General features: G+C 51.4%; 2 protein-coding genes across 2 annotated transcripts; both read right to left on the bottom strand.

Moving 5' to 3' along the window:
- Nucleotides 1–6,597: 6,597 nt before the first annotated feature.
- Nucleotides 6,598–32,908, bottom strand: ETF1 (eukaryotic translation termination factor 1). Its single transcript, XM_083871689.1, has 10 exons — nucleotides 32,775–32,908; nucleotides 18,548–18,723; nucleotides 17,660–17,799; nucleotides 14,294–14,432; nucleotides 13,218–13,408; nucleotides 12,599–12,728; nucleotides 12,103–12,258; nucleotides 11,470–11,534; nucleotides 9,929–10,076; nucleotides 6,598–8,623 (listed from the first exon to the last, which is right to left on the bottom strand). Exons 1-10 carry the CDS (start codon nucleotides 32,858–32,860, stop codon nucleotides 8,541–8,543), a joined length of 1,314 nt encoding a protein of 437 aa, XP_083727815.1. The 5' UTR covers nucleotides 32,861–32,908; the 3' UTR covers nucleotides 6,598–8,540.
- A 1,448-nt stretch (nucleotides 32,909–34,356) lies between these two features.
- HSPA9 (heat shock protein family A (Hsp70) member 9) lies at nucleotides 34,357–55,925 on the bottom strand. Its single transcript, XM_083872043.1, has 17 exons — nucleotides 55,839–55,925; nucleotides 54,686–54,744; nucleotides 53,035–53,122; nucleotides 52,776–52,957; nucleotides 52,024–52,148; nucleotides 50,219–50,292; nucleotides 50,027–50,133; nucleotides 49,069–49,231; nucleotides 48,341–48,433; nucleotides 46,529–46,738; nucleotides 44,066–44,293; nucleotides 43,172–43,276; nucleotides 41,913–42,030; nucleotides 39,512–39,606; nucleotides 37,767–37,859; nucleotides 35,894–36,034; nucleotides 34,357–35,072 (listed from the first exon to the last, which is right to left on the bottom strand). The coding sequence occupies exons 1-17, from the start codon at nucleotides 55,908–55,910 to the stop codon at nucleotides 35,013–35,015; spliced, it is 2,013 nt and encodes a 670-aa protein (XP_083728169.1). The 5' UTR covers nucleotides 55,911–55,925; the 3' UTR covers nucleotides 34,357–35,012.
- Nucleotides 55,926–66,960: the final 11,035 nt, after the last annotated feature.

A 66,960-nucleotide genomic window follows, 5' to 3' on the forward strand; every position in this document is an offset into this window, starting at 1 on the left:
GGTCTTGCTTGCACCACTGGACATTTCCACGTAGCTGACTTCAGCCCTTGGCATTGAGCAGCTTTTTCAGCCTTTGAGGTCTGGATCATGCTGGCAATCTGTGCTACTGCCACAGGAGCCACAGAGCATCCAGAAACCATCCAGAGTTCAGGTGCTTTGGGGACCAAGGACACTCAGGCTGCCCTCAGACCACGCAGCAGGGACCAACTGCATCCATAGGCATTGGAAATTGGAAGCAAAACGATCCTGGGCAGCAGTGTGCTCTGACAGCACAGCACTGGGCTTGCCATGAAAATGGACCTGCAGCTTCTGCTAAGCATTTTTTTTCTGTTACCTATTCAAATCTCTGCCAAATGGTGAAGAGATGGAGGATGAACAAATGGAAATTGTGCAACGTCCTTTCTTATTGACAGCTCACCTGTTCCACGGGACATTGGTGTCAGCAAAAAGGTCCTTCATCCACTCAAAATTGTTTAGAACAATACTTACTATAGAGTCTAAACCCTTTTTAGAGCATTTAAAAGGTAAAGCAAGAGGTGCAAGTGTCCCCATCAAACCCTGCTGCTGCACACAGCCTGGGGGGGTGACAATTTGATGTGTCCCAAAAGCATCCCCATTTCCATTTGTGGGGACAAAGCCAAACCCAAAGAAGCCACTGCCCCAAAGTCCCTCTAAGCAAGGCCACAAACCCAAACACACAAAGGGGTGCCCACACCAGCACTGCCCCTCACTCTGGCACACCCCATTGCCATGGAAAATCCATCCTTTTCCTGCCAAACCTGGGCCCACACTGGCAGCTGAACTGGCTCCTTCGCAGATTCCCATCACAACCCCTAATGAAGGACTCGCAGGTGGAATTACACCCGCTGTGTGACACTCTCCCGCAGAGGTGTCACTGAGAAAGGTGGGACAAAATCCAGCTCCATTCTGCTGTGCCTGGGATCAGCCGTTGGCTCTGGACATAAACCAAGGCAGAAAAGATTTGTTCGGGACACCAAAGTATAAAATCAGCATGTCTGAGTCTAAATATACCCAGGACAGGGATTTGCTGACACCACAACGCTCCTGGTGCTTTCCAAAGCACAGCCTGGTGTTCTGAGTATGGGAAGGATTCCCAGGGCAAAGGAAATGAGGAGAAAATCAAAAAGAGAAAAAAGAGAGAAAGAAATCTTCCATTAATTTCTACAAAGAGCAAATCAGTGTGGCCATCTTGGCAGTTCCAAGGGTTCCTGCACCACAGCAATGGATGTTGCACATCAGGATGGAACTCACTCTGGCAGGAGATGTCAGATGAAATTGGAGGTCCTGTGATCTGCTCTTAAGGTGTGGTAAAAGCAATTCCTATGATGTGAGAGAAAGAAAAAAGGTAGAAATTAATTTAGGAAAGCATACAAAAACATCAAATGTTTTGCTTTAGTGTGGAACACCAAGGAAAGCAAGCGTGGGGATACCAATCCCTGTACCTATAAATTAAAATTGCTTCTGACGAACTCACAACATAAGGACTGAGGACTGAGTCATGAGGACTGAGCAATGTGTCCAAGGCATAATGAGATAACACGTTTTGATAAATTTATTCTGAGATAGAAACTCACTGGGAAAGAGTAAGTCCTAGGAGGAGAGGCTGAGGGAAGCTGGGAAAGGGTTCAGCCTGGAGAAAAGGAGGCTCAGGGGCGACCTTGTGGCTCTGCACAACTCCCTGACAGGAGGGGACAGCCGGGGGGTCGGGCTCTGCTCCCAGGGAACAGGGACAGGAGGAGAGGGAACAGCCTCAGGCTGGGCCAGGGGAGGCTCAGGGTGGGCAGCAGCAGGAATTTCCCCATGGAAAGGGTGCTCAGGGATTGGAACTGCCCAGGGAGGTTTGGAGTGCCCATCCCTGGAGGTGTCCCAGGAAGGGCTGGAGGTGGCACTGAGTGCTCTGGGCTGGGGACAAGGTGGGGATGGGGCACAGCTTGGACACAATCTTGGAGGTCTTTTCCTCCCTAAATGGTTCTATGATTCAAGCACAATATTCCCATGCCTACATGGCTGCAGGAATTTGAGAAGCACTCTCTGGGTGTGCCCTGCTCAGACAAGGCTGTGCCAGTGACTCCTCCCCGGGTGTGTGACAGATCTGTGTCACACATCTGCGCAGCAGCCACGCAGGGACACAGCTGCTAATTAGTGCTAATGAAGCCCCTGCTCAGGTGGAGGCACAGCAGGGCAGTGGGGCAGTTCCAGTGGAAGAGAACCTGCTCTGCCAGTTTTCCTGAGAGGATGAGGGGGAAGTGGAAGGGAAAGTCCTGGTGCCACCGACCTGGAGATATCTCCCTGTTGTGCAACAGGGCGGGGATTCCTTGAGGGTCACCTCAGCCTTGCTGTATCAAAGCAAAAGTAATGCTGTGCTTAGAAAAACCCTGGAAACCCCCATCCCCCTGGGCTGACTCCACCGGAACTCAGCCATTAGTTCAGCCCATGTTTTCTGTCCATCCATCATCCCAGGAAAGGTTGTGCTCCCTGGTCCTCCCCACCTCTATTCCCATACAGGCTCTGTCTGTGTCTCATGTGCCCTGGCAGAACCACAGCACACCGGGGGCAGGATTTTGGTGGTGATACCGTTTGATTTTGTCTCACTACATCTTTTCTGGATAATGAGCTGAACTATTTCTCCCAACATCCTCCCACACTGGGCTGTCCTGGAGCCAGCCAAGCTTCCCTGGCAGCTGCACAGCCCAGACAAGCCCAGTGTCACCAGGGTCCTTCAAAGAGCTACTGCCCCTCTTACTTCCACAGGCTGGGAGCAGAGCAACTCAGGGGGAACTGGAGATCCTGAGAGCCTCAGCCAAGCTGATTTGAAGGTTTCCCACCCCAAGCAAGTCCCGGAGTCTGAGCGGGATTCTTCCCAGGGAAGCAAAGCAGCAAAGCTGCCACCTGGGGCCTCTCCAGGCACATGGCAGGGAACAGCCAGGTAGGGAAACTCTGCTGTGAGGATCCCTTAGCCAGGGAAGAGGGGTTTGTGCCAAGGTAGGAACCTAGTGGCCAAACAGGTGAAGCAGCTTCTCAGGAAACTCCTGCCCTGGCACTGAAAAGGAGAAACTGTGGGTGAGCAACAGCTTTTGTCTCAGCTTTGGAGGTGGCTGTGGTGGAAAGAGACAGTCCCACACAAGGGACATTCACTCACCTGGACTTACAGAGGTCCTTCAGCAGCTCCTGCCTCCATCCCAGCTGCCCGAGAGCTGCCCCATCCAGCACGAGCCCTGTGGCTCTGGGGAGAGCAGAGCTGCACACAGGGCACTGCCACAGGGCTGCAGCTATGGCAGAGCCAGCGGGGACACCTGGGGACATAGAGGGAAGATGGGAGAACTGACCCCAAAAGGGGCACAGTGAGATGACAAGGAGCCCAGAGCCACTTCACCACAGCAGTGACCATGAGACACCTGCACAGAGGGGACAGACAGGTGGCTGTGGCAGGGCAGTGGCTGTGGCTGTGGCAGGGCAGTGGCAGGGCAGTGGCTGTGGCAGGACAGTGGCAGTGGCAGAGCTGTGGCAGGGCAGTGGCTGTGGCTGTGGCAGAGCTGTGGCAGGGCAGTGGCTGTGGCAGGGCAGTGGCAGAGCTGTGCCAGGGCACTGGCAGGGCAGAAATGTCTGACCCCCCCACAGCCCCTTCCCAGCCCCCTCCATCTCACCCATTCCCAACTCAGCCCTGCAGCAGCTCCAGGTCACCTCCTCATCCCACTCCTTACAGCAGCCAGGACCTGCCTTTTGATTTATTTAAGCACTGACAGTGATTCAAAAGTGTTGGAAGTGCAATTTTTCACCACCAACTAAAAATAGCAGAGTGAAATTCCAGAGCTGCCTCCAGCGCTGCCGGCAGGCCTGGGACAATGGCATCTGTAGCCCACAAGCGACAACAGCACAGGCCAAGCTCCAGCTCCTGAAATAACAACTCAGAAAGGGCAAATTCTGGCTTTAATTACAGCCAGACAAAAAGGAGCGCTTCAGAAGAGCATTATCAGAATATCTGGGCACACAGTGCCAGCTGCAAACTGAGCAGGGAACGCAGGGTGGCCTCACCACACAGACACCCCAAATTTCAGGTATTCTCAAGGTGGGGAGGCACATGCAGCTGGAGCTTTCAGAAGAGCTGAAGCCTTTGGCACAAGGGGAAAAAACCCTTCAGGCAGCCAGGAACTGATGATCCAGGAGCCTCCAAGCCCTGTGTCCAAACCCAGGTGTACACAGGGATGGGCCCTCTGAACCTCTCCAACACACACAGAAGCAGCTCCATGTGATATCCTGGAAGTGACTCTTTTTTCTCTCAGTCCCAGATAATCAAGATTGGATCCCTTAGGGGAAATTAGTTTTTCCTCAGCAGAGAGCCACCAATCCTGCCCAGCTTCCAACCCCAAACCTGCTGGAAGTGTCCCAACATTGCCCCACTGAACTCCCTTCCCAATTCCAGCAGCAATCCCATGTGCTGGAGGCAGTTGAGGCTCCTGGATGGGAGCCCTGCCAGATGATGCCCACCTTTACAGGGCAGGGAGAACCCACCTGATGCACTGCAATATTCAGTGTGAAAAAAGGCACTTTTGGATACAGAGCAACCCAAGTGCACCTGAAACAAAAGCCATGCTGCAGCAAAGGTGCTTTCTGAAGGGTGAAAGGGACACAGTGACCTGACCCTGGCAGCTGAAAGGAAGAAAAGTTTCACTGTGTCTCTCTCCAGAGGCCTTGTCCTTCCATGGGTGAGGAGCTGCTGGGAGAATTCCAGGTGCCAGCCACTGAGGGGACGCAGCACCTGCAGCCACCCAGACACAGCTGTGCTCTCACTGAAGCATGCAGGGGAAGAGCCAGGAACAGCCAAGCTCCATGAGGAAAGCAGCTTCCAAGCATGGCTATGAGAGTGGAGGAGAGCTCTGGGCATCCCTCCACAGCAGCCAGGCCTCGCTGCTCCTGCTTCCTCTTGGAATGCACAACTGGAAGGCAGAAACCAGGCTTGGTGCTGCCAGTAAAGGGTCAAGTGAGAAATATTTGGGATTTTATTAAACCATACACACCCACGTGCCTGGCTGCACCAAGTGTGGAGACTGCAGGAACAGCTGTCTGCAGGCAGCAGCTTCCCCTGACTGCACCAACTGAAGGGATTATTTCTGTATTTTTCATTTAGTGCTGAGCTCAGCTTGATGCCTTTACTTACACCATGAGCTGAACAGTATCACTTTTGTGTACCTGGGTCACAGACAGCATGACATTTGTGCATCACTTTTATATCTGCTCCTGCAGAAACCTCCCATGTCCAAAATTTGGGAATCCAGAGAATGGAGAATAAGCCGAGCTGTCCCACCTGCCTGTCCCACAGGTGCAGATCACAGACTGTGTGAGGCAGAGCACAAACTTGGAAGTCTCAGCTCCCAGGAATAACTCTACACAAGCCCAAGTGTGACAGCAACAGACCAAGAGCCTCACGCCCCAATCCAGCTATTCCCATGGAAAGTGGAGGCTCAACCTCAGCCAGAGAATCTAAGCCAATCAACACTTGCTGAGAGGCGACTTAAAACATCCTTTAAAAGCCCTAATATTAATGATGTCCCTCAGAAATTGCCTGCCAAGCTGGGGGAGGAGGCAGGTGCTCCCTGGACAGCCATGGACACACGTGGGTTGGCCACAGGAGAAGCCAGAGAGGTCTGGGCAGGCCCACGGAGCCAGGACACTTCTGTCCGGGTTGGCCTGGCCCTAAGAGGCAGAGTAGAAAAGGGTTCTTGAAAAAACACTGTGGGGTTCTAGGATTGGGATGTTAAGGGCAGGGTGCTGCTGCTGCTGCAGGCTGTCCTTCCTCTGCCTCCGGTGTTCAGAGCACCCCAGGTAACACTCACAGCACACTGGCTTTTGGACTCTTTCTTGGATTTCTCCCTCCTTCTGAAGCCACAGCTTTAAGCTCCAGCTTCAAAGAGCAACTGAGTGTGCTGGAAACCATGGAATCACTGAAGATGGAAAAGCTCTCCCAGACCATTGGGTCCCAGCTGTGCCCCATCCTCACCTTGTCCCCAGCCCAGAGCACTCAGTGCCACCTCCAGCCCTTCCTGGGATGCCTCCAGGGATGCCTCCAGGGCACTCCAAACCTCCCTGGGCAGTTCCAATCCCTGAGCACCCTTTCCATGGGGAAATTCCTGCTGCTGCCCACCCTGAGCCTCCCCTGGCCCAGCCTGAGGCTGTTCCCTCTCCTCCTGTCCCTGTTCCCTGGGAGCAGAGCCCAACACCCCCGGCTATCCCCTCCTGTCAGGGTTGTGCAGAGCCACAAGGTCGCCCCTGAGCCTCCTTTTCTCCAGGCTGAGCCCTTTCCCAGCTCCTTAAGCCTCTCCTGGGGCTCCAGCCCCTTCCCCAGCTCTGTTCCCTTCCCTGGACATACTCCAGTGCCTCAGTGTCCTCACTGCAGTGAGGGGCGAGAACAGGACACAGCCCTCAGGGGCCTCAGCAGGGCCAGCACAGGGAAAAAGATCCAGAAACACAAACCAAGCTGTGAAAGATCTGCCTCCATCCTCCAGCCCTGAAGCTGGCAGTGAACTGAGAGGAAAAAGCAGGAGTTTCCTGGACTAGAGAAAATAAACCAGGAGTCTGTACTATATTCTTAAATATGGTTTAATACTCTTCTCCATTTCTGTACATCACAACACCAAGATATCACTGCTTGGGATCTCTCTGCAGAGGCTATATAGTATGCGAAGGCTAGGATCTCCCACCCCCACTGAGTGTGTTTGCATGTGTAAGTGTAATACATATCAGTATATATTGATATACACATCAATATATAATGCAATATATATCACTGAAGAGAACACATTGATTAAAGAAATACAAAAATTTGGCATCATTTCCAAACTTAAATAGTAAAAATAAAAACTACAAAAAGGAGCTGCATACCCTAATGTATCATGTGAAACAACAAGCAGTATATTCAAAAATGTAAATTTACATCCAATTTTTGTGGTCTTGTCATGTCACACTAGACCCATTTACAATGGCAAAATCCAGAACATACTGCTCTGAGGGCTAGGGCTGTGCTCAGCCCTGAGCAGACCCAGCCCCACCTCCCGGGAGAGATCCCAGCTTGGATGTGAAGATGGCAGCAAAGCCGCCGGCCATGCTAGGGACCAGGGGGATAAATGGTATTGCTCACAAGGACAGGAATTTTGGACCTCAAACAACAGCATGGCAGAAATCTGAAGAGAAGCTCCCTCTGTTCAAGTGAACCAGGACAAGAGGCAAAGGTTTGCAGCTGGAACAGGAGCTGCCCCTGAGGGAAGCACCGGGAGCAACGCTGGGAGAGCCCCCAGGGAGGGAGCAGGACCTGAGCTGTGCCACTGCTCGCCTGGGACAGGACCTGCTCTGGAGCCACTGCTCCCTTGACCTGCACAGCCCCTGACCCTCAGAGTCACCAACAGGCTGGACACACCCCAAGGATAAGTTCCCTGATATATGGATGCTCCGTGGAAGAGGCAGGACACACAAAGCCTGAGCAATCTGAGGTCATCCAGAGGTGATCCTTTACCCCTGAAGGGCACATCCCCACAGGACAGACTCCACTGGAAGCTGGGTGTTCCCAGGGCTGTGCCAGTGCTCCACGGATCAGAACCAAATATTCCACACTCCCAGCAGTAATTCAGCCTTCACTGACTCCATATTCCTGTCAAACACCCACTTCAATTAAAGACCTGTGGGCTCAAATTCACATAATCAAGGAAAACTTACGCAGTCCTAAAGCAAAAAGAAAAACTTACTGAGGAACAAAAAGCCAAGTGTACCTTACTTCACTGAAATCTCATGTTTATTTTTGTCAAGACTGAAAAAAAAAATTCCTGAAGGCTGCACTGCTCAAATCCAAATTAAGCCCAAGACTCCAGCAGCATTTTCATTGCAATCCATGAAGTGCATTTCCTAGTTTGTAAGAGCAGTGTTTCTGCAAATAGATTAAAGCACGTTTGGCTGGTGACCCTCCCCAAACCATCAGAATTTGCAAGCCATATGTAATGAACCAGCACTCAGGTCAGTGCCTCCTCAAGCTTTTGAGGAGAATTATGGCTCCAACCTTGTTCCATTTCTTCTGCAGGCTAAGCTGAGAATGCCATGTAAATGGGTCACGGCGCTGCCAAATGCAGCAATTGATTTCTCCAATCAAAGTATAAAGAAACAAAGCAGTAGGATCTTACTTCTATTAATTTTGGAAGGAAGAGGTTTACAGCAGTTAATGTATCATGAAGGTTAAAAAAATCATTTCCATAAAATACAAGAGCAACCAATTTCACCATTGAGTAAAAGTAAAAACTGGGATTCTTTTTAAATTAGTCCAAAGTGGCATATAGGAACTTAGTAGTTTGCTGCTGTACTGACACTATGACAAATCAAAGTGTAGGGTTTTGCTTTCTTAAATCCAAATGCTTGTGGATCAAGTTCTGGAAATGTTCCAATTCTAAGGCAGGGATCTGTTGTGTTTTCCACCATGAGTTTGCTCCTTGGGTTGGATGCTGGAGGGGCGAGGCACGTGTTGCCGGACCCAGCTCGACTACCTAGTAGTCATCAAGGTCAAAAAATTCATCGTCTCCTCCTTGGTATTCCATGCCCTGGAAGTCCACCCGGTACCGCAAGATACCTGCCAAAGAAACAGCCTTTAGCTTCCCCAGCATTCCCACAGGCACAGCCTCCCCAGCCTGCTTCCAGAGCTTCCCAGTGATGTCCAGCTGAGCCTGGCAACAGACAGGCAGCTGTTCTGAGAAATGCCACAGAGCATTTACTGCCCAAAAGAAGCAGCACCCACCTGCCCCATTCACAAGGCTGAGCCTGTTCCAGGGCTGCATCTCCATGAAACATCAGTGGCACATCACTAGTCCCATTGTCACTGCTCAGACTGAGGCCTGGCAGTACAATCCAGAGGGCAGCTGCCACTGCGGCTCCTTTTACAATGCAGTAAAAGAAGATTTAGTGGCTGTTTTCCTCTTTCCACCCCAAACACCAACCCAGGGTTCTGGAAATCCTGTATCCCCGGAATCATTTACTGAAGTGAAGGAGATTTTCAAGGGTATTTCCTTTCAAGCCTACAGGGCACGAGAGCAAAGAGATTCCCACCACGCAAAGAGGCTGGATCTTGCAGGAAATTAGAGACTCCTAGAATTACAAACCCTGAAACTTGGAAACCTGCTGACCTTTATGGAGGCAAACAATCCATGGTTCACTCCTCCCAACTAGTGTTCTCTGGGCCCAAGACATTCCTCTTTACAATGCACTCCTCCCCGGTTCACATCCATCAAAGCTGAGCACAACCAGTGGCACAAGCTTTGCCCTGGAATCCCTGTCCAGGCAGGACATGGAGCATGGCACTGGTGTGGCTCCACCTCCTCAGGATGTGTCAGACTGGCACAGGAACCACCTGCACCTCCGCCAGGCGTGGCTGATGCTCGGTGAGCTCCAGAGCAGGACTGGCTTTCAGAGGCCTCACTGCTCCAGAGGATGGACTAAAAATACTTTTCTTTTGAAAAGAAGCAGAAGATCAGGGAGCGAAGTACAGGGAGGCTCTGAGAGATGAGCAACAGCTCCAAGTGCTGCAGGAACAGGGCTGGTGGTTGTGAGAGACCCCTGGGCAGGGCACAGGCTGCCACCAAACCCCTGTGCAGACAGAGCCAAGCAGCTTGGGGCCCTCCTGAGCTCCAGCAGCTGCACAGGGGGACAGCCTATCCCTGAGCCCTCCAGAGGACACAGGGATTTAGGAACACAGCTAGAAAGTGACAGGACCCAACACGGACCATCATCCTGCTGGACAGGGAATGAATCCACCCTGGTGAACACAACTGTTTCTTGAACTGGTTTCATGACTAACAGGAGTAAGATTAATCTTGTGTTGGCATCAGATTATCAAACCAATTGCTAAACAAGAGAAACTAATTTTCCTCTTGCAGTTTACCTCCAATTCCTCCAAATCCTTTCACAAATTGGGATCCTTCTTGTGATTTGTCTGTAACAATTTCCAATGTTGCTCCAAATTTCTTGTAGTTGTTTGCAAACCACTCCAGGAGGGGCATACTTTCTATGAGTTCATGTTCCTGCCCAGTCTGTGGAGACATTGGAAGGAAGAAATAAATAATAAAAACCTGTTACAGTCACTGTGAGTTCAGCACTGAGAAAATCCCCTGCAAAACTGGCTCCAGGGCTTTGTCAGCCCTAGCAGGGGACAGCAGCCCCCATGCTCCATAGGGACATCCCTGGCACAACTGCACTAGGCAAGGGAAGGTGAAACCAACAACTCCTGGTGCTACAAAATCCATCACTGACAGTGTTTTGGGCCTGTAATATGAAATTTAGTGCAGAAGCAGGAGAAAAACTGCCTTTATTCTTCTGCTCCTGTGTAACCTCATGCTACATTCTCAGTTTCACTGTTCATTCAGAATTGCTCTGCCCCCCTGCACAGATTCCAACCCCTCTCATCCACCAGGCCCTATCCTCAGGCAGGAACACTGATCCATTCAAGCACAGCCAAAAGGCACCGTTTTTTAAGCAGCAAGTGCAGTGATTATTGTGAAATAAGAACACCTCACTGCAGGTAACACTGCAAACCCTCCATGGACACCAGGGTTTGCCAGTCCTTCCTCCAGGAGGGAAAACAGCTGGAAATGGCCTCCCTGTACAACCCAAGTGGGACAGATCCCTACCCTTTTGGCAAGGGACACCTTTTTTTCCCAGTTTATTCTGCAAGGTAATACCCCTGGTCCACGAGGGCTGTTTGATCTGCACAGGCAGGAAACTCAGGCAGCAAATGACAGTTCCACATGTCAAGTACATCCCAAAGCAGACACTCCCTTGGCACCTGATCCAGGTCATAATTCCTGACCTCTGTTGCTCTGATCTTTTTCAGCCTTCTGATGAAGCCATTTTTGTAGTGGAGCCTCTCAGAGATTTTCATGTAAACAAAGTAATGTTTACATTCCTCTCTGGAGGAGGGACAATTGATGGACTTCTAGTTTGACCAGTGTAGTTGAAGAGGTGTGAACCTTATTGTTCAATCCATAGTCATCAAAATCTATATAAATCGAGGTAGGAAAATAAACTTTCCTGTTTACCCTGACAACTGACTGTCCGCATGTCCTTCATTTCATGTCCTATAGCAACAAACCTCACAGTGGTTCTGCACAACCAAATATGCCCCACAAGCAGGACACAATGGTATGGGGCCCTGCCTGCATGGTGTCTACCAAACCCTTGTAGGTGATGATTTGGTGGTGGTCAAAGATCCCACTGCCCATTTACACAACCTTGGCATTGGCAGCAGGGAATATTGGAGAAAAGCAGGTGTAGAACCCAGGGGTTGCACAGGGTTCCTGCCCTGAAGTGTCACTGAGTGTCAGAAGATCACTGTGCTCAGGTGCTTGGGACAACCTGAAGCCCAGGTGTCCAGAGCTCTGCACCAACACACTGAGAATGAACCCAGAAGCCCCAAAGCTGAAATACCTCCTTGTCTGTGAAGTGGGATTTATCCTTCTCTTGCTCTGGTGTCAAATACAGGATCTTCTCCTCTGAGAAGGGAGAAAAAAATCGATAATATTAGTTTGGGTAAGGCTACAAGACGCACTTTAAAGACAGCAGGAGACTGAGCACAGTCAGCAACTACAAGATAGGGGTTCTGGACATGGGCCACTGCCTTCCTTCCTCTCTGAAGCTCTGTGAGCAACCCCACAGGGCACAGCAGCAGAGACCAGCTGCACAGCCAACACAGAGAGGGAGAGGTCCTGCTGCAGGCCCAGTTTGTCTGCAGGCACAGGAATTGTATTTCTGGCCACAAGGTCACCTCAGTCCCCTCTCTGGTATCACACTCACAAAGCTGGAAGGAAGCTCCAGGCTGGCCCTGTCACCAAGGCCCCCCCCGGCATGGCAATTCCCTCTGGGCACTGGAACCTTGCTTGTTCCAGCTTTTCCCCCAGAGAGGCTGGGAAGCTGCAGAAAAGTGACCTGCAAAGTAACACAGACCTGCACAACACCCCTGTGATCAGATGTCATGAGGGAGCTCCTCCACCAAACCCATCCCAGTGAGGCTCCTCAGGTGTTATACCGTGAGAGCTTCCAGTGTCCCAGAGCACCACATACCCTCCGTGCCTTGGCAGTGCAGGACGTATCTCATGATATCCAGGTTTTCATAGACTATCAGGATCTCTACTGCTCCCATTTCCAAAGCTTTTAGTGTATCTTCCACACCAAAGCAGTACTTCCCCGTGTCCTGGCTGATCTCATCGAAGTATCGTCCTGCAGGGCACACAGAGCCTGCCATCAGCACTCAGCACAGCACACACACTTCAAACTGTGTGAAGCAAATGCCACCAGAAGGCCTGGAACTAAGGGGATCTCTGATGGAAGGATAGAGAGGGTCCAAGAAGTCTGGTGGGGAAAAGGAAACCAACAAAATCCTCCCCCCATACCAGCACTTGAGGTATCCAGGTGGCAAAAAGAATCACTGCAAGTCCCAGTCTCAGCCAGCACGGCAGGGCTGGAGCAGCACAAGGGCACTGCCAGGAGGGCGAGAGCAGGAGCAGCACACTCAGTGCCACACACCTGGCTCAGGAGGAGGCTGCAGTGCATCACCTACCTATTAGCTTTTTCTCTTGGATGAATTTCACATTGGAGAGGACCTCAGTTGACAACTCAATTGCTTGATTGAAGCCATTTTCTCCTCCATATGAAATATCAACTAGTTTGAGCACTTTGGATTGCAACCGCTGAACGAGAGAAGGAGGAGACACAAAAACATAAATCCACTGCAGAGTAGGGCTGTCAGACTCTTCACCCTGTCACGGGAGTCACTGCACTCATTACTGCACTTCACCTGAGGCAGAGGGACCTCTGAATGCACAGTACTGAACCACAATTTTCAGGCAACAGGGACAGATTAGGTTTACTGGAATTTAATTCCAATAAAGCTTCTGCTTTAGATTTGGGAACACAAAAAATGCAAACACCAATTCCAAACCAGGGAGGACAGATTTCTTATTTGCCCTGTTTTAAGAACAGGAGTTCTCAGCTCCTTGTGGGAGGTATTAGGAATGGGAGACTTCTTTGGATATATTGCATTTTTAGTTTTGATCAAATCTCTTCAGACACCAGAGTTACGTTCCTCTGGAGGAGCATCTTGTATCAGAGCTACTGCTACAACCACCAGGTCACCACTGACACTTAAGACGTGGGTTTGCTCAGAAAAGGCCACTCACCTGATCAAACATGTCAGATTGACTCAGTTCAGTTTTGAAGTCAGCCGAGCCAGCTAGGACCAGCCCGGCCACGTTGACCTTGTCCCCGGAGATGAAGAGCTGCACGGCCGTCTCGGCCACCTTGCGCACGTAGTTGTGTCTCTTCTCCATGCGCAGGCGGGCAAAGCGCAGGGCAGACTGACCTCCTCTGCCTGCAGGGAGGGATAGGGCAACCATGAGGGACCCCCTGCATCCCTGCAGTATCCTCAGGACACAGCTGGCCCAGAATAATCAAAGCCAAGGGCAGCTGCAGCCTCCTGAATTCAGTTTGCCATAAGCTGAGGCAGGGGCTCCCATGGAATACTCAGAGAGTAAAGAGGGTTCATCCCCACCATGAGATTTTTCTCCACAGAGGAAAAATGTTTCTTTTCTTTCTAGTAAGACTCACAACACTGTAAAAATCGAACATCTGAGCACATTCTTTCTCCCTGTACCTTCAGGAGAAGCAAGCTCCTCTGTATGCTGCCTCAAACGCCACCGATGGAGCAGAGTTCAGCAGTCTCTGTTGCACAGCCTCACTGGGGGCAGTGTTTTTATTTCCTTTTGTCCCATCCCACTCTACAAAGGACAGTAGGCCAGGAGTAACAAGCAGACAATTTGCTGAACTCATCAGTGGCTGGTTATAACACAGCACCACAGAGTGGAACTTGAATTTTCCTTGCTCCACGAGGCCCTGTGCTTCCTGCAGAGCACAGCCCACTGCTCCTCACTGTGGTGTGCACTCAACACCAGCAGATCAAATCTTAATGCCGCCACTGAGTGGGATTACTACTTGTGCTACTAATACTTAGTTATAAATGTCCCAAAACCAAGTAAAGGGTCAAATGCAGCAAGAAATATAAAGTGCCACTTCTAAGATCAACTGCATATTACTGTGATTCATTAATTCTGACAGAAGGCTCAGACTGGAGGCTTTGCTGTCAGATTTCAAGGGAGCACAGGCTTGAGCAGAGCTAAACCCCCACAGGCCAAGTTCCCCATTTCCACGCTCACATGCCAGCCCATGACAGGCTGCTGCACGCAGACAAGTGTGTTACCGTGCTTCTTTGGAAGATCCACAGTGAATTTGTGCAGCACTTCTCGTGTGTTTCCTTGCAGAGTTCCAAAGAGTGCCCCGCTCCCATCTATTACAATAAAGCCAAACTTGCTGTCGTCAGAGAGCAGCGCCGTGAGGGCCTGGAACAGAGAGTGAGGCTGTGAGGGAGGGCCTGGCTCACATGGGCACCAGGGACAGCACAGCCCCAGCAGCCCCAGCTCACAGCTGGTCATGACTGTCTTTTCATTAACAAAGTGGAGGAAAAGCAGCACATTCAGGAGCTGTAACCATTCCAGAGCACTACAGAATTCCAGGACTTTTTGGGTTGGAAGAGACCTTAAAGCCCATCCAGTGCCACCCCCTGCCATGGGCAGGGACACCTTCCACTGTCCCAGGTTGCTCCAAGCCCTGGCCAACCTGGCCTTGGACACTTCCTGGGATCCAGGGGCAGCCACAGCTTCTCTGGGCACCCTGTGCCAGGGCCTTCCCACCATCACAGGGAACAATTCCTTCCATACATAATCCCATACAACACTGCCAAGAGCACAAAGGAAACTCAAGTTTAATCTTAATCACAATTTCCCAGCTTTGCCAGTTCCCCACCTGAGGTCACAGGCAGATGTGACAGCAAAACCCTGGAGATGGGCTCTAGAGAGTGTGAAGTGAAATGGATCCCACCTCTCTGAGGCTGCCCCACCTCTCTGGCTGGCACAACTGGAGCAGTAATTCTCCTGGCATTCCACCCAGGAAAGCAGAACTTGCTCAGTTAATTGTCAGATCAGTTTTGTACTCCAAAGCACTGATACAGCCTCCCTACCACCACCACTGGTCTGCTGCACCTGCTGACTTCAAGTCCCACAGGCAGAATTACAAAATAAATCTACAGTGGCTGTGGCAAATTCAGCCTTACAGAGCACAAGGAACAGCAGCAATAATTGTCCTGTGCATAACTGGCTATGGAAAAGACAGCCAGAACATTTGCTGTAAAATGAAGCTATCCTTCAATTTTCCTGCCTTTAAAAAGGCAGCTGAATATTTCCCATAAGGTCGTTTAAGTTGCCCAAGCAAAGCACAGTGCAGTATCAAGGTTTTTGAGTTGATTTTGCCCAAGCACCCAAACTTTCTCAAGGCAATCTCTCAGCTGCTGTTCCCTCAGGGGCTGTCTGAGTGGGCAGATACATCCAGCACACACACACACAGCTCACTTACACAGGCCCAAAAAAGCAATAGCCAGCATCCTCTTTCTGGCTGGCAAAATCATATCAGTAGGATGGGGAACTTGTCAAAACTCCAGATTGCTTGAAGTCACCAGTTTAACACTGAAAGTGATGGTGCTGGGTTACTGCACGGGACCTTGAGCTGCCTGCAGGGCTGTCAGCCTGATTACTGGGCTGAACTGAAAGGATAAAACCCATCAGTCATCCTTTTCCAAAATCCAGACAGCCCAGGCTGCAGCTCTGAAGCTTAGAAGAAACAGAGGCTAAGGTTTAAAGGAATCTCCTGGCCAAAGTAAATATTCTGTATTAATTCCTCAGCAGTGGGATGAATGAGAGGAGGAAGTGGCATATTACACTGCAATCTATTTAACTGGGACAGAGCCAAGCAAAACGTGTGACTGGGATGAATGCTCCAGCCAAGGTATCAAAGTAAGTCATTGTAATCCTGCCCTTCAGACACATATCTGGGCTCAAACCCCCGGGAGAATTACTTCAGTTTCACACAGGCAATAAAATCTAGAAGAAATCTTATCAGATGTTCCTGCCAGGCAGCACATGACTATAGCTCTGATGTTCTTGATTTCCTCTTATTTTCATACAGTACCAATGATCAGTGATTCCCTGATCAGCTCTGTCAGCAACTGCACTGTTTGACCTGTCACGCACCAAGAAGGGACCATTGCCTTTGTTCTGTTCCTTCAGCCTGGACTGAGCTTCCTCTCTGCAGCTCAGCAGCTGTAGCCCAAAGGTTACAGCTCCTCCTGCTGCTCCTTCACACCCTGGCTTTCCCAGGAAAGCTATGGGTGCCCAGGCAGCTGCCCTGGCTGTCAGCTCAGCTGGGGGAACCACGGGAACAGCGAGAGAGGGGACAAAGCCAGAGCTCCCAGCCCCCAGCAGGCTGCTCCAGCCCCAGCTGACTCTGCAGCGCAGGCAATCTCCAGGGAAATAACCCCACACCCCACAACCAGGGGAGAGCACAGAGCCCATGCAGGGAGGGGCTGACAGTGACCCCATTACCAGGAGCAGCAATTCCCACAAATTCCCCTCAGGTCACTGCCACACTGGTGAGCAGTGCCACACACCAGCACCAGTGGATTTGCAGCTGCTCCTGGGAACAGCCTACTGGGAACTTCTGTATTGAATCAGTGCCTGAGAGAGCAGCTGCAGAGACCAAATTAATCCATTTCCTTACAGGGCAGGAGGAAACCCAGCACCCTCCTACTGCCCAACCTCCCTGGGCTTGGCATCCTGGCTCTCTACTGAATTCTCTTATTTGCCTCTAGCTTTCACTCATCTGTGGACTCATGGACCCAGTAGAACTCCAGACCTGTGCCTGTGCACAGGTTTTTATTCCTGGGAGGTCAAAGGCATGTTGGGATTTCATCCTCCCCTCTCTGTGGGGAAACAGAATAGTAGGGATGGACCTCATCTATGCAACAAGCACACCTTATCCTGCTGTACTCCTGCCCTCTGGAAGTCACTTATGGATCACATCTCCACAAACCCAAGCAAACAAGCAGAACTCCATCACTGGAGGGCTTGCCAAGGCCACGTCACACAGGTTTGACAACAGGCAATTAAGTCTCAGGCCTCACATTTATCATGAGGAACATCAAGGACATGAAGGGCACTGCAAACATTGAGACCTCTGCACCTGCCAGAGCCAAAACAGCCTCAGAAGCAATACACTGACTGCTGTAATCCACATTTCTTTCAATATGTCTCAAACCATTCATTTAACTTAATTAGATGTTGGATAAAAATAATCCCACTTCCCCCCAGACAGACTAGGCACATGCCAGTTTTCCATCAAGGCTCTCAGTTAACACATCTGATAGCAAGACTGGCAACACTGATATTATCTTGGCAGTATTTTAAAGCCTGACTTGGAATATCATCTGTGGGCTTCTGCGGGTAAGAAAAAACCACCCTTCCTCTAGGTATAGAGTGGAGCTCCTGTCTGTGGGTCACACAAATTCACACTGGGAGGAGCTGGGCAGCCCCTCAGCTCCTTCCAGCAGGCATTCCCCACCTCTGGCCAGTCCCAAGCCATCCAGTGGCCTCCCCAGGGCATGTTCCTGCTGCTCTCCAGGCTCAAGCACAGCAAGGCTGTGCCTGGACCTCAGCTCCTGCAATGGGAGAGTCCTTACCTCTGTGTGGAATTTGTTGTCACACAAGTACAACGATGTATTGATTGGTTTGAAAGGTTCAAAGTCAATGTTGACTTTCTTCTCTTTTCCTTCTTCTGTCACAATTGTTCCACAGTAAACAACCAGACCATTTGGAGGTACTACAAACGACACAATGCAGGTTTAGATCACTAAGGAATGTGGCAAGCTATACCCATCAAAAACTGACTGCCAGCCCTTGAGACTTGTAGCAGAGTTGAAATTCAAGTTCCCAAACTTTTCATTTTCCCCACCTCATTCCCTCCCAAGTCTCTACAATGGGAAACAAACTCATTTAGTGCACCTGTAGCAGACATGCACCTGCCTGTTAAACCCACAAGCTCATAGCACCCAGAGAAAGGCTGAGCAGCCCCTGAAGCTTTGCTGGTCCCCACACAGGGATTTGCAGAGTGACCATCCCAGGGAAGGCCATAGGCCAGTGCAAAGGCAGTTACAAGGAACTCTTCCAGGGCTCATGTGAGATGGCCTGGGTCTGCTCCACCCAAATTGATGGCAGCTGCTCAGTGCCATGCATAAGCCACACGGAAGTTTCTGCTTGACAGAAAATCACTACTTTAACGCAAATTAACTATTGCAGAATATTCAGCTCTCAAGTCTGGCCAAGTTTAGCAGAGGCAGCACTAAGAACAGAATCATGACCCCACTCTTTCAAGACAAGGACCACCTTACTATTCTAGTCCCAAAGTCCACCCCTGAAGTAGCCATCCAAGGGCAACATACCTGGAATATCAGTGCAAAACAGCAGCACAGGCCAACAGATTTGATTAGCAGAAAACTGCATAGTGCAGGAACTTAAGGCTGCTTCCAAGAAAGGGAAGTGTGCCAGCATCCATACAAGCTAGAAGTTACCTTTGTTATAGAGTTTCAGTCTTTGCTGTACAGATGTAATGGCTCCCAGTACTGAAAGGCGATTCACTCTTGACTTTATGTTGGAGGCAGTGCCAAACTCGTCCGCTAACATTTTTGCCACTCGTGAGATCTGGTCTTTGGGGGGAATGATCAACGAGATCATGCTGGTACCATTGCTGGGGAGGGAAAAAAGGAATGTAAGCAGGCAGCAAAGCAACAAGCACCCTCACACCATACTCCACGTACACAGTTCTCTCCTCCCTCCCCTAAGGATGCTTCTTCACTCTTATTGGGGTAACTCCCCTTCTGCTGGACAACAATGGGAGAGAAAACAAACAAAACAAAATAAGCTCTTCTTCAGCTCAGCTTCTACCAAGCAAGTCCTCCAGAAGCTGCTTGTTTACTCTGGGGTACTACTCTGTGAAGAATGAGCATATGCACAGACCAATGACTGTGAGCTGAAGGAATAGAAGCAGCTCCCAGCAGAGATTATTTAAAACAATGCAGCCACATACTTCAAGGACATCTTAGAGCCCATTCCATTTGTTCTCAGACAGCTGGAGCACCAAGCAGCCCAAGTGCTGTCTTAACACATTGTTTTCCTCAGATGAATACAAAAAACTGAACTGGAAGGACCCCTTTGTCACAGTAAGTTTTTTTTTTGCTTTCCTACTATCTTTTTTCTCCCCAGAGCAGCTCATCAGCTGCTTTAACTAAACTGTGCTAAGCACACACTGCACCAACCCCAGGCACAGAGTCAGGAGATAAGACTCCACAAATCACAGAACGGGCTTAAATTAAAGGAAAATAAGTTTGATATTCATTTTTCCTAGGGCTTTGGGGTGGGTCCTGCGGAAATCTTAATCCCTAAAGCTGCCTCGTGGTTCAAATCCACCCAAAGCCAAAAGGAAAACTGGGGAAGTTCCCATCTGCCTTCCAGCAGGTACCTTCCATTTGCCACCGAAGTATCCCAGATGTCTGAAGTGCTGCCTCTGCATTGTCTCAGATTTAACCCAAACCTCATGCTTCTCATTAGAGTAATGGCATAAAAATAAAATCCCTCATCATATCCTCCAGCTCTCTCAAGGGCAAACCAGCTAAGCTCTGTGAAAAAGCCTTTTCTCAGGATTCTGAGTCAGAGAGCCAACAAAGTGCTTTTCAGACATCAAACCCCAGGGTTTTGCTCTTTTACATTTCTTATGAGAGGAGGAGCTACTCCAGCCCCTGCTCGCTGCTGTTTCAGGCCGTCATGCACCAATGTCCTGCTGAAGTGTTTGGGCTACAGAGGCAGCAGGGAAGTATTTTAAAAAGCATCACTTCATTAGCCTCTTTACACAAGTTGTACAGCCCTCTCCCAAAGATTCTCAATCCAGGCCAACTTGAAATGGAGGCTGGTAGGTCAAATAAGTCCCTGACCTTAAAGACAACTAATTGGTTTTAATATCCAAGCTCCCCATACACACCAGTCAAAGTCACAAAGCCACACTGGCCTGTGCTATTCCCAGGAGCTCTGAGCCATGCTGGCAGCTCTCAGGCTTCCAGGTCACCTCAGCCAAGAATACTCCATATCACACTCAATTAAAGCAGTTATCTACCCCAGTGAATGGCACCAGCCCCAGGGGACAGATAATGGCTATCATTCCCAGCAGGCTCCTTTGAGCAAGAGGCTGATCAGAATGACAGTAACTCTTCCCTACTTTTCTGAAAGTGGCACTCCTGAGTTATGTCCTCCTCCAAAAGAAGAAAGTCTTAGGACTTTCCACAGATTAGAAAGCTCTGCTCTTCACAAACTTCCTGCATCCCCTAAGGGTATCCCAGTGTGGCAGGTGGGAGCGGGACTGTTATGCCCCTTGGGCACTCCATGGCTCTCCTGCTAGGAAGAGATTTCATACAACTGTTCCTGAATTGAAGACAGAGGGGAAGAATCCCCCCACATACAAACTCCTTACAAGAATTTGCAGAGCAGGAAAGTCCCCTCAAGCCTCCTTTTCTCCAAGCTGAGCCACCCTAGCTCCCTCAGCTGTTCCTCACAGGCCTGACTCTCCAGACGCTTCCCCAGCTTTGTGCACAGCAAGGGGGAAGACTGGGTGTGCACTCCCAAGAGCAATTCCTCCGTAAAAAGTAATTTGAAAAGCTCCCTTCAGTTTTGCAATGCAAGTCACCCCTCAGATGCCAGCCCCTGGCCTTGTGCTGTGTTCCACTGCCCCACAAACACTGGTGCCAGCACTGAGCACCCACTGGATCCTACTGGGGCCACTGAACTGGGAGTTATTTATCCCACACACAGCACCTCATCCATCAGGGCAGGGTCACAGCACTGCTCCTTAGGAACACCCCACCCCAGGTAACACCGTGGCCTTCACAAGCCCGGGTGATTTTATTACTGCAAATAAACAAATGAAAAGGGTCTCGGAGGATGCACTCCCCCTCATTTAAATCTCCAACTAGTTCAACACAGCACAGTACTGTGCCTGGGACAATCCTTCAGCAAATTCCAGTCTGGATCTGTATCCAAAAGCACCTTCCACTACCAACATCAAGTGCACTTCTTGGGTTTGGCATGCTTCACCACTATTTACACAGCCAGAGTTATTTCAGGTTCTAACCAATTCCTGCAGAATCCAGCGAAACATGTGGCATGCAGCTTGCCACAGAAGCAACCTTCCAGGCTGCTGGAAGCCTCGAGCACAAGGAGCCAGATAGCTTGTCACCATGTCCCCAGGCACCCCCAAGGAGTCACTAAACAACTGACCAACCAAAGGCTGAAGCAGATGGGGACCAGCACTCAGGGTGGCTGCAGAACTCCCTCATACGCTGCCAACACCTCATTATCCGACCATGGAAGAGCAGCTTTCCTCTTTCAAAGCAAGCTTGTACATGTATGTGACCCTAATGCAGCATGGCAGGGTCTAAAAACCCCTGTGTGGCATCTGCTGAACTCACCCCAAGGAGACTAAATGCAGCAAAGAGCTTCTAAGAAAGATGCTGTTCAGAAACACTGAGAAAAAAATAGGCTATTCTGCAGAGTAAGGTAATTTCTAAGTCTCCTCTGGGTCTTTGTAGCCTCAACAAGATAAAAGGTATTTCTGCAAATCTTGCCCTGTCCCCTCCAGAGCTGAGGGCTCCAGAGTACACTTACCTGGGAATGAGGTACATAATTTCCCCATAACCATGCTAAGGCCTACCAAAAGGGGGCACGGCTGCACCACACACCTGCTATGGGGCACAACCAAGTGATCTATTGAGATCAGAGGCACTGCTCACACTGGCAGCTCGGGGTCAAATGTGCCAGGAGCTGGCTCTGCCCTGCATCAACCACAGCCCTCCTGAAGGAAGCATGGACCCTATCCCAGACTATATCCTGATTTCACAGCAGTGCTGAGGTTTCCCCTGGTTCAGCACACCCAAGTTCCACCAGAGCATCTGGGAGCTGATGCTTTCAGACCAAGCTGAGCCAGGGGCTTGCAGGGCTCCAGCCAGCTGCTGTCCCTTTTCTGACCAAAGAGCTGCCAGTGACATCCAAGGCCAGGATGCTCCAGGATGTTTGCTCTGGAGGGAAGCAGCATCCTGGCCCACAAGACAGCACCATGGGTGCCACTGCTCAGGGGACTGGCACAGAGGAAATAATCAGGAGCACAAGGGGCACCAGCCCACACACTACAAAGAACCAAAGGGGCAGTTCAGTGCCAGCTCTAGAGAGGCAGAAGGCCTGCACTGCTGGTATTGCTCACAGTGCCAGCTGTGCCAGGAACAGGCAATTAGCTCAGATTTATCAACACCTGCCAGGAGCAGCATTAGGTATCTGTATGAGAGAGAATGAGGATCAAAGCTCCAACTTTGCCACACCACAGCAGATGAGCTCTAGCTTTCTCCCACAGTGTGCTAGAGAGCTGCTGAGGGAAGAGGGGAAGCAAAAATAAGCACATTTTGCTCTCTGGAGACAGCAAGTTCTTCAGAAAATCAAGGTTTGTGGACAGGACAGCCTTTCTATTATTAAAACTCCAACGTTACTACAGTTGGAATTTCAGACAACTGTGACACCAAACAGTTTCCCCAGACACAGAGAGACCTCAGAGCAACTGCTGACAAGTGATCAGAGCCACTGGCAGTGTGAGCAGCACTAAATCACCACTAACCCACTCCCAGGAAACTGCAGGGAAGAGCCGTGCCACTCCTCCTGTAAGCAGCTTCTGTGGCACCCAAGCAGCTCCTTTCCCTGCAAGGGAAGGAGGGATCACCCAAGAGCCCTCCTCATGCTGTGTGTGCAGGCTAGGAGAACTGCTGGGTCCCTTCCAGGAGCACGGATGGCCCGGAGGACGCCGGCACCTGCTGGGTCCCTGCACCCAGCCCACGCCATGCTCAGTACTAGAAGCGGGGCCCTCGGAAGTCCTCCAGCACCAGGGAGGCACCAGAGCAGGAGCCAAAAACACAGAGCACGCACTGCACCCATGTGGGATGGGCTGCACTCCGTGGCTGCTTTCCGTGACAGCTGCCAGAGGAGCCTCCTGCTCCGGGTGGCCACCTCCACCTGCAGGGCTTTGTCACCACGTTCCCACTCTCCTGCCATCAGAAGGAACCGCTGAGCACAGCTTTAAACCTTCAGCTTTTAGCTGGTATTAGACAGTGATGTAGTGGTTTTCCAAAAGGCTCCTACTACCTTATACAGCTGTGCCACTGAAATGGGTCCTGCATTGCCACACTCCACACCAGCAGCAGCTACTACAACTCCCTTCCACCTGGTAGACAACCACCAGCAATCTGAGGAGAAGCAGTCAGTCAACTTGTCTCCTGCAATCTGGGCTATGAGCTGGCATGGGAGAGCATTAATTTCACAGCCTGCTATATATAAATAGCAGAGACTAGCCTGCCCTGTGCTATCAGAGGAGACCTGACAAACAGCAGCTGAGCTGTAGCTGTTCCACAGTGAAACATTTCACACTAACAGCACACTGTGGAATGTGGGATACAGAGGCAAAGGAGGGCAGTCATTCCTTAGGACTCAAAATGGGCTTGTTTTTACAGGGCATCCTTCATGAGCATCCTGATTTCCCCAGGAACCAAGGGCAGCACCAGGCCAGTGTGTGACTGTCAGAGACTGGCAGGAGCAGAGAGTCAACAGCTCCCAGATAGACAATCTGATCCCAACCACATTCCATAGCCATGAAGCTTTCTATGAAACAACTGTTGCCACACACTGCTCCCAGCCACATTATCCTCCCCAGATAACCTCTGCTGCTCTCCATCCAGGACTGTGCATTACTGGGCAGGCACAACATATCCTAAGGAGCCCAAGATGCCTGGACAGCCAGGGCTACCCAAGCTATGTAATGGCTAAAGCAGTTCCATGCATAGCCAGCTGCAAGGCAGATGTCAGCAATAGCTCTGTAATCCAAGGCAGAACCCCAGAACCAGGCACATCTCAGAGGCGCCAAAAGCTGCTCCTGAACCAACATCCACAGTGCTGCAGGAACATGGTACTTCAGAGAGGGACTAAGTTCAGGGCACAGCCCACAAAATTATTGATGTGAGGAAAGAATACTTGAGGGTTTTGATGCTGTACCTGAGCAGGGATGTTGAATGGAGCGCCACAAAAAGGAAGCGTCCTCTGGTACAGGCAAGTACAAAATTGCTGGTTTGGTTTCCCTCACAACACCTAGGCCATTAGACACTCCCAACTCATCCCTGCCCTGTGTACAAGAGCACTGACCTTGCCAGAGGGAAGTTCTACACACGCTCTTGCAACTTATGAATTATGGCTGTGGAACAAACAGGTCACAGCTGTGCCCTTTAAAGACCTCATGTCTTTTAATAAGAAAAAGCCTTCATCAAACAGAAAGTGGCTCAAGTCCATTTGAGATGCCAAACTGAGAAAGACAACAGCAGATGCAAGAGCTGCACAACTTTTCCTGGAAAACCTGCTAGGAAAAAGCAAGAGTCCAGGATCCCTCAGTGCTTCAGAGCCCACATCATCTGGAAGCCAAAGACTGCACAGCCTGTGAGAACACCAGTTGCTCTGCAATAAACCCAGCCAACACGCCTCACCCTAACTGCTGCTTACAGGCACCAGGGTTTTGTGATGCCCCCACCAGAAGCACACCCCCTCCCTGCTCAGCCCATGGGCTCTGAGCACAGCTGCAGCAGGACACAAGCACTGCACAGACATCCAGCCAGAGCACACAACACTGGGGAGCTGAGTGGGACCCACCACAGCTCCTCTGAGGTTTAATGCGGAGCTGAGCCAAAAGCCAGAACTTTGTACAGCACAATTTCATCAGGAACCTCACAATCCCCCAGAGGCATCCTTCCTGCATTTCACCCCAGCATGCAGCAGAACTCTGGATCATCTCCTAAGCGGTGACATCAAGTTATTCCTCAAAGGCTTCCAAGTCATCCAAAGAAGGGTTTGAAGGTATGAAAGAGACCAATTCCCAAGCTAAAGTAAGGCAGAGTTCACCTCTCTGAATCCAGTGACACCTCAGAAGCAGAGGAAAAGGACAAGATGGGGCAGGGTGGGCATGAGGAGAGTATTTGCAGAGTCAGGAGACCAAGTAATTCATTCTTCGGGAATCCTTTTCATAAGCATGAATTGGAGAAATCGAGCCCCCCCCTCCCCTGAATTGAAGAAACACTCCAGACACTGAATTCCTCCATCAGTCTTTGAATGCCACCTCTCCCCTAGACAAAGGAAAACCACTTAACTGCACAGCATGAGACCATGCAGCTATTCAACCATGGCTCATACAATGCCAGGCTCTTCTTCTGCAGTCCTGCTCCAAAGCCCATGACAGGAATCTTGTACATCATTCTCCTCTAATGACTGGATAGAAAAAGCACTTAATGTAACCAGAACCAGCTTGAAGCAGACACTCAGACTGTCCTGGAAAGGTATCCTGCCCTCCTACCCTCGCCCACTGTCCTTCTCAGAGAGGAAAGGCCTCCAGATGCCAACCAAGCTCCGAGTGCCAGCCAGGGAGAGAAGCACCTAGCCAGAACCCACCCTGGAAAACACAAGTGAGCCCCATACCCTCAGTGCACCCGTAACTCCAGCAGCCAGGGAAAGCTTCCCACAGGGAGGCAGCAAATGGCTGCTCAGCAAAGGAGCAGAGGCGAGTCTGGCTGGGGCCGCCTGAGCAAGGGTCAGGCGAGGCAGTGCTTCCCTGTGAGCAGCCACCCGCCGTCTGCCAGGAGATGTCTCCTGGGCTCAGCCTCCCTCACTCCCAGGACACAAAGGAGGTGAGACAAGAATCAAGTCACGGACTTTTACTCCTCCACACAGCACAGTTTGGCAGCTCTCATGTGTCTGAGGGCTGCAGAGGTAGCAGGTGACAGCGAGCCCTTGGCCCCTGGGCCACCACACACCACCTGCCCAGAAGGACACACCAGCAGCTCCGTCCCCAAACTGCAGCCAGCTCTGATACTGATGCTCAGGCCACCACCAACACCCCCATTCCAAATCAGATGTGCAGCTCCAGGAGCAGATCCCAACTTCATCCCAAGCACTGAATCAGCACAAGTGCATCCTGCACACTCCACAGAGAAGGTGAATCAATGCCTCTCCGAAGTCCTTGGATCAAAAGCAACACACCACAAAACATAATTGCATAGGCATGTTTTGAATAGGCCTTATTGGCTGCATCTGACCTCATGCAGAAAGCCTGGATGCCCAATTACTGGGAAATGGGACAGCCATTTCTGTACTTCAGACATTTGTGACTCACTGGGAGGCTCAGTCTTGCCACAGCTCCCCTGCTCTCCCTCCTCCTTCTCCAATTATTAATGCTCCAAGTTTAAAAGACTTGTTGCATTATGCTAATGAGCCATTTGGGTACAAGATGTACACTGAGGGACTGAAATAAATCCAGATTTGCTTATTAAGATGCTAATGCCCCAGAGCTACATGGGAAAAGGTGGCTAACAGGGGGGAAAAGAAATCCAGTTCCACAGAGCCAAAAAAAAAGTCTGTCCTCTTTTGAGGTGTTCATTCCCATCTCCTACCACGTCATTCCTCAGGGGCTCATTCATTAGCTCGATGTGAATGATGATCTGTGCATGAATCACACTGCTCACTAATGATTCACACAGTTGTAAAAGAGGTACCAGGCTGCTGAACAACCAGACACTTGCTGGAGTTCTGATCTGGAGCCACTTTTCCAGCTCAGGTCCTCCTCAGCCACTTGTTAGTGAGCACTCTCCAAATAGCATTTCTTAATTGTTGCTGTAATTCAAAAAGAACACTTACAGCAGGCAGGTGAGAGCCTAGGAAATGTTTTACAACCATTAAACTGAGGCAACCAGCAGGATGTCAGCAATCCTCTGGACATTACCCCTGGCTCCAGCTGTCTTTCCACCTGGCCCAGCTTTCTCAGACCACTCACTCTCAGCACCACTGAAACAGGAGACACACTGCTCAGTTCTGACAGCTTCTACCCCAGCATTGTGGACACTGGCAGCCTGAAGAGGTCCAACAGAGCAGGGAAATGGTGTGGAAGCAGCTGCTGTACATCCCACATGGTTCCCTGCCACAGTGCCCTTAGCTCTCCCATCTGTGCTGGACTTTCTATCCCAGCCTCTCTGCAAATGTCTCCTCCCTCTCCCCACACCACCAGAAGCAAAAGGCAGTATTAACACTATAGCCTTTGCCTCTCACAGGAACATGACCTCCTTTAGGAACTCCCCCTGCCATAGGCAGGGTGAGAAAGCACAACTCAGAGGAAGCAATCTGCCCTGGGTTAGAACTCAAATCACAAACTCTGCCCTAAACACTCCACACTAATGGCAGATCACCAAGTCAAAGCAGGAAACTCACTGTCAGTAAAGCTCAATTCCTGCGGACTCTCCTCCTCCAGCCCCTGTCCCATTCACATCTCACATTTCCCACAGTGTGACAGTCCAGCTCAATTCCAGCTGGAGCAGGACTTTTCTGCAAGAGAGTTCCACTGCAGACACCAGCTCACAGAGATCCTTGAGGCTACCCCATGACAGGCACTAGCACAACAGCACTGCAACCCAAATACCACAGCACGAGTTGGAAATTACCACCTTGGCACGGCTCTGTCCTTCCCAGATGGACCAGCTCAACCAGGCCTGGGGCAAGGCCTCCATCCTACCCCCCCATCCTAAGGTGCAAGCTGCAGAAACAGTTCCTGTATCAACAGTTAACCTGAGGTGCAAGCTGCAGAAACAGTTCCTGTATCAACAGTTAACCTGACCCAGAGCTCAGATCCGAGGCACAGCCACAACAACAAACAGATCCTGATAAAGAAGGCAGGAAAATATCTGCTGGCAGGCTGGGAGCAGGGGAGGGAGCCTCTGGACTGACACATCTCTGGCAGTGCAGGCAGACACCAGCCAGTCCTGACAGATCTCACCAAATGCTCCTCCTGGTGACACTCGCTTGAACCAAGAGAGCTGCTCTGGTACCTGCCTGGGTGTGGTGGTGGTGTCATGCTGAAGCAAGAGCACGCCCTAAATCTGCTGTGCTGTGTCTTGTATGGAGCAGAATCCACGTTGAACGTAACTTGGCTATAATGTCCCACAGTTATCCCAGCACAATTCCACTTTCAGCACCACCAGCAGAACAATCCACCCAGAGGAGAGTGCTGCAGGAGCTCTGCCTAATTCAGGAGGGAAATACAGCTCTCTGAAGCAGCACCAGAGAACCCCAGCACCACAGTTTCCCAGGGCTCAGTTCAAAAGAAGCTGGGAACAAGGCAAAGCTGGACAGGACATACCTGTCACTGACCCCAGTCATCTCCTGACTGTCCCCCAGCAGTGGAGCTACCATTGCTCTATCCACAGTGGTGTTAACTCACAGCCAGGTGGGCTCTCAGGCCACTTCTGGAAAGGCCATCATCCTCACCGTGGAACAGGTCAAGACCATATTATCCCCCCAGAACCAGCAGGCTGTCCAAGCACATCTCAGCCCTGCCAAGCTGCCAGCTCCCAGAGCAGCACCATCCTAGCACATCCCAGAACAAGGTGTGAAGAAGCACAGCCTGTTCCTGTTCCACAGGGCTGGGAAACAGCAGCAGCTTGTGGCTAATTCCAAGGCTGGGCTTTTCCATCAAGACCAGCAAGACTCTAGACAAACTGCAAGAGAACTCATCTGCAAATGATGCTGGGCAAATCTTTTCTGTCTGAGCAACAGATGAGCTTGTCCACCCTTAAGCAGAACCATGTTTCATTTTCCAGGAATTCAAGCAGAACTATGTCTCTCTTTGCAGGAATCCTCAAATATTTTCAGGCTTCTGTCCTTCGTGGTGATTTTATTTCTCTTACTTTCTGTTTCTCCCATAGGGAGATGAAAGTCTCAACACGGCAGAATCCAAACCCAGGAAGGAACTGCAACACTTTGCTTTCTTCACTAGGCTCTGGAGACACCAAGACATCTCCTTCTCTTGCCATTTCTCCCTCCTCCAGCTCTGAAACACTTCTTCCAGTTACAACCAGAATATGTTACTTGTTCAGACTTCATTCCTGCATTTGCCCTGTATGACCCACCTTCCACAGCACATAATTTGGAAAAATGTTCTTCCACACACCAGCCTCAGATGTGTTTGCAGTCAGTGCCTTCAGAGACACCTTGATCTTCACCTCCTCTTTTCCTGTTTCAGTAAAATAACCGATGAGGGCTCCTGCTCCTAAGAGAGCAAGCTCAGGACAGGGGAGATGTCTCCAGAGAGCAGGCTCCTGAAGGTTTTCCCATTGTAAGGGAGCTCCATACTCTGCACTAGCTGCACTCTCACCCGGGGTCTGGAAGCCCATCTGGCCAGGGAGGTGTCAGTACCATTTCCAAGCAGAGATGTTTGCAGAAGAAAGCATTTCTAAGATGTAGAGAAGTTTCTAAACATGATTCCAGTGTGACATCTCAGGTTCTCTCCCAGAAAAGAGACTGCTCGTTGTTGCTGACACTTGATTTTGCCAAGCATTTACAGCTTAGATTAGCAGAAAGCCCTGCCCATAGCCCAGCTAACTATTCAGAACTGCAGAGACCAAAGGAACAAAGAGAGATTGTCAGTTTAGCACTGACATTGGAAAACTGCATGAAGCAACAGCAGAAAAGCCCGGAGAGAGAACATAAAGGAAAACACTGGCTAATGCTGCTTCTACTTGCTCTGCTGCAGCTTCACAGAGAAAGACACAGCTGCAACTTTTGGGGTGCCCAGTGTTTACCCAAATCTGTTCTACAAAACTGAACTGCAGACTGAAAGCAGAACAAATCCCTCAGTAGGGGAGAAGCAGAGATGTCTGTTGAAAGTCTGAGTGCTCCAAGCTCTCAGAGATGAATGACAAGGTTAAACTTCTGACAGGACCACAACTGGTTCAGCAGCAGCCTTCTACTCCCATCTTCTTCTGGCCACAAAGGTTAATTGCCTGCAGTGCCGGACTGGCCCCTCTGCTCTTCCTCACACCTCACACTGTGCAGAGCCCAGCTACCCTCCTCCACCTCACCAAATCACAAACACCAACTCAGCCACTCTGTACAGGATCACACAATTTGCAACTCAACTTTGGAGATGTGGAAGGAGATGACGTCTGGTTTAGGAAGCAAGTCATAAATAAAATCTCCTTCTAGTCCCTGTCAGCAGAGACAGGGGTTTGAGGTAGGGTCAGGGTTAGGATAAAAATTATTTTAGGGAAAAAAATATTTTTCATTGTTTTGAATTGACAGATTCTTTCTATAGAGATCAGTGAGAAAGCCAGTTTTCCTCAGCACAGCTGGGAAAATAACACAGGGCATTCCTGGTAGGATGTTACCTCCAGGCTTGAGAGGCAAACCTACTCCTGTTGGCCTCCAGCTGATCAGCTTCTGGGAAAGCTGAGGTTTTAATCTTTCCCCTGGGTGCTCTGACCAAGCACTGCCCTTTTCCTCCTCAATCCCATAAAAGCAATTCCTTGCTCTCCTGCTCACTTGACTTTTGTTAACACCCTGCAGACTCCACTGAGATTTTACCAGAAGAGCTGGATAAGAGCAGAGGTGCCCCAACAACAACATGCCAAGGCAATGTCTAACGCCAGTTTCCTCCATTTCCCGTCCCTTTGATCCCCTGCAGAACAGCCGGCACATGAAACTGGGACACTGCTGCTGGGTCACTAATGGAGCATATGAGTAAGGGAAGGTGGGGACGCCAGCAAGGCCCTGGCCCTCCACATCACCCTGCTGGAAGGCTCTGCCCCCTAACCCACCCCAGAACAGGTCTTCCTACTCCACAGGAAGAGGAAGTGACTCTTCCAAAGGCTGGAAAAGCCTGTTCCACTGCCTCACATCTCCTGTGCCAGGGAGCCTGAACCTGCTGGGGGCTGAGGTTGTTGCAACACACCTTTTCTCCTTACTGGACCCAAACCACGATAATTTTGGCTAGGACTCCCTGGAAGACACTGAACCAGCATCATCTTGTTCAGAGAAGACTTGCTGGCACCAGCACCACTTCCTCAGGAGCTGGTTTAGCAGCTGGCACAGATTAAATTAAGGGACAGCAGTATCTCCACACCCAGGAGAGGTGCTGGACTCAGGGGGCATGGCTAAACCCCCTACACGGATCCCACTGTGCCTGTGGCATCTCTGCTGCACAGCAGAGCTCCTCCAGGGACCACTGGAAGAGGGAAGACAGGGCAGACACCTGGGCTGTGGCCCCAGGAAGCTGATACCCACAAGAGACACCTGCCCTTTGGCCTCCCAGGAGCCCTCCAATACCTGCTGGAACCTTCTCTGCAACACTCATCTATCCCAAACAACGCAAGAGCTGACATTGAGCTGGGAACAGTTCAAACCAGGGAGAGACCAAACTCCAACTCTACATTTCCAAAACCCACTCAGAGTCCCTCAGTGCTCTTGCACAAAGCTCTGTCACATGTTCCAGCAAATGCCTGGACCTTCCCAAGCCCTTTCTGCTTCCTGGGACCCCTGTGAGCACACACCATGCACAGGCACAGCCCAGTGATCAGCTGGGGCAGTCAAAGTCCACTGTGCCATAGGAAGGGCAGCCCAGGCTCCCCACTCCCTTCTCCCACTCACCATCCCTCCACAGTTGCATCACAAATCAGAGTAAAATATATTCAGGGAGACCTGTGGCTTGGGTTCCCCTCCTGCCTGGGTTAGTGTTCAGCTGAATGACTCCACTCCACAGAATAAGCACCAGCACTAAGGACATGGCAAGACAGTAGCTCAGCCTATGCCAGCTGGTCCCAGGTTTTAGGGGGGCACAGAACCATGCCAGTGCTGCCCCAGCTACAGCAACACCTGTTCAGGTGAGCCTGTGAAATTTGAGCCGCAAGGGTGGCTAAGGAGTGACCCTTCATTTTTATTTTATCAGGTTGTCTGCGGAGACACATTTTCTTTGCCATTTTACCAGCCCCAGAACCTTGAGGTCTCACAATTCCACAGGCCCAGAAGGGTTCCCAACCAATGTAACCAGCTACTGCGAAGCTGCCTTCTCAAACAGGCACCTCTGGCATGGGGCAGGCTTGCAGGAACAGACATTCTGGAGGGGGCAGAAAAAAATAAAGTGCGAGGATTAAAGCGGGATAAGAGATTTTAAACTTCCCACTGTCCAAACTGTGGAAGAACTTGCTTTCAGGGAAATGGAGCTGAGCACCTTCGCTGGGAGGGGAACGGGTGAGAAAGATCAAATAACTATCAGTAAGGAAAACAGAGTAAGTGCTGCTTCAGCCCCTGCCTCCCCGCCCTTACCCCGCCGCCTTCCCCGCCCCAGCCGGTCCCGTGGGAGAAGCCCAAGGCTGCACGAGGGACAGAGGAGCGTCTCCTCCGCCTGGAATCCGCCTTTTCCCGGTGCCAGCTGGCACGGGGCGGCCGGACGAGCAGGGAGCGGGGCGGGCACGAGGGACACGCACCTGTGCCACCCCCGACGGGGCCAGGGGAACCGCCCCGCCCGAGGCCGAGAGCAGCTGCGGGGCCGCGCCGGGGCCAGCGGAGCCCCAGGAAGCCGCGGCCCTTTTCCCGTGCGGGAAGCGCGGTCACGCTTCCTCTCCGCGCTCCGCACGGCCCTACCCGCCCGACCCCGGCCCGCCCTCCCTGCCGACCCTCGGCCCCGAGCGGCCGCCGGGCCCCACGCGGCCGCACAAAAGGGCCCGGGCAGGGGCGGCCGGGCCAGGGCTGCGCCTCCCGTCCCCCCGCGCCGGGCGGGCCCAGACAGCGCCCGGCCGCGGCCCTGCTCCAGCCGGGACACCTGGCGCTCTGGGGCGGCGGCCCCGCGGACCCGGCGCTCACCCGCGGGCCGCCTCCAGGCTCTTGATGAGCTTCTTGATCTTCCAGATTTCCACGTTGCGGTCGGCAGCGCTGGGATCGTCCGCCATCTTCTCCCTCCTCCTCCTCCTCCTCCTCCTCCTCCCGCGGCGGCAGGCGCTGCGGCGGGCGCGGCGGCGCGGGGCGGGCGGGCGGCGCGGAGCGGGGCGCTGGGGCCGGGTGTGTCCCGGGCGGTGCCGGTGCCGGTCGGGCCCCGCCGCTCGGTGCCCGCTCCCCCCGGCGCGCGGCGCTGACGTCGCACGCGGTGCTCGCGCTCCCCCGCGCCGCGCACCATGTGTTGCAATCGCCTCACATGGGGGCCCTTGACGTCACTTCCGGGGGGAGCCGGCAGCGGGGCGCCGCGCCATTGGCCGCCGCCCCTCCCCGCGCGCGCGCGCGCGGGGCATTGCGGGGTGTGTAGTCCAGGGGCCGCCCGGCGGGGCGGGAGCGCGCGCGTAGATCTCGCGAGAGCTGCAGTGACGGCCCGCGCGCGCTTAAAGGGCCCCGGAGGGACGGCGGGGCCTGAGGGGACGGGCGGGAGCGGCCCCGGCGGGACGGCGACACCGGCCCTGTTCCGTCCCGGCGAACAGCCGGCCCTGGACACAGCGCTGGGACACTCCTGCACGGTCCGTTCAGGGCTGGGCACGCCGCCCTCGGGGGAATCGGCCACGCCTGGGGGCTTTGTGTCACCGGAGAGGTCGCCCTGACGCCCCCATGCAAGTCACGGACGGACCCGTTAATGAATGCCCAGTGCCGAACAGCGCGGGACACCGCTCGGGAGAGGCCTCTGGGCTCCGTCGTCTCAGCCGATGCCCTGCCCGTCCCACTGTCCCCTCAGTCAGCCCACACTGCCCGGGTCTGCCCAGGAGGGTTCCATCAGAGAAGTGTCAGAGCCTTGCTGAAGCCAAGAGAGACATCGAGTGCTGCCCCCTCATTCATCCCGAGGCTGCTCCATTGCAGGAGGCAATCACGTAGGTCAGGCTTGACTTTCCTTTAATGAACCAACACTGATTAAGCCTGATCACACTCTGGGCCGCCTGTCACCCTCAGTGGAAACTCTTGAGTACCAGAACAAAAACCATCCTTTCCTCTCTCCTCTAATACTTGAGCTGGCAGAACAAAGCAGCTGGAAATCCAGCTTTCATTCCAGCTGAAGAGACACAGAGTAAGAGATGGGAAAAAAAGGGGACACAGCTACATTTATGCACCTCCCTGGAAAGCTGGGCTGCTGGAAGCACAGTGGGCAAATGCTGCTCAAGCCTGGAGCCTGTTTTGTAAGGCTAAGCCCAAGCACAAAGTGCTTGAGGGTGAAGTCCCACTGCTACTGCAGTCAGAGGACTTGTGGTACCTCGAGAGAACAGCACTGACACTCTCAGAAGAGCTCGACCTCACACCAGAAACCTTTTTGCCTGTGAATGAAACACAAATTCCATAAGTTACAGCCTCCTGGCTGCTCCCTCTGAAGTTGTCATAGGCAGCAAAGTGCTCATGTTCTCCATCAAAGGCCAGGAGACTAGGAACTCCATGTTGGATACTTTTCTGCTTTTATTTAAAAAAAAATCCAGAATGGATCCAGTAACAGTTTTATTATCAAGGAAATTGTTTTACCATAAGCAGAGAACAGACACAGGATGGAGCAGAAGGCTCAGACAAGCGAAGTATTGAACTTTCACACAGCCTCTTTTGTAAGAAATAATGTTACAGGTAAGTTTGAAGCAGCCCCTTTCCTTCAGAACAAGGGCACCAGCCTAGCTCAGGGCTAAATGGTCTCTGGCAAAGTCCTCAGCCTTCCCCCTCCTGCTCACAAGCCTCCACCTACTCCCAGCGACTCAGACCCACAAGGAAGGGGCATGCAGGCCTTATTCTCCCCGTTCCTGGACAGCTTCCATGTCCACCCTCCAATTTTGTGACATGGTTTCCAAGCTTGGATCTCAGATTTACTACACCATTGTGTCAAGTATTAAATGATCAGCCAGTCCCCAGGTGCTCAGGGGAACACGCCACTCATAACTTTGTCTGGCATGAATTAACTTTTATCAAGTGACAATTTATCTAGCAGACACATCACTAAGTTTATACATTGAAGAATTTTATATATAGAATACTGCAAAAACACAGTAAGTCTGAATTCTGCCCCTTGCTGCTCAGGAAGTCCCTTCTCTCCCAAGCATCAAGAAAATCGACCTCTTCATCATTCTCCTGTCAAGGCAAGACAGAGACTCCTTATTGCTTCTCTTCCTTCTGATCTCCTGGACTTCCAGAACCCTCTCGCTCCGAGGCCATCTGTGAACAAACAGGTTTATTACTTGTGGTAACAACAAACTGCTTCTCCTGGCCATTTTTCCCTGGCTGGCTGCTCGGGTCAGCTCTAGCCCGGAGAACCCTCCTTCAGTGCAACGAGCAATGGCCACTGAGAAGAGAAATCTTCATCTCTGCCTGAGCTCTGAGAGGGAGGAAATAATCTTCCCATTATTCCCTTTCCCATGGGATGTAACAAGCTGACACTGCAGCACTGAAGGTTTGGTTTGACATCAGAAAAGCAGCTGCCCCCAGTCAGCACCAAGGTCACCTGGGCACTGTGCCACTGCCATGCTGGGACATCTCCCTGCACAGGCAAGCGCACCCTGGACAGGCACCAGTGGGCAAGAAGGCCTTCCACTGGGAAGGAGGTGGAGAAATCCCAATGGCCTTTACTGTGGGCTTAAGGCAGACTGAATAGCAATCATGTTTTACAATCACCCTAAAGTAAGTTCAGGAGTTACTTTACTCCTTCAGGCACTTCATGCACTGAGGGGAAAGCCCTCTCCTTGTTGTTTTGGATGCTCCTTTCCAGGAGCTTCCCCTTTTCCATGGAATGCTGTACAGTAACAGAACCCAGCCTTGAAGCATGGCCAGAATGTCAAGCCTTCAACTCTCCCTGACCTTCCACAGCTGGCCCTTCAGCCCATGTCACTCAGAGGGAACTGCACAGAGGCTCAGCACCACCTCCCACCCAAGAGTTCCATGTCTTGACTCCTTCCCAGTCCAGCTCTTACCCAAGTTCTGTGTCCTGACTCCCCCCTCCCCATCTGAGGGCTCTGAAAGTGAACTGGCCATGCACCTACCTTCTTGTATGCCATTTCAAAGAGTTTCAGGGAAGCTTGCTGCAGGCTGGTTGCTGCCTGCCTGATGTTCTCTCCTGTTTCACTATCTTTACGAGCCAGAAGTTCTCTCATTTTAGCAATTTCTTCCTTTAATTTGTTACACTGCAAAAAACACACAAAAAAAACCCCCACAAAACAAAACACAAAGGTGAAATGCTGCACTTGGTTCATTGTTAACCTCGATCCTATCATTTCACCACCTGCTGGCCACAGCAAAACTCCCTTTCTGTGCTAGAAGCTATGAAGTTAAGCCTCAAAGTGAGTCTGCAGGGCCTAGGACTGTGCCCAGTTCCCAGTAGGCATCTGTCCACTTCACTAACAGTGTCCCAGTTGGCATTAATGGGGCCCTGTTTGCTGTCTGGGCAGAGGTGCCAAGGACAGAGCCCTGCAGGCCTGACAGCTGGCCAAGGCCATGCTCTGTGCCTGGCACAGCCACACTAGGGCAGGGCACAGCAAGCTAGTCTCCATGGATATTTAAGGCCCTGTTGGGGAGCTGGCGAGCAGAGCTGCTCCTCCCGGGGAGCAGCAGCTCAGAACAAACCAACAGCAGGCTCAGCCAGGCCCAGAGCCATCTGTCAGTCCCTGCACAGGCTAGCACTGCCTCTTTCCATGGCAGGCTGCTGGGGAGGGCTCCTGGGCACGGCTGTGCCAGCAGGGCTCACAGACATGGGCACAGCTCTGTGGCACACCATGGGATGGAGACAGGGACTTATGGCCACCATCAGCACTCAGCCAGTACAGGCTGCCCCCACCTCCCCAGGGAAGCCACAGGGAACAGTCTCTGCAGGGAACAGGGATTTAGGCTCCATGCTCTTGTAAGAGGAAACTCTCTCACATTATTCCAAAGAGCCAGCCAGTATCATGGAATCACAGAATGGTTTGGATGGGAAGGGACCTTAAAGATAATCTCATTCCTCTCCCTGCCATGGCCTCTCAACCAAGTTGCTCCAAGCCCTGTCTAATCTCCCACAGCTCATCCTCCCATCCCAGGGAAGGATTCTGTCCCAATATCCAATCTAATCCTGCCCTCTGGAACTTAAAAACCACTGCCCCGGTCCTGTCCCCATCTGCTAGCAGAGAAACAGCCTTTAACTGACCAGCGGCTGCTACCAACAGACTGTAATTGTGTTTCTTCAGACACCTCAGAGCCCCCAGGAACCCTTTAATTCTGCTTCCCAGAGTTTTTAAATTGGTAATTGGGCACACTCTTCTAAACTTGGCTTTTGAAATTCACAATGCAGCACCTTAGAGTGGTGTGAAAAGCACTCTTGGATATTAAATACCCAATTCATGTCTAAGAGAGAAAAACTGGAGTTAAGTGGACGCCAATTTTCCTTGCCCCCAGGTTCTTGGGTGCTGTGCAGGAGAGCACAGCAGCTCTGCCCTGTCCTTGTGCTAACAAGGGCAGGCACTGCCCACAATCTCCAGCTTTGGAGCAAAGCTCCCCTCTGAGGAGTCAGCCACAGCACAGTCCTTATCACAGCACTGCAAGGCCATGCCAAGGACACAGCTCTGTCAGAAACATCTCATCAGCAACTTCCCAGGCATTCAGAGCCTCAGTGACACTGACTCTGTACTTTGCCATACATTATTTGCCAGCACCCAAACCCTGTTCCCCTAAGGATGCCTGTCCATCCTTCCCTCAGCCACACTCACCCCTCCCATTGAGTGCCACAGCCAGAGGTGCAGGGCTGTGCCACCTTCACCCTGCACAGAAACACAGCCAGAGCTGAAGCCACTGGTCAGAGCCAGCTGGGAGTTAAGTGGGAATGTGAGCAATGATTTTGTGAGGAATTTTATGTGCTGTGGCACTCCAGGATCAGGAACCACCTACCTCATCCGCTGGCAGCTGATCCTTGAATTCTTCCATCTTGGACTCTGTGTCATGGATGATGCCCTCGGCCATGTTCACAGCCTCCACACGTTCCTGGGGGACAGAGCTCATCAGGGCTGCTGCCCACACCACTGGTGACAAGTGGTGACACTTCATGCCTCAAACTGCCAAGCTTCACTCAAGTTTCCCCCCAGGGTCCTTTTCAATGGCACCAGGGCAAGAAGAAATGCAAGCAAACCATTTTTAGGTGCACTGTGGCCCCACAGGGCCCTGAGAAGAGTCTGTGCCAGCCAGCCCTCAGGCTTTCACTCACAGTCACTCTCCTGAACTACATGTGGCCAATGCACCACCTTCGCTAGCACATGGGAAAAGGACAGACACCTCAGGGACACCACAGCACACTCTGCTCCATGGGAAAGCAGCAGAGCTTTTGGAGAACATCCTGAAGTTTCTTCAGCAATAGGGGCACTAGAGACAACTCAAATGCTGGGTGGTTTTACTCGTGGTCCCTTATTACAAAAACTCCCCTTTATGCATTCCTGATGCTTCCATGGCAGTAAAACCAAGACTGAAAAAGTGTAATAAGGCAATTTTGAAAACTACAGTTATACAAGTCTAGTCAAGAGAAGTGTTAGTTAAAATGACCTGATCACATTGCTCTGTCAGCTCACTGGACAGGGGTGAGTCTCACTTCAGGATTACAACAGAGAGGAACTTATCCAGCAATTTCAGATCCAAAATAAAGCAGGACAGTTTTCAGTCCAGCCTCTTTGGATGCTAGACCTTCCACTATGCTCCATGGCAATGATAAGGTTATTCTAACAGTGGGACTTTCAGAGCAAGGCCTTTGAAGTTTCTCCAGCTAACCTACAAATGCCCGTCAGCCACTGATTTGTGGCTTTAGAGGTTCTGAGGCCAGGCACTGCTACTTCCTGAGGATTTACTCCATGCCTTCACCCCTACAGTCCTCTTCTGATCCCTTCCCTACTGGGGAGAAGATTTACAGCACTGCCCAGACACCTGAGCCAGCACAGTCCTGCAGACTGAAGGACACAAAGTGGATCAATTCCATGTGCCAGTTTCAGCAATCACTAAACATGTGCTGGTGCCACATCCCAGAGTCAGGCTGTGCTGTGTCTGCTTTAAAAATCAATGCTCTATATTTAGTTGCATAATTCATTAGTACTACCCTTATTAAACCAATTATTCCAACCATTAATCCTGTGTATATCACAGGTTCAGTCACTCCTCCATGGCAAGTGCCAGTCTTTCCTCAGCAAGGCCAGTGAGGGTTCATCACCTCCTCCTGGCCTCACCTGCACTGAGGCCAGCACTACCCATATGGGGACACAGCATTCTAAGAGCCAAATGCCCAGCCAAGGGGGACGGTGGAGAGCAGTGATGACAAAAACCCTCACCAGAGCTGCAAAGCTATTTTGCAAAGCTATTTGCTATGAGCAGCAGGTGGGTGCTTTGCTCACTGCTGCCTCCATGCTCCAGAAATTCCTCAAGGAGCAGTAAAGTGCACTCACACAGGGCAAGGTACCCAACCCCAAGACCCAAATGCCTCTGCAAACACCTTCCTGCAACCCCAGAGTGTCAACTGAGTTAAGAAAGGAGCAGAGACTTGAGTAAGAGCTCACAGAGCAGAGCCCAGAGCCATGCCAGGGTGGGCACAGCTCAAAGCACAGAGTGTACAAGCAGCAGGTCCTTTGCTCCCTGAAGGTCCCGTAACGCTCCGTTACCTTCCTCCGCCTGTCCTCCTCCGCGTATTTCTCTGCATTCTTCACCATGTTCTCAATTTCATCTTTGCTGAGGCCGCCAGAGGACTGGATAACAACTGCAGCAGAAAAGAACATGAATAAAGGATCTGCTCTCACCTTTGAGGACAGGATTACTCTCCAGTCTAACAGCAGCAGCTTTGGTCAGAGACGCTGCAGCCAGAGAGGCCCTGTGGGCAAGACAAAGACTGTGACTTTAAAAAGCCACTGACACTGCTGGCAAGGTAAAAGCCTCATCTCCTGCCTGGATCTGCAACCCCCCCAGCTCTGCCACACACCCTCTGCCTGCTGGTCTGCAAGTCACTCTGACCAGTCTTCAGTTAATCCTCCTGGAAAGTGAGGGTGTACCAAAGCCCTCAAACCAAAGGAGCATCCCAGATTAGAACCACGGAACTAAAAAAAATTCAAACTAAAACCCCTCAAACAAACAAACCCTCCAGCAAAAACCCAACCAACAAAAAAATCCAAAGAGAAGGAATGGTTTTGCCAAAGATTCCTTTCCCTGTTGAAAAGCAGCCCAGACTTGGTGGCAGGGAAGGCAACATTGCCCATCCAGCTCCTCACATTGCCCTTAATAAGGAAATGGAGCATGATTCTATGGGCAGGCTCTTACACATCCAAGGGGATGTCCTTGGTCTTTTCCCTCTATCAGTGTCAAAAAGCATAGTCTAGATTCAGGCTTTACTGCAGGAATTAGTCTAATTTCATTGCAAGAGGACCAATATGCAAGATATCTCAATGCCTATAATATAATATATATAATGCTATAATCACCATTTAAAGGGACTTTTCTGTGGAATATTTGTCAATGGTACAAAACCCTGAACAAAGACACACATACAGAGGTGTCCTTTGGAAAAGATGTGGGATGAGCAATTCAGCTTTGTAATTAGGACCACATCTACCTACAGGTAGGCAACAAAAAGTAATTCTGGTTGCCTATCACCCGGAGCTTTTTACTCAACAGTAGAAGGCTGCCACACATTCAAGATCTCCAAGGAAATCCAAGTAACAAGCAGGGTGGTTTTGGTGCCAAACTGCTGCCAAAAAAGCCAAGTAGTGTGATTAAAAGCAGTACACACCTTCCAGCTGTGCACAGTTAATACTTCTGCTAACTGGAGCATTTCATTGCTCAACGGTTCTCTCCAAGAAACAGCTGAAGGGCATTAGAGAGGCTTCCAGTTGTAAGGGGGAAGAGTTTTATTTTCTGTCAGAGGACTCTGTAAATGCTTCAAATTAATCTCCTGAACCCACCACAGAGCTTTAGAAACTGTCAACCTTGTCATTAATTACCCCAGCACACAGGGTGAACATTTCACTGCACCACAGAGCAGAATATACTGACAGCTTGAACTCCCTGAGCCTCCTGCCAGCGGGAAACACTTCCAGCCTAAGCACAAGAAAATGAACAAGGTGGTTACAGGGAAAACCTGCTGCTTCAAAATACCCCTATCTCCAGACCTTTATAATGGAATAATTACAAACAAACAGGGTCTTGGCACAGGGCTGGGTCGGCTCAGCTATACATGATACACCCTCAAGTCAGAGATCTTCCTGATTTGCTTCTCTCTTCATACAGCCAGGCTCATAGACATCAATCCCTGTGTGTTCCTAAAGGAACGGCACTCCCAGCAGCACAGCTCAGGGACAACTTATATAGGGTGCTGCATTCCCAAACCCCAATTTCTGTCCCCTCAGAGTAACACAGGGCACACGTGACTGCCCCAAACACCCTGGTGACAGAGCACAGCCCACCAACACCAGTGAGCCCTCAGTAAGCCAACCTGTCCCTCCACTGAGTCCCAGTGCCCAACACCTGGGCACTGGGACACAGCTAATCCATGCAGGAAACCCAGGAAAGAGCTGCATTCTGCACAAGTTTTCCTGCAATTATTCCAGATGGCAACACTAAGGCAGGACTGTCACAGGGCAAAATCAGTTGGAATGTGGTGAAACCCTGCCAGTGAGGGCTGCCTTGACATAGGCAGGTTCTTCATCTCTGCCTAACATGCAAGGAGAGCATCCACTGGCAGCAGCCTCTCCCAGCAGGTTACTGGAGAGGGCAGAGGTTTACAGAAGCTTTAGTGCCCTAGAACAAGCCAACAGCTCAGCTTTTCTTATCCCTTTCCCACCCTCCTTTCCAGGAGGGACATAGGCTCAGATGACTTCAGTGCATCTATGCTGCACTGACAAAAGACTGAAGAGTAGGGGTGACCCAAGCATGGAGCCACACACTCCATCCCCACAACAGACTGTGGGATGCCACCCAGGCAGCACTGGAGCACACTCCATTCCCCGTGGAGTCACTCAGTGTCACCCCCAGCACGCCCTGCTCCCCCCTCCCTGTCCAGCCCAGGGCACTCACTCTGCTGCTCCCGCCCGGTGCCCTTGTCCTTGGCTGACACGTGCACGATGCCATTGGCGTCGATGTCGAAGGTGACCTCAATCTGGGGCACTCCCCGCGGTGCTGGCGGGATCCCAACCTGAGGAAGGACAAGGGTTGGTCATCAGCTCCCACAGGGACAGAGCTCAGGGACTGAGGGCTGGGCACAACACCCTGGGGATCTGATACTCGATGAACCACTAACCAATCCTCAGAGCTGAAACCTTAAGCTCCTGCTGGCATCACGTTGTGCACTGGTATCTTGACAGATTTAGCAGGATGCAGGTTTCTGCCCTGGACAAGTGCACAGAAACCACAAGAGAACCCTCAAGTTTGGTTCCAAGGTGGTACACGTTCTGCATTTTTGCTACACAAGCCCCTCTTCCATAGCTGTGGCAGGATGCTCTATTTCGTTAGTACTGGACACAGATTTCACTGGCCACCTCTGGGGAACCATTTTAAGACAGTGAGAGGCAGCATAGCCTCCTCCAAAAGTACAAAAGAAAGGCAAAGCCTTTCTGCAGGGCTCTTCCTAGGAAGCGCACACAAACTTGCACAGTTTAACAGTGCCAAACTTTGCCAGCACTGACCAAATCCATCTTTCTCAGGGAGCTGGTTGAGCAGCTCCCCTCTCCTCCCAGCAATCCTGGAGCACATCTGTTGCCCAGGGAGCAGGGCGTGGGCTCAGTTCACAACGTCTCCACACTATTCTTCAGAATGATGTGTTGACAATTTAACATCATGGCGCACACACTGCAATCCCAACAAGCAACAAACTAACACACCCTGGGGTACCTTGGCTCACACTGACTCTGCTCCCAGGGTCTCACTAGGCTGCAATGGGCTCCCTGGGGACTGCAGGTATCCTGGAGCTGCTCCAGGTCCGATCTTTGCTACACCAGAGGAGAGGCCAGCATTCAGATTAGGTACTGATATGCACAGACTTTTTTTATATCCAGAGAGCCTTTCCTGGTGACCAGGCCCTAAAGCTGCAGCAGCCCCAGTGCCACATCAAAGTGCTCAAACTCTGAGCTCCATCTTCAATGCCAGCTGGTCTTCAGCCACAGAAAGGCTGTCCCAGGGCCAAGCTGTGCTTCTGGAGGCTGCTTTTGTACTGCAAAGGGGTCAGATGTCTTCTGGGAGATGACTCCCCCTCAACACCGCCTTTGGGGAGCAGCTGAAATGAAGAATGTCTCCAAGAAGGTCAACTCTTAAGGTCAGGAATAGAGAAGCCAACGTACCAATGTGAACTGGCCAAGTAGTTTGTTGTCACTGGCCATCTCTCTCTCTCCCTGGCACACTTTGATCTCCACTTGTGTTTGCCCATCAGCAGCTGTAGAAAACACCTATGGAAAAGGAACAGGGAGTTACTGTATAGCTAATCAGAACACAAACATCTGCAGTTACAAGCTGACTGAACAAGGAATACAAGGAAGCTACTTGGAAGGAAAAATCATTAAATGCATGTTGTTCTCATGTTCCTCTGACAAAACTCCAGGGCATCAAGGCTAGCAAGAGCCAAGCTCACTCTTGTCTTGTCCTGTATGGCTGTCTTGTCTCCTGTACCTAGGGACACAAAAACTGGCCATCCATGGCAGCCACCACACCCAAGAACATCTCCCCTGAAGCAGCAGGCTGCAGCCCACGCCCCAGGCAGCTCAGGTGTTATCAGAGAGAGCACACAGCAGCAGGCCCAGACAGGGCCAAGGGAAGGAAAGGATCACACCCAAGTCACCAGGACATTACAATGCAGAGGAAAGATAACCCCTCCCCAGGCACTCAGCCAAGCAAGGGCTGTCCCACAGGCGTGGTGCTCAGTCCCAGAAGGGCTCCACACAATCCTTCTTCAGAATGATGTGTTGACAATTGACATCATAGCACACACACTGCAACAACCCTCACCAGGTCACAAACACCCTGGCATATCTTGGCATCATTAACTCAAATGCCCTTCCCTCTTGGGCACACCAACAGTCAGAGATACTCAGTGGCTGATATTAAATCTGATTTTTCCACTGCTTCTTCTTGCCTTTCAGACAAGGAGGCAAAACCATCCACTGGGATGCTCTGGGTGGCCTTTCCTGAGTTGTCTGAGAGCACCAGCAAAGTTCCACCCATCCAGAGTCAACTCTTACCTGGCTCTTCTTAGTGGGGATGGTGGTATTCCTGTTGATGAGCTTTGTGAAGACACCTCCTAGGGTCTCGATGCCCAGGGAGAGGGGAGTTACATCCAGCAGCAGCACGTCTGTCACATCACCAGCCAACACCCCACCTTGGATAGCTGCTCCAATGGCCACAGCCTCATCAGGATTGACTGCTTTGCTCGGAGCACGGCCAAACAATTCCTGCACAGTCTGCTGCACCTGGGTGGAGACACAACAGAGCTCATCCATGAGGGAACCACCATGGCCAGAGCAGCCTTGGCTTAGCTCTGTGTCCTTATGCTGATGCAGCCATGTAAGCCTGAGACAGAAACACTGAGCCTCAGCTCTGTGCCTGCTCCCTCACTGTCCACCCTTCCTGCACAGCACTGAATGCCTTCATTCCAACCCAGAGCCCTTCTCCAGAGGCTCTGTGTGCCAGCTGCAAGGCAGCTCCCATCAGTGCCTTCACACAGCCCAGCCACATTCCCAGGGAATCTTTCCAGGCTTATCTGGGAGTCAAGGACTGCTCTCTGGGAACTGTGCAAGCCAACACTGAGCAGGACACAGCTGCCAAGGAAAGTACAGCTGTGGAGGAGTACAGGGAAGGCAAAAAATCCAGCAGCACAGCTCATGTTGTTTGTGTGCAGTAAAGGGGAAAAAAAAAAGGAATTGTATAAAGAACAGTATTTTCCAACTCTTTATTTTGTGGGCTGTTTCAGCACATGAGATGTGCTTTGTCAGCACTCTGAGCTCTGCTCTGCTCAGCCCATTCCCAAGGACTCTGCTCTTGATCCCAACAGATTTCCTGCTGAAGCATCCAGACAGGAATGCACTGAGGGTCTGCCCCAGAGCACAGCTCAGAACTGCCCTCCTCTGTCCTATAAGGGAAGGGGCTGGGTCTCCTCTCCAAGTACAAGTGTTGGGCACACCAGCACACCAGGTGAGTGGGATGTGCCTGGAAAATTGCTGGAAGCATACACCCAACCATACGCTGCAGCCAAGAGATACCTGCCCAGAGTGCTCATTACAGAGAAGGACTCAATGTGTGAACATGTAATTAAATGCAAGTCTTTCCCTCTGGAGGTGTATTTTACAGTACAAAACAATACTTGTAACCACCCACGGTCCATCTCCCGGAGTACTGGCCACGGGAGAGCTCCAGAGAAGCCACATTCCCTCCTAGCAGGGGGAAGAGAGCACAACAAGGTACCCAAGAGAAGGCTTGGCTGTTACAACACACTGGCACCAATTTCAGAGGCAGAGCAGTAACTACAGGTACTCAGGAAAGCATTCTGTCAGCTCAAAGCCACACATGCTGGAGTTATGACGGGAAGAAGGAAAAATAAAAATAAATATTTAAGTTCTGTCTTCCACCCCTAAAGGATACATAATGTTTTAGGAAAAGGTTTTGTGTTTGTCATCACTTTATACATAGGTAATCACACCATTTTTCCTTTATCCAACAACAAGGACTTTGGGAACATACATCAGAGTTACTCCACCTGAGCTTTGGTCAGAGCAGAAGCTTCTGTTTATCTTGCTGCTCTGGCTCCCCTGCCTGGCTGACCTTCTGCTTGCACCAATATCACCTCCAACAACCAGGCTCATTAATACAGGGAGGAAAAACCCTCCCACCAAACTCCAGATCAAGCCCAAGCAGGACCATGCACAACTACTGTCCTAGAGGGGACCTGCAAATCACAAAGCAGCAAATAGTCCTGAGTGATCTCTCTGGAGTGAGATGTTGGTGCTCTCTGCAGGAAAGGCCAGGCTGTACCCTTGGAGGGAGCAGTGAATATCCCTGTTCAGCTCTGAGATGGAGGAGCAGCAGTAGGCATGGCTGGAACAGGAGCAGTAAATCACCTGCAGACAAGCACTTATCTGCAAAACTGTGCATATCAGCACAGCAGGCTTTAGAGCTACCTGCTGTGCTTATCTCCACAGAATGTAAGGGCCAGGCTGTAAATAAGGAGTGTCTGGAAGAGCCAGGTAAACGGGCCTGCCACAGGTAGCTCGGATTACACACAACCAGCAGGCACCAGAGAGGTTCTGCTCACGTGGGTTCTTCACAGCTGAATGTGCTGGAAATCCCTGGGAAAGCAGATTGCTGACAAGTGGCTGTCACTGAAATGTACCTTTACAACACTAAGTCCTCAACAAGAGGCAATGCCCCATACTTATCAGCAATGCTGCTCATGTCCAGTGCACACCAGAACGTCAGCCTGCAGCTGGACTTTCACCTCCCAGCACATCTCCCTTGACTCTGTAAAGTGCAACTCAGCTCCAGCCCCCAGCTGAACTAAACAAACAGAACGAGAGGTCCTGGGCAGTGCTCCCACAGGATCCTCACACTGAGTCTGCTCTGAGCACACCCAGCTCCTCTGTTCTAATCCCCCAAACAGCAAGCACAGGGCAGCTGTGCCAGCCCTGCCTGAACAGGCCCTGAGCTCATACCTTTGGCATTCTGGTCATGCCACCGACAAGGATGACTTCCCCAATGTCACTCTTGCTGACTTCAGCATCCTGCATGGCTTTCTGGCAGGGGGCCACTGTCCTCTTGATCAGGTCAGCCACGATGCCCTCAAACTGCGCCCGACTCAGCTTCATGTTCAAGTGCTTTGGTCCGGAGGCATCCATGGTCAGGTAGGGCAGGTTGATGTCAGTCTGTGGCACAAAAACAGGCTCAGGGAAAACGAGGAATGGGCTCTATACCAGCTTACAGGTTCTGTTTGGCCTGTACTGAGGAATCTGTGTGGCTGTTCACCCTCCAGCCTAGTTTAAGTGGCAACAGGCACACTTATACATTTGACATTTCAGAAACAAGACAATTATTTTGTTCCACACCTCACGGTTACTACTCTTAGAGCCCAAGTTTAATACTGTGTTACTTCAAGGTCTTTCATTGTCGAGCAAAACAATTTGTCACAGCTGGAAAGTGAGAACAGAAACACTGGAAGTGACAGCCTTAATGCTGTTCCCTCAGCACAACCCAGAAGAAAACCCATCTGCAGAGTTCCAAAGATTCTGCCAACTGACTCGCATCCCACAACAGGTAAACTCCTTGAAGTTATTTCCTTCCCTCCTGGCTGTTCTCTAAATGCCAACAGCTCATGTTCAACAGCTGCCCTTTAACACAAAGTTAATTAGAGAAAGGGACCATAACCCCCACTTCTTATAGCTGTTTGTCACATGCTAGATTTTTAAAGCAAATTGTATACTGAAATCATCTGATTCAAGTGCTGAGTCATGCTAACATCAGAAGACACTACAATCCAAAGCAATTAAAACATTAGTGCTTTAAGCTCTAGAGATTAAGTTTACAGAAGAATTTAAGCTATGCTGCTGACTAGAGCTGTGCACTTACTTTATACACAGCACAGTCAAAAGTATTAGGGGAAAACGTGACCAAAGGCAAGTTGTTTTCACTTCACTACTGAAGAGTTAAGGAATTCAGTCTTTGCTGGTATGAACAAACTGCATTTGCCAGCTCTTGAACTCATAAAACAGAGCTTGCTATGTCTCTGGCAGAACTATGCAGCCATTGTGACTGCCCTCAGCTCCTTGCTATGTGCTCCCCACTGGCCAGCAAAAAGACCACCATCAGATAAAATTAAAGATGCTTATTCAGAACCTAGAACTTGGCAGAGTCCCCATTTCAATTACTATATAATTGACCTTAATTTCACTTAGCCAGGACTATTACACTCCCAACTTGCTGTTTCTCCAGTTCCTTATTCAGTAATGAATAAAAGACATGCTTGACTGCATTAATATACAAAGCTGATGGAAAAAAGGAGGGAGAATGGCTGCTGCCCACTGTCCAGACAACTCATCTATAGGCAAATAAGTCAAGATTCTGTATAGGAATTACTACACAAATTAGCTGTTTCAGTGGAATGAGTAGCACCAAGGTTTTGAACTGCTTGCACAGAGCCGTAGGTGGTTCCAGTAACCCAACAGCACTGGCTCAATTCCCTGGTGCCCATCACATTTCTGAAGTACAGAACAGTTTGGGAACAAGATCCCACTTCCTGCAAGATCAGAAGATGTGGTGCCAGGAAAAGGGCAAAACCCAGCATCCAACAACTCAGCTTCCAGCAGCTCCCTGTGCTCTGAAAGCCCACTCTGTTCAGTGACCTCCTGTGCCAGTGATGCCACCGGGTTACACAGAAGAAAAACCAGTATCAGAAAGTTTTGTAAATAAACCCAGTGCAGAACTCAGTGTCTCACAGTGTTGTAGTGGATGCTCTGGATCCAGGCACATACCTGCACCGATGATGAAAGCTCACACTTGGCTTTCTCTGATGCTTCTCTCACCCTCTGAAGGGCCATGTTGTCTTTAGTCAGGTCAACTCCCGTCTGAGTGACAAAAACAGGGTTAACAGACTCTCAGCACCTGCTCAGGAGTCATTTCCCTGCAGTTCACTTCTCAGAGCTCTTGACTGAGAAGCTATTTCCAGAGCAGACTGCCATGTGCACTATGCTGCTCTCTCTCTGCTGGCAGGAATAGCCAGCATTACCAATTTGCCAGCCCTCTCTGCTCTGCAAGTGACCATACAGTGAGGTACAGTCTGAAGCTTGGAAAGGCTGCTGCAGCAGACAATAAGATAGGACTGAATTAGCAAAGGAGTTGGAATTACACTGCAGCTTCCTCCCAGCAATGCTTGTTTGCATTTGCTCTGACACATTCAATTACACCACAGATATTTACTTTTAAAAGTAAGCAGACTGTGTACAGGACAGTCCTGCTATACCAGAGAGAAAAAAGGCAGAAGTTCTGCCATTCTGTGTCTTCCAGGAAAGGAATATTCCACTTCAAGAAAACAAGTGTAAGAAGTGGAAGCCAGGCTAAACAGTGTCTAATCCTCCTAAATTCCAGCTGTGCCAGAGGTAACAAATCAAGTCCTAAGAATTTAAGAGAATTCTCATTCTTCTACAGAAGCGAGGTTGAAAAGCAGTGTAACACAGGACTGTGCTCTCAAGGGACACCTTACCTCTCTCTTGAACTCCTTCACAATATACTGTAGCAAAGCCTGGTCAAAATCTTCTCCACCCAAGAAAGTGTCACCATTGGTGGACTTCACCTCAAAGACTCCCTTCTGGATTTCCAACACAGAGATATCAAAAGTGCCACCACCCAGGTCGTAGACTGCAATGCTGTAGGAAAAGAGGCAGGATAATGTTATTTTCTAGACAAAGGTGAGTGACTCAGAACTCCCTCTCCTCAAGAGATGAGGAGCAGAACTCACACTGCTGCCCACACAAGTTCAAAGCCTCTCTAAAGACAACACTGAACAATTTCAAAGCATCCATACCCCCTGAGCACTCAGAGTCCATGTGGTGGTCCCTGGAAGGTGTGCTGCACAAAGCCTGACCTTGCTCATTTTTTCAGAAATGGCATTCTTGCGTCTCTGAAACCACACGCTCACATCCAGTGACAAGAGCAAGGACACCAGAATTCTTATGAAATGTTTTGGTTTTTTGTTTTTTTTTTCAAAATGTGAGGCTTTCCCAGCATTATCACAACCTCAGAAATAATGTCTAACAAAAGCCTGCACTTCTGTAACTACCCCTGACAGCAGAGGGCTGAATGCAGGCAGGGGAGCTGCAAGCCATGGACAGCTGGCACAGCTGAGCACAGCTCCCCTGCTGCCCATCAGCACCTCTGGTACCCAGCTGTCCTCAGCCACACCCACCTCTGCCACCAGCAGGTAAGGTAATTAAATTGACACTCAGGTTGGATAATTAAATTGTAGCTGCAAGTTATGAACTCTTTCTTTAAAAAGGTTGGGTGGCAGAGAACAGAGGTGACATTACAGAGCTCTCACTCACAGCTCTGAGTTCACCTTGGCAGAACTCCAAGCAGTGCTTGGAGCTCCCAGGAAGCAGAGGAGGCAAATCTCATCAGGTTTATTTCAGAAGGTTGGTGTTATGCACAGGCATAACACTTACACTTTGTCTTCAGACTTGTCCAGCCCGTAGGCAAGCGCAGCTGCTGTGGGCTCATTAATCACCCTCAGTACGTTCAAGCCAGCGATCTGCCCAGCGTCTTTGGTAGCCTGAGGAGGAAAGGAGAAAGTGCTGACTGCTGAGAGAAACTGAATGCAATTTATGAGCCCCAAAATCTCCCAGCTTGATGAGTACCTGTCTCTGAGAATCGTTGAAGTAAGCAGGGACTGTGATCACAGCGTTCTTTGCTGTGTGTCCCAGGTAATTTTCTGGAAGGAGAAAAAACAGAAGTTACCCTTGTAAAAACACCAAATTATCACTCACAGAATCACATAATGGGTGGGAAGGGACCCTAAAGCCCCTGCCATTTCACCCCCTGTCATGGACAGGGACACCTCCCACTGTCCCAGACTCCTCCAAGCCCCAGTGCCTAACCTGGCCTTGGACACTACCAGGGATCCAGGGGCAGCCACAGCTTGTCTGGGCACCCTGTGCCAGGGCCTGCCAACCCTCACAGGAAGAACTTCCTCCTACTGTTTAACCTAAACCCACTGTCTCTTACTTTGAATCTAGCCCAGCCTGTCCCATCACTACATGCTTTTGTAAATAGTCTTGTTCCATTAGTACCTAGCTTGAAATTATTTCTCTTAACTAACAGAAGACAGGCTCGCTGTTTTCTGGGAAGATGCAGAGGGAGCTGTGCAGAATTCCAGCCCTTCCACAAAACACAGAATAGTTTGTAGACTTCTGGCAGCACAGCAATGCACCTCTGCAATTCCATCAGTGACTGAATGCCACTGTAATGAATTTATCTGAGAGCTTGTCTTTTTAGAGTGAGACTGAAGCTGTACTCCATTTTTCTACATGTGATGCATTTAGAAGTTACTCATTTTCACCCCATTTATAGAATCTGCTGTTGCTAACACTTGGACAGTACAAACAATGTACATATACCAACTTTATAAGTGTTTGAGACAGCAAGTCAGAAAAATACAGAAAAATACCTATTCTAAGGTCTCAAAAAAAGGGAAGTCATTAAATGCACATTGAGACCTGCTAAAAAAATACAAATGTGCACGATGCAGTAAGGATGCACAGACAAGACTCATGGCTATGCAGCAGCCTTACACAGAGCTTACACACAGCTTACACATTGCACCGCTCTCTGCTGCCCGCAAAGTCACAGCTGAAGTCATGCAGCACCCAGGCCAAAAGCCAACACTCCTCCAGGAAGGAGATCCCTGCTTGAGGCAGAGGAACACCACCCTCAAAGTAAGTCAGATCTACCACCTCTAGATGCTCACACACCACATACTTATATTTTACTACTGGGTGGAGCTTAAGCAAGTGCTCAGGACCTAACAGAAAATAAAGCTTGGATGAAATTTCAGAACTGCTCTCCTCACTCTCACTGGACAAAAGTGAGGGCGCAGAAAGCACTACTGACTGTTCCCTCTGTACTACACTCACTTTCCCCAGAAACCACTTTAGGAATTAAGAAAAAGAACATTTCTCCAGGCCAATGGGTACTTTCCTCAGTGCAGATCTGAAGTCACCTCTGGCTAATTAGCTATTAAGGCCCAGCAATGGGGTCTCTCGAACACTCCCTCTCTCCCTATGTGCCACATACCCAGCAGTTGATGAGGAACAAAGCCACTCCAAGCCTGGCTGCCCCAGTCTGTGCTCAGCTGCAGCTAGGGTGGCACAAGGACTGCAGCTTCCAAGGAAATGGAGCTCCCCCTTCTGAGTAAGTGTGAATTCAATTAAAATTAAAATCAACTCAATCAGCAATCAATTCTGGTATGAGTATCTTTTAAGCAAAGCACTGATATTTTGATGAAGATCCAAGATTGAGGCAGGCACTGATATTCCTTGAGGTTTCCTAGGAGCCCACCCTGTTCCCTTCCCCCATTCCCTGCTCTGCAAGGGTTTGGTACCACAAAAGCGCCATTCTGGCTGCAGCACTTCCACGTACAAAGCAAAGAACAATCTGTACCAACCTGCAGTCTCCTTCATCTTCATGAGGACAAAGGCACCGATCTGGCTGGGGGAATACAACTTCCCATGAGCCTCCACCCAGGCATCCCCATTGGAGGCACGGACAATCTTAAACGGGACGTTCTTACTGAAAACCACAAGAATTCACACTCAGTTTCTGCAGCAGTACAAACCCATTACCATCAGTATCAGGAGATGAACATATGTAAGTTCTAAACAAAGAACACTGAACCCCCCACAGCAGCAGACCCAGATTCAGAGTCCCAGAAGTTACAGACTGCTGCTGCCAACACTTACACAACACAAATAATGTATATATATCAACTTTATAAGTGTTTGAGATAAGTCAGAAAAATACGTATTACACTCTATTTAAGGTCTCAAAAAAAAGAGAATTAAATAACCAAATGCACAAACAGGACTCCAGGCTATGCATCAGCCCTGCAGAGAGCTTACACGCTGCATTGTTCTCTGCTGCTTTAATCAGGCACCTCATTTAAGGCCTGAGATATGATCACACAGCTTTGATTGCAAATGTCCTCAAGAATTAGAGAAGTCAGCACTGCAAAGCCTTTTTTCTTCTTCTCTGGAAACCTTAATGTGATCAACAACAAATGCAGCTAAACACAGCCTGGCCCTCAGACAGCAGCACTGCAATCTCAAGAGCTAAGGGCACAACAACTTCCTCCAGAGGTCATGCTACTCTGTGGTGTTTGCTGCCCTGGACTGGCAGTGGCTCTGTCCCCTCACTCACATGTCCTTCTTCACTTCGGAGTCATCGAAGCGGCGGCCGATGAGGCGCTTGGTGGCATAGAAGGTGTTGTGGGGGTTGGTGACCGCCTGACGCTTGGCCGGCATCCCCACCAGGCGCTCACCCTCGGCCGTGAACGCCACCACAGACGGCGTGGTCCGGGCACCCTCCGAGTTCTCCAGCACCTGGGGACAAAGGGAGCTGTGACACCCACACACCCATCTCGGGGACACCCCATGTGTAACACTCGTGTTTTACTCACTTTCGCTTGCTTCCCTTCCATAACGGCCACACAGGAGTTGGTGGTACCCAGGTCAATCCCAATAACGGCACCTTTGATTGCTTCTGAGCTAGAGAGCACATCAGGAGAAAGTAAAACTACCATTAAAGGAAAATAATTACATAGCAAAAAAGTACTCTGTCTAAAAGACAGGACAAAGTGATTTTCCATGAAATGCTGAAGCAAATCCAGACTGTAACATGACCTAAGGTGTTCTCTGACTCCTACACTAAATTTTAAGCTTGTGCCTCTGTTCTGAACCAGACCACACACAGGTAAACCCTTGCTCGTTAAAATAAGCATATAAAATATTATTCTTCCCCAGAATATCTTTACTACATATATATATATATATTTATCTTCTCAACAACCTTTAAGAGTCTGGTATAAAAGAAAGTTGTTAACTAACTCTGTCCCTACAGACAACTCTTCCTACAGGATTGCTTTGGGTTACTTTTCATCACAGAATCCCAGACTGCTTTGGGTTGGAAGGGACCTTAAAGCTCATCCAGTGCCACCCCCTTCCCATGGGCAGGGACACCTTCCACTATCCCAGACTGCTCCAAGTCCCAATGTCCAGCCAGGCCTTGGATATTTCCTGGGATCCATGGGCAGCCACAGCTGGTCTGGGCAACCCTGGTGTTCCAACTTGTTTGAAAACATTCACCTGGAGTTAAAAAACAAATAAACTGTATTTGTTTATTTATCATTCCTTAGCATATGGAGAAGAATTCACAGTGGTGAATCACCTGGCCCACGCAGGGTGCTCCAGGCCAGAGCCAAAGTAAACCACCTTCCAGATCCTCAGGAGCAACAGGTGAATTTAATCCTGAAAAATGGGAGTGGTTCTCACACAAGACAAATTTCAACCCCCTCCTCCCTTCTCTGGGAAGAGTGCATTACCCCTTCTGAGGCTCAGAGAACTGCTCATGCACGGCTTTGCTTTCAAACAAAGCCACCTTCTGGGATGGAGAAGGCATTCTGCAGCAAAGCAGGACTGTGTTTATTTCCAGGAATGTCACCTTCTCTGTGCCCAAGCAGCCAGGGGCTCTAGCTCCAGTTCCAACAACAAAGCAGTGAGCCTGGAACATTCAGCTGTACCAGACAGACCCAGCTTTCCCAACACAAACAGATTTTCCCAGCCCAGGGCCTGAATCAGTATCAGCCACAAATATCTGAATAAGTCACACAAGCAACTGCTCCCTTCTCCCATTATCCTGCAGCAAGGAAAATGAGTGATTCAAATGCACGTTTGAAATGAATTTTATCTGCAAGGAAACGGATCCAGGCATCACTCATTTCATGATAGTGTAAAGCAATTTGTTCCATCAGTGTTAGGATTACTTTTTGTTTGGTTGATTTTAACCAAAGAAATCTCAGCGAAATCCAAGTTTTGTGGGCACTGTTGGTGTGGGGAACAGGGGACAGTAGGGAACAGCAATTCTCAAAGCTCCCCTGGAGAGAAACAAGAAACAAAGAAACAGCCTTAGAAAAGATAGGGGCAGAAGTTCAGTTTTATTCTGCTGATTTGGCTCTGTTACCCAATCCCTGGCTCCAATAATCAGTTCTGGGATCAGGAAGAGAATAAATATAAACACCAACAGCCAAACATGACCACTCGAGGAACACTTACGCATATTTCCTGCTGGATGCTGCTCTGAGAACATTTTGGCTGAGGCCATTCCAAAATGTCTGTAAAACAGAGACACGCTAGTGAGAATTCAGTTTAAAACATCAAGAGGTCTTCAAACCAAGGTTTTCAGAAGAAGACGATGTCTGAAGACTGTCCCACTATAGAATAAACTACCCTCTTTAAAAGCTGAAATGCAAACGAATGAAGAACTTAAGCAAGACTCAGACTGGCATAAACACCCCCACCCCACCCCCCCAAATTACTGCGCTAATTAATCTGCCACAACCCTAATTTCTATGACCAGAACCCAGATATTTTCCTCATACAGAATAACCCGTGACAAAAGACATCTCAGTAAGTCAACACTGAACCTGCTGCATCCCACAGTCAGCAGCAGATAAATATTAACCCCATTTCTCAGATCTACGTGCTTGGTCAGCAACAAATGCCCCACTGCATCCTTTCAGGAACCAGAACCTGAGATTTTGCTGCGCAACTCCAGATACGCCCCAGCTTGGGCGCGCCCTCAGCACGTGCCAAGCAGCATCCTGAAAAGTTCGGGAAGCATTAACCCTCTTTCTGACAAAGAACGAGCTTGTAACAGGATACCTTAATGCGAAGGTGACCGAGCCCTGACTATAACTCGTAAGGCCCAGGTACAGTACAAGCATGGCTCAGGTTGCGACAAAGCAGAGCCAGCAGGGCCGGCACAGCGCGGAGGGATTTGCGGTCCCCGCCTGCCCCTAAATCGCCTCCACGTGCCCTCGCCAGCCTGATCCCCACGGTCACCATCACGCGGATGGTGAGAAATCAAGCGATCTTACTACAAACCTCCATAACAAAAACAGACTCAAACACGTAAACCAGGCTCCTCTACAACCCTCAGGACCGTATCGCCCTGCACTCACATCAGCCTTCTCTTAAGAAAATCTGAGCACTGAGGCAGCCGCGGCCCGGGCCAGGACTCGCCCGTGGGCAGCGCCCTCCGCCGCCCTCACAGCCCCGCAGTGTCCTCCCCCGGAACGCTCCAGGCCTCAGAGCCCGCAGTGTCCTCCCCCGTGCCTGTGCCCCGGGAGGCTCCTCCAGCCTCACGGCCCACAGGGCCCCACCGACCGGACCGTGTTCCCCCCCACCGATCCCTCAGGGAACTGACCTGCGCGGGGCGCGTGGGCGGCGCGGGCGCGACGCGCGGCAGCAGCAGGGGCAGACGGCTCGCGCTCAGCATGGCGGCGGCGGCGGCGGTCGGGCGCGCGGGGCCGCGGCTCTTCTGGAAACCTCCACCCACGTGGGCCGCGGGGGGCCGTGACGCGCCGAAGGACCCCCGCCGCAGGCTGACCCAATAATGCCTGATCCCGCCCCTCGCTTTCGGCGCTCCACACGAGCACGGGCACGGGCGGCGCAGCTGCACGCTGGCTTCCTGACACCGATATAGAGCTCGCTATACAGGAAAGCGCTGGCCGGGACGGGACAAAGGCAGCGAGGCGGCGCAGCGCACACCGGCGCAGCGTGTGACAGCCAGGGTCCTGCGGAGGCTGTGCACTCAAGGTCGGACAGGATAAAGAGCACGGCGATTGCAGCGGCCTTGCGTCAGTTCGCGTTCTGCGCATGCGCAGAACGCGCGACATGCCGAATGCGACCAGGCCCCGGGGCTCTCCCGCCCCTTGCCGCGCATGCACTATTCAATTCCGCCCCTCAGCAAAGCACGGCCGGCGACCTCGGAATGTCCGGGCACGCCAGGCACAGAAATCTCCAGTGCACAGTTCAGCTCCGACACCTCTCTCAGGCACTTTCTTACTGCTCCCAGCAGGACAATTCCAAAGGGCTGAATGACCGGGTGCACTTAGAAAAAATACCTGTGAGGCTTGCAACTGATACTTGCTCAGCCCCAGAAGAGAAACAGGACTTTTAACCAAACCAAGTAGTGCAGAATTCCACAGCATTCCCAGCCTGAAGCCAAACCCAGCACTGAGCCAGTTGCTGGGAAGAAAGGAGCCCTCTTCCTGCAGGAACACTCGGACAAGCTATTTGGGGGAATCCTAATCTCTTTAACACCTATCCCAGAAGGGCTCTCCTAGGACAGTGACCACCCGTCTGGGGTCCAGGGGCCGTCTGGGCCGAGCCTCCTGGAGGCCACAGAACCTCCATGGTCTCCTGGGGACCGTCTGTGGCACCGAGCTCGGGCTGTCCTCGGCTGGCTCAGGCACAGCAGCCTAGGAGGCCTGCGGTGGACACCCGTGGCTGCAGGACACTTGTGGCTCTGCCACCTGCTCCTGGGAGGGCTTCTCTGGCTCCAGCTGGGCTCCCGTTTCTGCTTCCCAGCTTTCCCTGGCCGTGTCAACACTCCGGGACGTGCTGGCACTGTCCCTGTCCGTGGGATGATGTTGATCTCCAAGGGAGCAGGAACAGCTGTCCAGGGCTTCCTCAGCGTCCACAAGCCGGAAGGGCTTCCGGAGAGGCCGGGAGGAATGGAGGCCTCCAGGAGCGACTCCCTGGGAGGCAGGCAGGAACTGAGAGCGGAGGACGGGTCTTGGCAGGCGCAGGATCTTGAAGGGCTGCGGGCTCTCAGCACCAATGGATGCTCTGGCAAGCTGCTGGGAGGGAGGCGGCATCTCAGCGCTGGGGAGGTTCTCAGAGGGAGAGAGGTGGTCGAGAGCAGGGAGAGTCTTGCAGGGTAGGTGGAGGTCGTCAGAGGCAGGGTAGGCTCCTGCAACGCTGGATCTCTGACGGCCTGAGCTTTGCTGAGCAACCTGAGGGTTGCTCGGTGTCCGACGCAATCTCCTCCAAGGGCTGGAGGCTGTCCCGGGCATGGCCATTCTGGCTGGGAGCAGCCTCTTGGAGGGACGGAGATGCCTGGAGCAGCGGGACGAGGCACAGCAGGGCAGGTGGCCTCGCTTCCCCAGCTGCTGCAACTGCGCCCAGAGCGCCTGCCACATCCCGGAATCCAGTGGAGCCCATGTCCCACGCAGCATCAGCCCCTGCAGCTCCTTGGCCACCCTGACGCAGGGGCCGCAGCTGCAGGGGCCGCTGGGGGAGCTCGCAGGAGCATCCGGACGCTTTCGAGGGGTCGCACCAGGCCCGGAGCCCCCCCGGGAGCTTCTCCGCGGGCCCCTGGCCTGGACCCCGAGGCGCTTGCACGACTTCCGAGTCCCGGCCTGCTGCCCCTGCAGTGCCCAGTGGCCAATGGCCCACCAGACAGCCGTGGTGGCCAGCAGTAGGGCAAGTGCAGCCAGCAGGACACTGACGTCACTCACAGCTCCAACACGTGCCATCACAACTGCACTGGTGGCTGTGGGGCCGGCCCGGCCTTATATAGCGATGGCCTGGCGATGTCACAGTGCTTGGGGCCATGACACCGCGTGACATCGCAGCCTGGCCTCACACCGGTGTCACCCCATTTGTGCCCTCACAGCCCCGCCCGCCTCAGCACGACCGGCTCAGCCCTCAGGGTGCCCATGGCCAGGAAAGGCCTGCAAGTGAAAGGTCTGGGAGCCCAGCCCATGGCCATGAAGCACCCCCAGGAGCAAGGGGCACATCAGGAAGAGGCCTGGTGCCACCAGGGCCCACCCCATGGCTCCCAGGACGCCGTGGCAGGGCCCGCTGACAGCAGCCCCTGCTCCGAGCCTCAGAAGATCCTGCAGACACAAAGACAGCTGGACTTCCCTGTGACCAGGCAGCTCTCCCCACCCAGCTGCCAGCTCCAGCCCCTTATCCTATCCTTAGAATTCCTGATGCAGAATGCCTCTGCAGCTCCCTTGGAGCCCCTGTCAGACACTGCAAGGCACTGGGAGGTCTGCCCACAACTTTCTCTTCAGGCCGAGCAGCTCCGACTCTCTCAAGCTGTATCCACAGGAGAGCTGCTCCCCTCAGCAGCCTGGTGGCCTCCTCTGGACTTGCACCAACAGTTCCATGGCCTGACGCTGGGGACACCAGAACTCCAGTCCCTGCTCCAGGTCCGGCCCTGCCTGAGCAGGTTCATTCCCCGCAGGGTCAGGATCCATGTCCGGCCGGTCACTCCCAGCTGCTGGAACTGGGCAGGGTTAGTGCTGCCGCAGGATCACCAGAGTGATCCCCATGCCTCACAACAGCCCGACCCCATCCCTTGGGCATCTCTGCCCATGGAAACCCGAGTCCTGCACGGGCCACCTGCAGTCTGGCAAAGAGGCTGCCCGTGCCACCCTCTCCCGTGGCCAGGCAGGGGCAGCATCCGGCCGTGCTAGCGCTGCTTCCAGCCTCCTCTGAGTCACACGCCGGGAGACTGACAGCTTCATTCCGGCCACTGGCAACTCCCAAGCCATGGCAAGGCAGCGATGAAAGCGCACACAGCCTGGGAATCGTCTCTGGGAGCTCTGCTCTCCTTCCCCTCGAGGGGGCAGGGCCGGTGTCCTCTCAGAGCCCTTGGCTGTGACGGGAGCAACTCGCACAGCTACCCTCGGAGCAACAGGCAAGCGTTCTTCGTTGCATGAGGAGAGCAGTGTTTCATTGTGCCCCATTGCTACACGTGCCCGTGTTCCAGGTCCCTCTGAGCCCCCAGCAAAAGGCCAGCACACACCTTCAGCATCCACTCCTCAAGTGCAACAAGCTCTTCTGCTCTCTTTGGGCTTCAGGCTGCCCTCAGGTGTTGCTTTCAACTGCTCCACTTGCAGTGTCCTGTGCCCCCGCACTCTGCCCCCTCTTCCCACACATGCTGGTCCCTCAGGAGGGCCATGCCTTGTTGTCAGAGTGTCTCTCACAGAGAGCAAAGCCTCTGTCTATCTGGCTAGCCCAACAGTGCGGTCATGTGGGGGACACTCCTCAGCATCATCTGAACCCAAGAGGCGGCTAAGGGATCCTTTCCCTTTCAGCGGGAGAGGCTTGCGACACTGGCGGATGAAGGAGTCAGGCTCAGTCAGAGGGCAAAAATCCAAAACCTTTATTACAGTCCCCGCTGGAGATGTCAAGTCACAAAGGAGCTGCTCCAGCGACAAGGAGCCCCTGCGACAAGGAAGGACAGCAACTTAAAAACAGGGTAGGTACTGCAGGAGGGAACTAACAAGGGGCAAGATGGAATGGGTAAGGGTAAGGCAGACTGTCCAGGGATCCAATGGGAGAGTAAGGGGGTGGAAATCCCTCGGCATGTGTCCTATCACATGATGCCCTTCCACGAACTTTCTAGAATCAGGGGAGGGGTGGCCGAATGACAGGCAGGGTTCAGGGGAGTAGGCTGGGAATGATATATTGGGATTGACAGGAAAAGGGGAAGGGATAAACTGGGCAAATTACATTCTTTAAAAACAGAGAGGGGGGAAAGGAACAAACCATTATAACATAACTTAACAGAACACAACATCTCCTCCTTTTTATATAATTCGGAGGAGTTAAAACTCCACCCATGGAAGGTGCTCAGAGTTGGGATACAAATCCCCAAACCATGGGTGGTGTGTCAGCCCCAGTGTCCTCCGAGACCTCTGCTCGGTTTACGTTGAGCAGTCCTTTCTGGATGTGGGAGACGATCATCCTCGTGAGCACCTTCAGGGCCAAAATAATGAAGAGTAAAATAAAAGCCACAGATAAAATGTCCTTGAGAAGAGATGACCACCACCCTGAGAGTCCCAAAGTTTTAAATTAGTCTTTTAGCCAGTCTTTTTCCTTGTCAGAGGCAGCTCCCAACAATGCTCCATCACTTGGTACTCATGAAGCAGGCCAAGTGGATCTGGTTAAAGGACTGAAAGCTCAAAAATAAATAATATGATCAATAAGCAGGATATAAAAACACAACTCAAAGGGAGAGGGCTTTGCGCTTCCTCCTCCTCGACATTACATTGGCTACCCGCCGGGTCTCTTTCTGTGGCTGGGGGGGTCTTTGGGACGAATGGCTTTACCCATTTGGCGGGTACCCTCCTCAGACCAGCTGGGGTGGATACACAGGCAGAGCCACATCCCCAGGTCACCAGATCATATGCACCCTTTGTTTCCCACGTCTCAGGATCTTTAACCAGCACGAGTGGTTTGGCTTTCAGGTGCGCCCGACAGTTTTCTTGGAAGTGACGCACGATTGGCGGGTTGAGATTTTCAAAGGTGCAGTTTAAAAAGTTGATGGTAAACTTTTTTTTTAAAACAAAGCTCAACAGGAGTTTTGACAGCCGATTTGAAGGTGGCTCCACCTTGACAGCCTGCTGTTGTTGGCTGAGAACCCTTTTGATATTCTGGTGGGTTCTCTCCACAATTGCTTGGCCTGTTGGGGAGTAGGAGATGCCTTTCTTATGCTCTACTCCTCATTGCTGCAGGAAGCTTCTGAACTCCCTGGAAGTGTACGTGGGCCCATTATCTGTTTTCAGCACCTTGGGGACACCCAAAAAGAAGAAAGCCTGTACCAGATGTTTAATAGCATTGCTAGACTTTTCTCCAGTGTGGGTGGAGGCATAGACAGCCCCGGAAAAAGTATCCACCGACACGTGGACATACTTCTGCCTTCCAAAGGATGTGACGTGTCACATCCATCTGTCACACCTCACAGCTGCTTAATCCTCTGGGGTTCATTCCTAAGCTCAGCGCTGGTAGCGTGTGCTTTTGGCAAGAAGGGCATGTCGCCACAATCGCCCTAGCCTGTTCACAGGTCAGGTGGAACTGCCGCACAAGGCTGGGTGCATTTTGGTGGAAGAGCTGGTGGCTAATCTTTGCCTGTTCAAAAAGGCTTGGGAGCAGGGCCACCTCCGCAGGTGCAGCAAGAGCATCTGTCCTCCTGTTGCCCTCGGCTATGAACCCCAGCAGGTTGGTATGCGATCTGATGTGCATCACATAAAATGGTTGCTCTCGATGGGAGACCAGGTTCACTAATTTAGAGAGCAAGCTGAACAGTGGAATGTTGGAGACCTCCTGCAGTATGGCTTGTTCTGCTCTGGATACTACACCTGCCACATAGGCAGAATCAGTAACCAAATTAAATGGCTCAGGAAACCTTTCAAAAGCCCTAACAACTGCAGCCAACTCAGCTACCTGAGGTGATCCCTCTACCTCGGCAGCATCTGCCTCCCACTGCTGAGTTTGAGGGTCCTTCCAAGTCACTACCGACTTGTTGGACTCTTCGGATGCATCTGTAAAAATGGTTAGAGCCTTCACAGGTTTCTTGCTCTGAGCACTTTTCAATGATAATGTAAATTGAATTTTATCACCAAAAATTTTGTGGCAGGTCAATGAATTGAAATTTGACCTGTGTAGCTATCCAGCGCAAATTGCAGAGCTTCGTTCTCTTGAAGCAGGTGCTCCAGCATTGCCTTAGTAATTTGGCCCGAGTTTAATCCAATTGGAATGTGAATACACTCAAAATCACGACCAGACAGCTCCTGGATCCGGATTCTGGCCTTCCAGATCAGTTCAGCCACCAGCTCCTCTGGCTTGGTCATTCTTTTGGACCGATGGTGGCTGAGGAAAACCCACTCTATTAAGAGGGGATCCCTACAGTCTTGGTCCTTTTTTGACTTTTCCACCCTCTGCCACTGGAAGATCACCCCATGGAGGTGTGGCAGTTTTCCTAAAATGATAAATTTGAAAGGCAGGTCCAATCTGCATCGGTTGGCTTGTCTTGCAGCCATGCTGTTCTATACCATTTCCAAGGCTGCTTGTGCCTCTTGGGTAAGGGTTCTAGGAGAACTTAGCTCCTCTGCCTCTTTCAATAAATTGAAAAGGGGGGCTAGGTCTTCAGTGGTCAGATCCAGCCAAGGCCTTACCCAATTCAATGACCCACACAGCTGATGGACATACGCCAAAGTCTTGATGTTGTTTTTAATCTGTGCTCTACAGCCCACAGTGCTTGCAAAGCCCATGGCCGTAGCCCTTGTTGGCAGTGGGGCTCATATCACCAGGAGCCCTGCAAGAGCCACAGAGCTGCTACTTGCTGCCTTCAGGTGACCCAGAGGATGCTCTGCACTGGGCAGGATCAGCTCCTGAGCTGGCACTTCCCTGCCCTTGACCCTTCCTGGAGAAAAAAGGAAATCTGACCGGGAGGGGACTGCAGGGGGAGGCCACGCGATTCCTCTTGGACAATCTACAACCAGGACCAGGCAGCCCCTGCCTGCAGCATGGCACAGGCAGGGCCACACAGGCACAGCCCTGGAGAGCAGCCATGGAGAGGCTGCTCTTGCAGTGGGGCAGCCCTGGGAAGGTGCAAAGGCAGAGCGCCCATGCAGATGTCCCATCCGTGCTCCCACAGGGATCAGCCGAAGAACATGTGTAGGAGCAGAGCAGGGCCGTAACTCCATCCCTACAAAACCTCCAACCACTGGGAGCATTGGTCAGCCCTGCAGGCATCTCTCTCAGAAGGATGTCACTGGAAATGACAAAAATACAAGGAGTTGCCCCCCTTTTTCCATGTAAGCAGCCCATCAGAGGCATCTGGCAGTGCCAGTGCAGGCCAGGACCACTGGCAAGGCTTCAAGGCCTGTGGGGAGCTGCACATGAACTCCTCCACCTTCCTTGTTCCCCATGGGCATGGATTTGAGGCCAGCACCTGCTCTCTGGCCCCAGATGCACTCAACTTACCCTGAGTGATGCCAGCCTGGCTTCAGGTGACTGGGTGTGAGAAGGCTCGTTGAGGCAGCTGCCAAAACAGCCACACTTCAGTTGCTTTGCTGCTCACTGGGTGGAAGGAAATGGGAAAAGCAGTGATGGATCAAACATAGCACAACTTCAGGCTGCACCCTGAGTCAGGCTGAATCACATCGCCCCACACACTCTGTGCAGGAAGGGAGAGCAGCCTTGGGATCCAGGGTTACCCTCCAGGCTTAGTGAGATCTGGCTGGGGGAGAGGGCCTGCAAAGGACAGGAGCAGTGGGAAGGGGCAGACGGCAGAAATAAACCCATTGCAGGGGCGGGAGGGATGCAGGTGTTTAACTCAGGTATTTATTTACTCCAGTGGTGCAGTGAAGGATCAGTCAGATTCTTGGTAAAGTAATCATCCCAGGGGAACCTCAGCAGGAGCATGAGGACTTGGGGTGGGCATTCAGCACAGACCTGGTCACCCTCCAGCGTTCTTCCAGGCTTCCCTGGTTTCACCTCCATGATTCCAGTGGGACTGGCAACAAACATCAGCCTGGAGAGCATCACAACATAAATCAGAAAGCAACCCTGAGGCAGCAAGGCAGCAAGAAGGCAGCTGGGAGCTGCCTGTGCCTGCCAGCAGCTCACCAGACCTTCCTACAGGGCAAGTGGCAGAGCCCTGTCACTCAGTGAGGTTGCAGGAGACCAGAGGGAGCACAAACCACATCTCATCCCTCCACGATGGCAGCTACCTTAACAAGGACCCAAGATGCCTTCAGGAACCATAATAATGAGGGCAGTTAGCACAGTACAAATGAAAATTTCCAAGTGCTGCACTCTGCAGATTTTTTTACCTTGATCTGAAGCAGCTGAGCTACAAAGCCAGTGGTTTTGGGAAGGCTCTGAAGGCTAGTCCCAGTCCTGTTGAAGGGGCAGGCTGGTTTGAAGGTCACCAAGCTGTGCACAGTGGGACTGCTGACAGGGCCCATCCTCACAGGCAGGGGAAGGCCCTGGGGACCTCTCTATTGAGGGGTTGTGCATTGGCACAAGTCTCCTTCTGCTCCTTGCTGGCCTGGGCTGGACCCACTTTCCCTGGCCCATGGTTTTCCTACACAGCCCAGCCCACTGCTCTGGCCTGAGGTCTCAGAGTAGGCTCATCCACTCTCTCACGTACCCTGCAGCACCCCAGCATAAGCTCCACCCGTGTCCCATTTCCTTCTTCCCAAACTTTTCCTTTGTCAATTGCCTTTGGAAGGATCCCATGCCACTGCCACACAAATCTCTCCCTCCCTCCTGGCCCTCTTGTCCTCCCCATTCAGGTTATTTGCAGAATCACCAAATTCACAGCTGTGGGAACTCCGAGTGCTCCGTGCTCCCTCCTCCAGGCCATCACAAGGGTGTGTCACCGTGTCCCCACACCCTCCCTTCTGAGCCAGCTCCTCACAGTGCCCATTCCCACTCTCCTCTCACCTGTACTGGTTTCAGCTGCTCTCTGAGGTTCTGGCATCAGCAAGAACCCGCACTTTCCATTCCCAACACAGCTCAGAGGATGCAAAACTCCCCAGCCAGCATCTTTATCTTTGGAGGAAGAGCACAGCTTTTTGTTCTGGAAACAAACTCCACTGATCCATACCTGCTCTTCCTTTTCTTATTCTTCAGTACCTGTCCTTCCCTCTGGAAACCTCAGAGCCCGGGAGCCTCATCAGCTGCTCTGTGCAAACACACTTTGCTTTGTGCTGGCTGTCTGAACACAGAGCCAGGAGAGAGAGGCCAGGAGTTCCTGTTGGATCAGGTGTTGCCAATACACGTGGCCCAGGTAGAGCCTGTGATTTATTTAATATGTACAGTTACAATAATTTCATTTTGGAATCAGCCTCGTGAGACAGGTACGAACAAAAGGGTAACATTTGGAGGAGAAGAATTCCTGATTTGTGCTCAGACAGAAGAAATTCTCCTTCTCTGCTACCTTGGCAATGACACAATGAGGGAGGAAAACAAAATCATTCACGTTCCCAACTCCCTCCTCTCTAGTAGCACCAACATATATTTTGAAGAGCCTCAGTGCAGGTTTTTACTGCAGAAAATAAACAATGAATTGTGTCCCCCCCCCAAACAGCAGCAAGAGAAACATCCTGACTGCCTTCAGCGTCAGCTGCTCACCTCCTGCTGAGCTTTCTGGCTTGACCAAGGCACAGCACAAACACATTGGCACCAGCCAACCCCTTCATTGCTGAATGAGGACACATCTAAGACCTCCACATCTTGAATTACAAGACCTCCTGAAGGCCCTGCTTAGCTGGGGGCAGGAAGTGCTTTGCTGGACCAGGATAGCTGGAATCTCCCTTCTCCAAGACAGTTCCCTGCACTGCCAAAGGCAGCCCAGGGTGGGCACAGGCAGCCAGAGCAGGCATGGAGGCAGCTTTTAATTGATTTAACTAGAGCTGCAGCCAGTTCCAGACCCAAAGGCCTCACACATGTTTTTCTCCTGCAGGAGAAGCCAAAGCCCCTGGGTGTCATTAGCAAGTGGCTGCAGGGCTGAGGGACAGCTCAGGGACTGTGTCTGAAATGCTGCTCCTGGGTCTCTCCCCTCAGCAGGAGCAGGTGAAGAGCTGCTGGGCAGGGTCACACCCCCACATGAGGCTGCCCTGCTGGGTGACAGCCTGATGGCCCTTCTGAGTGACAGCCTGATCACTCTGTTGCACCCATTGTCCTGCCTGTGACACCCAGCCAGGTCCAGGAGCAGCCAGGACCCTGGCAGTTGCTGGGTCACCTTGGCCCCAAGCAGCGATGTCTCTGTGGGGACCCAGCCCCTCCACAAGCCTGAGGACAGCAGACACCCCTGTCCAGCCTGTGGGGTGTCACTCAAGCCAGCCAAAGAGGAGGTATCCGTGTCCTTTGGTGCTCTGGGCATGCAGGGGAAGCCCTGGGCTAGGATTTTCCTGCTCTCAGCACTCTACAGAGAGCTGCAGGCCCCCCTGAGAGCCCCCGACAGCACTGCCCATCCAACTGCACCAGCATCTGCTGTCTGGGTGTATTGTTAGAATAAATGAAGAAACAAGGACACACAAACCACAAATCACTCAAACTCATGCAGTAGATTGGGGTGAATTCTGCCCTGAGGTGTTTTCTTCTTGGATCATGTCACTCATTTTTCAGTCCATCAGCCCTGTGTGTTTTGCAGCCTTTCAAATGCTCCCCTGGCCCGCAGTGAGGGAATGCAGCTGTACCCAGGGCTCACGTGGATGCTTCACTCCTTGCTGGGGGCCATGAACTCCATCTCTAACCTGAACAACAGTCTGGCCTCTTCCAGACCAAAACTCTCCACTCCTTCAAGCCAAGAACCTGTGTCCTTGGGTGAGGAGGATCAGGAAAGGACAGAGTGGGGAAAAATACGAGCAGTGAGCTCAGCACCAAGTGTGTGATTTCCGTGGAGGCCCCTCAGATGCTTCCAATCCTGGTGTTTTTTGCAAGGAGGGTATCGTTTTGAGTATTGATTTAAATGACCTCCACCATTAATCTTTGCAAGGGATTTTTTTTTATTATTATTATTCCTCCAAGAGAACAGGCAATTTTAGCCCCAGCATCATCCTGGAGGGAGGGAGAGGGACGTGGACAGCTTCGAAGGCACCCGGCTCGAAGCCCAAGTTATTCTCCCTGTTTTTCCCTCACCACCTCAGCAGCAAGAACACATAAATTGTGTGTCATAGCTGCCTTTTCATCTGTCCCAGGAGTTATAGACTGCACACATAAGACAATCCATGTTC

Source organism: Zosterops lateralis (assembly GCF_965231275.1).
Source record: "Zosterops lateralis genome assembly, chromosome: 14".
Taxonomy (NCBI): Eukaryota; Metazoa; Chordata; class Aves; order Passeriformes; family Zosteropidae; genus Zosterops; species Zosterops lateralis.

Bases quoted from the DNA above. Each gene is read 5' to 3' on its own strand.
- ETF1 (XM_083871689.1), bottom strand. From the start codon at position 32,860: ATGGCGGACGATCCCAGCGCTGCCGACCGCAACGTGGAAATCTGGAAG. The intron at 14,433-17,659 runs GTAAGGACTCTC...TCTCTGTTCCAG, and splicing joins ACAACAAATTCCACACAGAG to GCCCTCACGGCGCTGCTCTC. The intron at 10,077-11,469 runs GTATTTCAGCTT...ATGTCTCCACAG, and splicing joins CCCACTTCACAGACAAGGAG to ACTGGGCAGGAACATGAACT.
- HSPA9 (XM_083872043.1), bottom strand. From the start codon at position 55,910: ATGCTGAGCGCGAGCCGTCTGCCCCTGCTGCTGCCGCGCGTCGCGCCC. The intron at 37,860-39,511 runs GTAACGGAGCGT...TCTGTCCCCCAG, and splicing joins AGGAGGACAGGCGGAGGAAG to GAACGTGTGGAGGCTGTGAA. The intron at 36,035-37,766 runs GTAGGTGGTTCC...TGTTTTTTGCAG, and splicing joins ATCAGCTGCCAGCGGATGAG to TGTAACAAATTAAAGGAAGA.